General features: G+C 45.9%; 2 protein-coding genes across 2 annotated transcripts in view; one reads left to right on the top strand and one right to left on the bottom strand.

Moving 5' to 3' along the window:
- The first annotated feature begins 2,890 nt into the window (after positions 1-2,890).
- Positions 2,891-36,382, top strand: LOC311127993 (putative helicase senataxin). Its single transcript, XM_084159916.1, has 25 exons — positions 2,891-3,118; positions 4,742-4,939; positions 6,775-6,985; positions 7,128-7,234; positions 7,445-7,664; positions 10,942-11,061; positions 13,476-13,656; positions 13,753-13,840; positions 14,371-17,994; positions 18,229-18,337; positions 18,526-18,699; positions 22,759-22,982; positions 23,223-23,375; positions 23,615-23,762; positions 23,923-24,024; positions 24,133-24,245; positions 24,612-24,683; positions 24,938-25,087; positions 27,013-27,120; positions 27,344-27,528; positions 32,712-32,804; positions 33,490-33,645; positions 33,878-33,973; positions 34,158-34,245; positions 34,348-36,382. Exons 1-25 carry the CDS (start codon positions 3,116-3,118, stop codon positions 35,149-35,151), a joined length of 7,527 nt encoding a protein of 2,508 aa, XP_084016042.1. The 5' UTR covers positions 2,891-3,115; the 3' UTR covers positions 35,152-36,382.
- Positions 36,383-43,469: 7,087 nt separating this feature from the next.
- LOC311127521 (netrin-G2-like) overlaps positions 43,470-72,089 on the bottom strand; it is a gene marked incomplete at its 5' end in the record, with an annotated part of 92,303 nt that continues 63,683 nt past the window's right edge. The window contains 3 exons of the mRNA XM_084159343.1: positions 43,470-44,631; positions 45,872-46,006; positions 47,192-47,359. Of these exons, the coding sequence (XP_084015469.1) occupies positions 44,405-44,631; positions 45,872-46,006; positions 47,192-47,359 (530 nt within the window). The 3' untranslated portion in view covers positions 43,470-44,404. The remainder of the gene's footprint in view (positions 44,632-45,871; positions 46,007-47,191; positions 47,360-72,089) is intronic.

The raw sequence follows: 72,089 nt of genomic DNA on the forward strand, positions 1-72,089 counted from the left end.
ACAGTACTTTGTCCCTCTTTTCAACGCTTTTTTGTAAATATTTTTTATTATACCAAACCAAAAGTGCTGGGGTAAATGTCAGCTCGCCATACGTTTGCCAGCGGCCCTGCTGTGCTGATCACTGCAACAAGGATATATAGAAATTGGCACACAATGCTACAAATTAAGAAACATATCCTATATGTATGATCTACTATCTCTTTTTTGTTGTTGATAGTATCTCGAAATGTTTAGATAGTACTGACATTTTAAATGTATTATTATTACTACATGTCATCATGAATGATATTGTAGTGTCTGAGGGTCTATGATTTTGCTGAGGTTTGCAAAAAGTGTGTTAGAGGAAACTTGGCTCTGCTTTCGGAAACATCTGGAAAGCATTACTAAATTCCTGGAAAAGAGGATATGGGAAGATATGTGAAAAGCCAGTGATTGGTGTATTAAAATCACGCCATATTATGTCACATAGGATATAAATACCATGTCTTAAACAAAGAAGGGAAAGACAACATATGAGATCAACAGATTGGCCGTTTCTCTCCAGATATAACTGCAGATATCTGTAAATTAATACTGTGAACTTTGATACAATAAATCTTTATAATCAAAGAACAGTGTAAGCGGACTTCTTATCATCACAGCATAATTAGCAACGTTGACTTGGACACCACAATATTCATTCAGCTGATTTAGTTCTCCCATGTGTTTATTTGTGTATTAAAGAACTAGTCCCTGAGTCGGAGTACTATGTCAGACCTTACCTAAAAACATCAGCCTGTTACCATGGTTACACCATGGAATTACAGTCTGACTGAAGCAATAGTCTTTACAAGCCAGAATGTTGAATATAATTATATTTTAACCTACTTTACCGGTTGTACATGGTGTTGGTCCTTTTGGCGGTAGGTGGAGATGGGGTATCCACAGGAAAGTGTTGTTTACCCAACTTTCTATGGCACCAGTAGGTTCTGTAGCTTCGCTTATATTTTCAATCTCTTGCAATATGTAAATAATAGCCGCATGTTACCAAACATAGTCAACCGAAACACACATTTCCTGGCAATCAGCTGGAAGTGTTTGGTCTGTGTTTCGGTTAGGCTCGGCCATATTGTGCAAGTGTTTGTCACATGCGAATTGCATCAGTATTGAAAATAAAAACTGGAAACACAAACTGATATACAGACCAGTGTATTGAGGTCAGGTTGATAACACTTCCCTCTGGATATTTTGTATCAGATCACCTCAGACATAGGGACAAAATCTGCAGACAACAGGTGAAGTAAATTGAAATGACGTTTGTTCAACATTCTAACTTGTAATGGGACTGTTAAAGAATGCTGAGCCTACATGTTAGAGACGAGAGAGTGAGTATTTCACTCTCGGATTCTAAAAGAGGCTATGAAGGTGGCAAGAGCCTCCCTTGCAGAAGGAAGATGGCGGACAGGTGTTGGGGGAAGACCACTGTGGGGAAAGATGGCGGAAAAGGAAATAAGGAAGAAAGTGGAGCACATTATGAATAAACATGGAGTGGGGAATAAACAGGCCTTCTGAAAGATCTGGTGAAGGAGAAGATGATGGACAAGAAAAAAAGGAGAGACATGGAATATTTTTTGAGTGAATATGGTATGGAGGATCGCACAGAACTTTTGGAAGAGCTTGATGGGACATGACGAGAGTGAGGATAAATTAAATGTGGTGGCAGGTGCAGTGATGACTACTGAGAAGAAGTTGAGTGTAGAGGGAAGTAGTGAGGTGAGGAAGGTCGGAGTCAAGTGCCAAAACAGGGATACGTGCTCCAGTAGTTCAGAGATGGAACTTGTTGAGAGTGAAGGGGAAGTACCTGCGGCAAGGATTGCCAAGTTCGGGCCTTGTCACAAGGATGATGAGGATGATTTTAGCCCAGTGGGAGTGAGATTTGTAAAGAGAATGGATCCTTGCTGTTTGGTTGATCTATATGTGGTGTGAGGTTGGGTGGAGGAGAGGTTGGGGACTGTTTAGTTGGTGAAGGTGAAGGACTTGTGATGATTTATTGTGTTTCCTATGCCCAGAGGGAGAGGGCGTTCTGGATTACGAGATTAGGGACAATAATTGTGATGTGCTTTGCTCTCCGGAGCAGGGTGCCGTTGAAAGGAATGATAACAGGGGTGGCATTAAGTGTTGAGGAGGAGCAGTTGAAATTGAAGATTCCCGGTGTCTGTAACGCCCGCCGCTTGATGAGTTGCTGAGTTTTGATGCAGAGTTGTTACCAGATAAGGTCAAGGTAGGAAGTGTCAGTCCTGAGAGGATTGCTGCTTGTAGGCAGCACAGGAGGTTGGTGGCACCTTAATTGGGGAGGACGGGCTCGTGGTAATGACTGGAGCAGAATTAGTGGAATGGCATCAAATACATCAAACACATGGTTTGATGCCATTCCATTGGCTCTGTTCCAGCCATTATTATGAGCCGTTCTCCCCTCAGCAGCCTCCACTGGTAGGCAGAGATCAAGAGAGAGTGATGGGAAGAATATGTGCTTCAGCAAGGTGGATTTTATCGAAAGTCACAGAAAATAGAGGTTGTAGCTAAAGAGAAGTCATTTTGATTGTGAGAATTTACTGCAGAACAGCTGCAGGATGTGTTGAGTGGTAGTGATATATCCTCTCAGACCGTTGGTCTGGAGTAGGACTAGATAGGGTTAAATAGTGGAATGGGTGGTGTGTTTTATTTTATTTTAATTTTTAGATAGGACTAACAGGTGGTAGGGTAATTTTACTGATCCTTTTTCCCAATGTTATATTTAAGAATATAATGTAGGTAGGCGGTGAATGGCCTCACACACCAGTAAAGTAGGTAGCGGTGTATGCACCTAAAAGTTGGATGCGATCCGCCAACCAAATCCGAAGAAGAAGAAGAAGAAGAAGCGGTAAGTAAGGCAGCAGGGGTCAAGGGGAGCGGGACCATCACTGGCCTGTCTCAGGGAATGTTGTTTCTGGGAGGGACGGCGTGTGTTTGCAGAGTAAACGGTCTACATGGAAACAGCACGGTAGCGAGAAATGTCATTGAATGTTCTATTGGGAATATATGTGTCTACCAGGATGAATTAAATTAGTGCACCGTTTGGATTAAGCACTTGTACAACATGGTGAGTTTTGGTTAAACAAGACGCGACTTTGTAGCTAGCTAACCAACGTAGCCAGCTAACGACTTCCCAGGCGGCGGCAGGGTTCGAGTCTTGCCAACATGTTTACATTATTTTATTTATTTTATGTTACCTTTTATTTAACTAGGCAAGTCAGTTAAGAACAAATTCTTATTTACAATGACGGCCTACACCGGCCAAACCCGGACAACGCTGTGCGCCGCCCTATGGGACTCCCAATTACGGCAGGTTGTGATACAGCCTGGAGTCGAACCAGGTGGTATGTAGTGACGCCTCAAGCACTGAGATGCAGTGCCTTAGACTGCTGCGCCACTGGGAGCCCTATCCTTGCTTTCGCCAGACAACTTTGTCAACACAACTGGAAGCTAGACTACAAACGTCTCCAAAATCGCGAACAAATTGAATGTCGTGACATTTGCTGATAAGGGAAAAAATGACAAGTAGCTAACTATTAAAGTAAGCGTTCTACCTAGCTAGCTAACCTTAGTTAGCTACATTTAAAATGTACCTGTTTGTTGTGCATCTAGCTAAAGAGGCTAACGGTTCGTTAGCCAGCTAACTAACTACAATCTGCGCTGCTAGTTGCTAACTACCTAACCAGCCACTTGACGAATGCAAATGGTTTACAGATTAAAAAACAACAACATTTAGACAGTTATGCACACCAACATATGGAATATAAGCGATATTGGAGCCCTTTTGTTGGTGAAATGGTGCCTGACACTGTTAGGCTAACGTTATGCATTTGCTGGCAGCTAGCTAAAATTGCCAATCAATCTCTCACTGGAAACGGTAGTAGTAGGTGGCCTAGGAGCTAGTAGTAACGTTAACTTGGTTACAACTTTTTAATGTGTCAACAGCAAATGTTTCTAACGCGTTTTCTGTAAGTTGTTTAAGATGTGTCAATTTGGCATATTCACTTTAACAGCAGTTACGTTACGGTCCCAAAAACTACCATAAAATAGAAATGCCTACTTCCTGTAATTTAGCTAGCTAGAACAAGGCCTAGTTACTGTGATTTAGCCATCTAAAATAATTACAGGAAGTTGGCCTTTTATTATTTTAAGGTAGTTTTTGGGACTGTAACTGCTGTTAAAGTGAATATGCCAACTTGACACATCTTTGTCACAAACCATGTGTGATTACAAACCATGGTGTTTGAGACAAGGTAAGCTTAGTCTCAAATACCAAAGTAAGCTTTCGGCCCAGGGGCAGACCTTGAAGTGCTGGGTTTCTGCCCGTTTTCTCACCTAACGGCCAGGGTTTCACACCCAACTCAATGGGGTTCTTTATTAGATAAGGCTCCCTGGGGTACTTGTATCTTGAATGTGAATTTATGTGACCTTGCTGTACTATCAATTTGTTATCTATTGTGACTGCTCAGCCAAATGCCAGTGTCATAAACGTTTACAAGTTTGTATCACTAAATACATTTCTACAGATATGATTTAGGCGGCCAATGCTGCTCATTGATGAAGTGGATGTGTGTCAGCAGAAACAAGTAGTTAATTGTCCTCAAAGGAGTACATTCTTGCATGTTGGATGTCAAATGATCACAAGGGCAGTAGACGAGGTCTAGCAACACTCTTGTCTTGCCCCTTGTAGATGAGCACGTGCCGTTGGTGCACATCAGTGGGCGACGATGTTGCAAAACTGCTCCAGAGGTACTGTGCTGGGTCTCTGCTAGCAGAGGATGAGGAGGCAGTCAACGAAAAGAAGGCACTCAACGAGGACCTTGGGTTCTGCCTGGAGTGTGTGGTAGTGTACCACCGGGCGAAAGAGGAGTTGCCTGGACTGCACAGGGTAAGGAGGAACCATACAGTGCCTTGCAAAAGTATTAATCCCCCTTGGTGTTTTTCCTATTTTGTTGCATTACAGCCTGTAATTTAAATGGATTTTTATTTGGATTTTATGTAATGGACATACAAAAAATAGTCCAAATTGGTGAAGTGAAATGGAAAAAATAACTTGTTTCAAAAAAATTTATAACAGAAAAATGGTGCATGCATATGTATTCACCCCCTTTGCGATGAAGCCCCTAAATAAGATCTGGTGCAACCAATTACCTTCAGAAGTCATGTAATTACTTGAAGTCCACCTGTGTGCAATCTAAGTGTCACATGATCTGTCACATGATCTCAGTATATATACACCTGTTCTGAAAGGCCCCAGAGTCTGCAACACCACTAAGCAAGGGGCACCACCAAGCAAGCGGCACCATGAAGACCAAGGAGCTCTCCAAACAGGTCAGAGACAAAGTTGTGGAGAAGTACAGATCAGGGTTGGGTTATAAAAAAATATCCAAAACTTTAAACATCCCATGGAGCACCACTAAATCCATTATAAAAAAATGGAAAGAATATGACACCACAACAAACCTGCCAAGAGAGGGCTGCCCACCAAAACTCACGGACCAGGCAAGGAGGGCATTAATCAGATGCAACAAAGAGACCAAAGATAACCCTGAAGGAGCTGCAAAGCTCCACAGCGGAGATTGGAGTATCTGTCCATAGGACCACTTTAAGCAGTACACTCCACAGAGCTGGGCTTTATGGAAGAGTGGCCAGAAAAAAGAAAATAAAAAAATAAGCAAACACGTTTTGTGTTCGCCAAAAGACATGTGGGAGACTCTCCAAACATATGGAAGACGGTACTCTGGTCAGATGAGACTAAAATTGAGCTTTTTGGCCATCAAGGAAAACACTATGTCTGGCGCAGACCCAACACCTTTCATCACCCTGAGAACACCATCATGCTGTGGGGATGTTTTTCATCTGCAGGGACTGGGAAACTGGTCAGAATTGAAGGAATGATGGATGGCGCTAAACACAAGGAAATTCTTGAGGGAAACCTGTTTCAATCTTCCAGAGATTTGAGACTGGGACGGAGGTTCACTTTCCAGCAGGACAATGAGCCTAAACATACTGCTAAAGCAATACTTGAGTGGTTTAAGGGGAAACATTTAAATGTCTTGGAATGGCCTAGTCAAAGCCCAGACCTCAATCCAATTGAGAAGATGTGGTATGACTTAAAGATTGCTGTAAACCAGCGGAACCCATCCAACTTGAAGGAGCTGGAGCAGTTTTGCCTTGAATGTGCAAAAATCCCAGTGGCTCTATCCCAGTGGCTAGATGTGCCAAGCTTATAGAGACATACCCCAAGAGACTTGCAGCTGCAATAGGTGGCTCTACAAAGTATTAACTTTTGGGGGGGGGGTGAATAGTTATGCACGCTCAAGTTTTCAGTTTTTTTGTCTTCTTGTTTGTTTCACAAAAAATATTTTGCATCTTCAAAGTGGTAGGCATGTTGTGTAAATCAAATGATATAACCCCCCCAAAAACCATTTTAATTCTAGGTTGTAATGCAACAAAATAGGAAAAGCCACTATATGGTTTGTGGGCGATCAATCCACATTGCTGAGTGTTAAAATCAGACCCCAATATGGATAGGTGTGTGATCACAAATAAAGTTACGTGCTTGAAATACTGTAGCCAGTGTCCACATACCTTCCCTACGATTAATCTACTCCTTTCCTCACCACAACCCCTTTAATTGCTCTTGCTCTCTCTCCCGCTCTCACTCGCTTATCCCCCTCCCATAAAACTCTCGCTCTCTCTCTCTCACACACACACACACAGAGGCTATGGGAGTTGGAAACGTCCAGGCTCCTGGGTCACTTCTCTAATGCAGCAAAGAACGCACAGCCGGCTAAGGACCTCAGCTATGTAGAAGAGGACGGCCGGGAAATCGGAGTGCCTCATATCAACCCCGCAGAGTACGAGAACTATATTCGTGTTCCCCTGTCAGAGGTCCTCAAATACCCCTACCTGCTGGCACAACCTGAATTGAGTGAGCACTCTTTTTCTTTTCAATTTAGGTGATGGATTGCCTATAAAAGCCCACAAAACGAATTTAGGAATGAGGCATGCTCGGTTAAGTCCTGGACTGTGCTCTTGTTGGGTTTAAATTGATTACATTTTCTATTTTCCAGGTGAAATGTGTGTTGAGGCAATATGTAAGATGGAGGAATATAACTCCTTCCAGGTGTTGGATAAATATCCAGGGATCTACCTCCTCCTCGTCCACCCCAACGAGACGGTAATAACTTAAATGCTGAATTGTTACAAATAAAAAAAACAAATGGGGACTTTTATGGTTCGATGGTAATTAAATAAAAAATAAATGTTGTTAATCTAACACGTCTTTATATTTGTTAAAGAGCTTATTAAGGCTCTCGTCTGTCTGGCATGGTCACAAAAGCTTCTGTAAGTCTACTGTCATCACTTCTGCTGTTATTTATTCTTTCAGATTAGGCGGTGGGCAATTGGTGCTGCCAGGTCTTTAGGGAAGGTGGACCGAGACGACTTTTATGAACTTCAGGACATCTTCTCCTGCATGTTCTGCAATGTCGAGCTGCGAATCCCCCAGAACTTCCCAGACATGGATACCTCCTATGATCCTACGACTAAGATGACATGGCTGCAACCGCATCTTTACGATTCAAAAAATGACAAAAACTACTGGTTGGGTATGTTTCTTTGCCCTGTGTCCCCATTTGGGGTCTTCCAGACATTTCTCCAAGAGAGTATGTTTTTTGTGAAACAAAAAGTTAAACATTTCTGAAGCACAAACAAATACTATACCCGTTATATGATCCACAGCAGTGTTTTATACACTGAACAAAAAATATTAACGCAACAGTTCATATAAGGAAATCAGTCAATTGAAATAAATTCATTATGCGCTAATCTATGGATTTCACATGACTGGGAATACAGATATCCATCTGTTGGTCACATATCTTTAAAAAAAGGTAGGGGCGTGGATCAGAACCACTCAGTATCTGGTGTGCCCACCATTTGCCTCATGCAGTGCGACACATCTCCTTCACATGGAGTGGATCAGGCTGTTGATTGTGGCCTGTGGAATGTTGTCCCACTCCTCTTCAATGGCTGTGCGGAGTTGATGGATATTGTCGGGAACTGGAACACGCTGTGGTACACGCCGATCCAGAACATCCCAAACATGCTCAATGGGTGACGTGTGGTGAGGAAGAACTGGGACATACAGTGGGGAAAAAAAGTATTTAGTCAGCCACCAATTGTGCAAGTTCTCCCACTTAAAAAGATGAGAGAGGCCTGTAATTTTCATCATAGGTACACGTCAACTATGACAGACAAAATGAGAAAAAAAATTCCAGAAAATCACATTGTAGGATTTTTTATGAATTTATTTGCAAATTATGGTGAAAAATAAGTATTTGGTCAATAACAAAAGTTTCTCAATACTTTGTTATATACCCTTTGTTGGAAATGACACAGGTCAAACGTTTTCTGTAAGTCTTCACAAGGTTTTCACACACTGTTGCTGGTATTTTGGCCCATTCCTGCATGCAGATCTCCTCTAGAGCAGTGATGTTTTGGGGCTGTCGCTGGGCAACACAGACTTTCAACTCCCTCCAAAGATTTTCTATGGGGTTGAGATCTGGAGACTGGCTAGGCCACTTCAGGACCTTGAAATGCTTCTTACGAAGCCACTCCTTCGTTGCCCGGGCGGTGTGTTTGGGATCATTGTCATGCTGAAAGACCCAGCCACGTTTCATCTCCAATGCCCTTGCTGATGGAAGGAGGTTTTCACTCAAAATCTCACGATACATGGCCCCATTCATTCTTTCCTTTACACGGATCAGTCGTCCTGGTCCCTTTGCAGAAAAACAGCCCCAAAGCATGATGTTTCCACCCTCATGCTTCACAGTAGGTATGGTGTTCTTTGGATGCATTTCAGCATTCTTTGTCCTCCAAACACGACGAGTTGAGTTTTTACCAAAAAGTTCTATTTTGGTTTCATCTGGCCATATGACATTCTCCCAATCCTCTTCTGGATCATCCAAATGCACTCTTGCAAACTTCAGACGGGCCTGGACATGTACTGGCTTAAGCAGGGGGACACGTCTTGCACTGCAGGATTTGAGTCCCTGGCGGCGTAGTGTGTTACTGATGGTAGGCTTTGTTACTTTGGTCCCAGCTCTCTTCAGGTCATTCACTAGGTCCCCCCGTGTGGTTCTGGGATTTTTGCTCACCGTTCTTGTGATCATTTTGACCCCACGGGGTGAGATCTTGCGTGGAGCCCCAGATCGAGGGAGATTATCAGTGGTCTTGTATGTCTTCCATTTTCTAATAATTGCTCCCACAGTTGATTTCTTCAAACCAAGCTGCTTACCTATTGCAGATTCAGTCTTCCCAGGCTCGTGCAGGTCTACAATTTTGTTTCTGGTGTCCTTTGACAGCTCTTTGGTCTTGGCCATAGTGGAGTTTGGAGTGTGACTGTTTGAGGTTGTGGACAGGTGTCTTTTATACTGATAACAAGTTCAAACAGGTGCCATTAATACAGGTAACGAGTGGAGGACAGAGGAGCCTCTTAAAGAAGAAGTTACAGGTCTGTGAGAGCCAGAAATCTTGCTTGTTTGTAGGTGACCAAATACTTATTTTCCACCATAATTTGCAAATAAATTCATAAAAAATCCTATAATGTGATTTTCTGGATTTTTTTTCTCAATTTGTCTGTCATAGTTGACGTGTACCTATGATGAAAATTACAGGCCTCTCTCATCTTTTTAAGTGGGAGAACTTGCACAATTGTTGGCTGACTAAATACTTTTTTTCCCCACTGTATTCAGCTTCCAGGAATTGTATACATAGTCTTGCAACATGGGGCTGTGCTATCATGCGGAAACATGAGGTGATGGCGGCGGATGAATGGCACGACATTCGGCCTCAGGATCTCGTCACGGTATCGCTGTTCATTCAAATTGCCGTCGATAAAATGCAATTGTGTTCGTTGTCCTTAGCTTATGCCTGCCCACACAATAACCCCACCGCCACCATGAGGCACTCTGTTTGCAACATTGACATCAGCAAACTGCTCACATGACGCCTTTCATGCTGTCTGCCATCTGCCCGGTAGAGTTGAAACCGGGATTCATCCGTGAATTGTACACTTCTCCAGGATGCTAGTGGCCATCGAAGGTGAGCATTTTCCCAATGAAGTCAGTTACGACGCCGAACTGAAGTGAGGTCAAGATCCTGGTGAGGTCGACAATCACGCAGATGAGCTTCCCTGAGACTGTTTCTGACAGTTTGTGCAGAAAGTCTTCGGTTGTGCAAACCCTCATTTTCATCAGCTGTCTGGGTGGCTGGTCTCAGATGATCCCGGATGTGGAGGTCCAGGGCTGGCGCGGTAACATGTGGTCTGTGGTTGTGAGGCCGGTTGGACGTACTGCCAAATTCTCTAAAACTACGTTGGAGGCGGCTTATGGTAGAGAAATTAACCTTAAATTCTCTGGCAACAGCTCTGGTGGACATTCCTGTAGTCAGCATGCCAATTGCACGCTCCCTCAACTTGAGATATCTGTGGCATTGTGTTGTGTAACAAAACTGCACATTTTAGTGGCCTTTTATTGTCCCCAGCACAAAGTACACCTGTGTAATGATCATGCTGTTTAATCAGCTTCTTGATATGCCACACCTGTCAGGTGGATGGATTATCTTGGCAAAGGAGAAATGCTCACTAACAGGGATGTAAACAAATTTGTGCACAACATTTGAGAGAAATAAGCTTTTTGTGCGTAAGGAAAATGTTTGATATTTTATTTCAGCTCATGAAACATGGGACCAACACTTTACATGTTGCAGTTATATTTTTGTTCAGTATAGATTTGAGTAACAGAATGTGAATAGAGAACTTGTTAATGAGCAACGCAGTCAATATTAAGCATCACAGTTTATGCCCTCTCTCCCCTCCCCCAGGTATCTGTATGCTTTTGACACAGCTGGATGCCCAGGCTATGGACTCGCTGTTCCTGGGACCAGACAAACAGGCCAACATACTGCACTGTATCCTTAACGCCATGGACTGTGGCATGGAGGGTAAAGGAATAGATACTTTATATCTTCTGCCTGTCTCAATGTTTTTCTATTTCCATCGTGCCAACTGAACATGAAGCTGGTCAGTAGAGCTAATTTGCTGTCTACAGCTTCCTCTTTGAGAATAAAACATTAAAATGTTTAAAATTAAACCTTTTATTTAACCAGGAAAATACCCTTGTTGTTAGAAACCTCCTTTTGCAAGGGGGACCTGGCAAGAGATCAGCAGGAAGAAGTCTGCATGTACATACAATTCATTCAAAATATTTGCAATGGTCAACAACATTTTCTTCTATCAGAGCTTTAAACACAGTGATACCCTCTCCAGTTTTTTGGTATTTTGTAGTTCGTTCCAAGACCAAAGAGCGTTATAGGAATTTGTTCCTATTTTTCTATTCTTGCCCTAGGAACAGTGAAGGAGAGCACTGACTGCGAGCATAGGCTGTGGGATTGTGATGTTAGTTGGGAGCAAAGATACAGTGCCTTGCAAAAGTATTCAGCCCCCTTGGCGTTTTTCCTATTTTGTTGCATTACAACCTGTAATTTAAATGAATTACTATTTGGATTTCATGGAAAGGACATACACAAAATAGTCCAAATTGGTGAAATGAAGAAAATAACTTGTTTCAAAAAATTCTAAAAAATTACGGAAAAGTGGTGCGTGCATATGTATTCTCCCCCTTTGCTATGAAGCCCCTAAATAAGATCTGGTGCAACCAATTACCTTCAGAAGTCACGTAATTACTTTGATTGCACACAGGTGGACTTTATTTAAGTGTCACATGATCTGTCACATGATCTCAGTGTATATATACAACTGTTCTGAAAGGCCACAGACTCTGCAACACCACTAAGCAAGGGGCACCACCAAGCAAGCGGCACCATGAAGACCAAGGAGCTTTGACTAGGTCATTCCAAGACAGGTCAGGGACAAAGTTGTGCAGAAGTACAGATCAGGGTTGGGTTATAAAAAAAATATCAGAAACTTTGAACATCCCACAGAGCACCATTAAAAAATGGAAAGAATATGGGACCACAACAAACCTGCCAAGGGATGGCCGCCCACCAAAACTCACGGACCAGGCAAGGAGGGCATTCATCCGAGAGGCAAAAGAGACCAAAGATAACCCTGAAGGAGCTGCAAAGCTCCACAGCAGAGATTGGAGTATCTGTCCATAGGACCACTTTAAGCTGTACACTCCACAGAGCTGGGCTTTATGGAAGAGTGGCCATAAAAAAGCCATTGCTTAAAGAAAAAATAAGCAAACACATTTGGTGTTTGCCAAAAGGCATGTGGGAGACTCCCCAAACATATGGAAGAATGTACTCTGGTCAGATGAGACTAAAATTTAGCTATTTGGCCATCAAGGAAAACGCTATGTCTGGCGCAAACCCAACACCTCTCATCACCCCAGAGAACACCATCCCCACAGTGAAGCATGGTGGTGGCAGCATCATGCTGTGGGGATGTTTTTCATCTGCAGGGACTGGGAAACTGGTCAGAATTGAAGGAATGATGGATTGTGCTAAATACAGGGAAATTCTTGAGGGGAAACCTGTTTCAGTCTTCCAGAGATTTGAGACTGGGACGGAGGTTCACCTTCCAGCAGCACAATGACCCTAAGCATACTGCTAAAGCAACACTTGAGTGGTTTAAGGTGAAACATTTTAAATGTCTTGGAATGGCCTAGTCAAAGCCCAGACCTCAATCCAATTGAGAATCTGTGGTATGACTTAAAGATTGCTGTACACCAGCGGAACACTTCCATCTTGAAGGAGCTGGAGCAGTTTAGCCTTGAAGAATGGGCAAAAATCCCAGTGGCTAGATGTGCCAAGCTTATAGAGACATACCCCAAGAGACTTGCAGCTGTAATTGCTGCAAAAGGTGGCTCTACAAAGTATTGACTTTAGGGGGGGTTGAATAGTTATGCACCCTCAAGTTCTGTTTTTTTGTCTTATTTCTTGTTTGTTTCACAAAAATATATTTTGCATCTTCAAAGTGGTAGGCATGTTCTGTAAATCAAATGATACAAACCCCCCCAAAAATCAATTTTAAGTCCAGATTGTAAGGCAACAAAATAGGAAAAATGCCAAGGGGGGTGAATACTTTCTCAAGCCACTGTATGTAGGGAGTAGCCCAAGCACTGCCTTGTACACAAATATGTTCCAGTGTTTAAGCCTTTTGGAAGGGAGGGCCACTTCACCATGTTGTGTATTTCATAGTAATGGGTGAGTGGTCTTGCTTTAGTGATGAACCTAAGCAGTCCTTGATACACTGCATCCAGCACCTTAAGTGTACTGGTGGAGGCTCGCATGTAAATGATGTCACCATAGTCCAACACAGATAAAAAATGTACCTTCCACAAGAGCCTTCCTAACTGACATAGCTAATAATGTGTGAACATTTATTTCCCCAGATGAAGAACCATCCAAGGAGATGGATCCCTTCTGGCCAGTCTTGCAGTGTTTTATGGTGATCTTGGATTGTTTGGGCTCTAAATTTTGGGGTCCGATTGAGCCAACCCAAGCTTTCCAGGCCATCACAGGAAGACCTAGCTACTCTGCAGAGCTCGAGAGCATCAAACAACAAACCATGATGTACGTTTCACTATTTATCTAGCCTTGAATTCTTTCATATTGTTATTTCTTAGAAGTTAAGCATATGGTTGATACTATTCTTCTTTTGCTCTGAAGATCACGGGTTAAAACGGAAACTACATGTGATGATGACATGGTGACCTGCAGTCAGATGGTTTATGACAGTAACACCAAAGTGAGCAAGGTAGTAACACCCATTTATTGCATTTGTATGTTATTAGTTGTACTCAATTCCTCTAATATGTAGATCTGTGGTTAGCGTTCAAATGTGTTTTAAGTCAGCACTTGAAGCTTTCCCAAAACATGACCTTTTTAGAGTAAAAAACACGATGCAGAACAACAAACTGCTTTAACAAGCTCTTCTCATACTCAAGCTATTCTCCCTGATCTTTCTTACAGAAGGATTCCAAGCTTGTTTCATGTGCTACCAGACAAGAGCCAGGGACAGTGTTGAGGTTATTTATTGCTAACAGTCTTAATAGGAATAAAACATTATAAACCCAACCTCGGAGTGAAACAGTAAAAAATGTAGGGTATATCTGTTTGCAGTGGCCTTTAGTTTGATGGAGGTACTCAAGGTGTACACATTGTTTTATTAAATGTCATATTACAAAATACATTGAGTTGGTAGAAGGTATGTTAACTTCCTATGCATTTCTCTAATCTTATGTAATACCATGTTATGTATTACTATTTATTTATTTTGTTTTGTAGGAAAAGGGTAGCAGACGCTCTCGTGGTGCAGATAGCAGTGTGGTCTATGAGGAAATGAGTTCTCTGGTCAACCTCCTGCATTCAGAAATGGGCCAGGCATTGCGTGTGCACGACAGCACATTTCTCTGGTTCATCCCCTTTGTGAAGTCTGTTATGGACCTCGATGAACGCAGTGTCATATACATTAATGAGGTTGTCCACTACCTGTGTGGGGAGATCAGCACGGATCTCCTGAAGCGCCAGGTTCGCATATGTGACAAGGTCACGGAGTTCTTCACCCTTATTCTCGTCCATATCATCGATTTGCACCTAGGGAGTGGCCGCATGAATATGCTTTATTACTGCGCTCCCAAGTGGGTGGGCGTGTTGGTGAAATGTGCAACCCTGCCTGGTGATGCTTTTGTCCACACCTCGGAAGGTTCAGTGTCTCACTCTGTGTCTTCCACATCCTCATTGAGGGTCAGTGCACCCCGAAAGGCCTCTACTAGCAGGGCTGTTCCACAGGCATGCACGCATATCATCCGGTCCCTGCTGAAGGAAGGGAGCAGGCTGAACCCCAACAGTAAGTGCAAGCACTTCCTGAACCGACTGAACAAGCACCTCAGAGAAGGGCCCCAGAGGGAGTGGAAGCTGATTAGGCTGGAGATTCAGGAGCTTCAGATCTGTCTGAAGGACTATGTCAAGACGATGATGAACAGGCCAACCACAAGTACTCCTCCACCCGAACAGCTGAACATTGATGCAGGGCCTGTGGCACCAACCACACCACCACTTCAGTCAAGCAATGACCCCTCGGGATCTAGTGGCTTAGCTGAATTTAACCATCCTATAAAACAGGAAGGGTTGTGGGATTATGTTGAAGGCAGTACATCTGGTGGTAGGGATTCTAATGCAGTTCAGAGGGGGAGGGACATAGACCTAGCATTGCTGAAAAAGGAGCCCCTAACCCCTGAGGAGGAGTTTGTAGAGCCGACTAATGATTCAAGACCAACCCAAGAGAAGTTCTCTTCCTTGAGGGCAGATCCAGAGAAAATACAGGTGATCAAATCCAGACTCAGCCAGCTTATGACCAAGAAGTCCAACTCTGAGAGAGATGAGCCCTCTGTAGGGCTCAGTGAATTTGGTAAAGAGAAACCTCAAAATCTGTTCACCAGCCATAGAGATGAGGCATCCAACTACCAAGGTATTAGCAGAGACCCTCCATGCCCCCAAGAATCTGACAATGAGCAGGTGGACAATGTGCCCCTCTCTGTTTTAAAAAGTAATCTTAAAGGAAGAGTAGGCTCCAAATCTTCACAAGATCGGAGTAAAGGAAACTCTAGACAATTTGACCGACAACGATCACCACCAAAGCCTCCTTCAGAAGTCATTGTTATATCTGATGATGAGGCAACATTAGATGTTGGTAGAGCAAGAGGAACTGGGTCTTTTTCTGAAACATCCCAAATAAAAAATGAACCGGATACCTCCGACCAGAATCACAGTACCTGGCGTGATTACGACGGAAACATGAGTGAATCTCAGGTGTTTGAGTTTGAAACACAGGAATATATGGCGTCTGCCTGGTCCAACAGAGATTCAGAAAGTAACATGCCACCCGAAAAGCCCAAAGAAGATAGCCCTGTCAGACATCTTTTGAGTCCAACTTTAAGAGAGCCTTTATCAACCTGGGAATGTGATACACAACCTATCTATGACGAGGATATTGAAAGAGCCTGTAAGCAGGTTGAGAAGGCGCTTGAGAAGCCTAAGACCCCACCACAAGGGCTCAAACGGGCCATCGTTGTCAAAAAAAGAAATCTTCTTGTTGATGCAAAACCATTGGCCTCCAAGTGCCTGAGCAAGAAACCTACCGTGGTAGAAAAACTAATCAAAGAGCCTGTGAAGGATACTCCCCATGCAGTCACACCGCCATTGAGAAAAAGAAGTTCAACAGTACGTTCAAACAGACTAGAAACCGAGACACCTTCTTCCTTAACCACATCAGCCATCTCACACAAAACGTCATTAACTCCAGCCATTGTCCCTCCTAAAAAAGTCAGAAAAGCTGCAGAGCCTGTGTCCATAGCAGAGAAGCTTGGCCTTAAGAAGAAGGAGCGAAAGGCCTTTAATCTCTCCCAGCAATCGCATGACACTGTTGATGAGCTGAGGCGCCACGGTGCTACAGTCGATGTCCCACAGGCCAAGAAGCCAACCCGAAAGACCAAGAGGTCAAAGGTGACCTCCCCTCAGAAGAGAGTGGTCAATGGGAGTAACAAGAAGCTGCTAGCCTCACAGGAATTCCAGTTCTTCAGGCAGAGCAAGCAGGCATCGGGAGCAGGAACCTCTGCAAAGGCAGAGCCAATGAAGAGAAATCCGAAAAAGATTGACGAGATTCAACGACCCAGTTTTGTTACAGAGGCGGACGATGAAGACGAGGACCTGCGGTGTTCCCAGCTAGATCCTGCCCGTCATGAGGAACAGCTGACATTCAATCGCAGCTCTCAAAGAGCCAATGAGAACAAACCAGCATCCTCCAATACAGTGAGTAGTGTGTCATCCAACATGGACAGGCAGATATCTCCTTACTTTCAGAGGAATGATGATGTCACACCTGGACCATCTGGTCAAGTCTCCAAAAGCAATGAGGAAGGTGACGGTTATGATGCAGACTGGATGTACCTCACCCAAATGGAGCCAACTGACATGGAGATGTGCTCGCAGATAGAGGAGGAGGAGGAAGAAGAAGAGTTCTTCTACACGCAGCAGGACCCTGTAGACATGGACATTGACTCAGACAGCCAGATGCCCTTTGATGAAAAAGGAGGGTCTTCAGACTGGACACTGCCTAATCAGGCAGACGAAGGGCAAGAGGCTCCACTTGTCCCACAGACCTTTAAGAAACCGGCTACTCCGCCACCCTCGCGCTCTAACTTGACTAAGGACGATGATCGCTTGTTCCTGAAACCAGGAATGTCCCCTATGTCGGTTAAAAAGGCCAAGCCGTCCACCACCAAGATCTATGCAACCTCAAGCTCCAGGAGTGCCTCCTTGGTGCAAGAGATGGAGAGGACTGCCAATGCTTCATTTTCGGCTTCTTCTGCCCCTGCTGGAAGAGGTAGGCCTGCCCGGCCAGTTGTGCCAGGCCGGCCAGTCGTGCCTGCACGAAGTCCCTGTGTACTACAACCTCCTCCTCATCCAGAGGTCGGTCAGTCTCTCCAACTGAATCGACTCTTATACAGACCCATCACACCACAACTACCACCTAAACCCATTCCACCAAAACAACCACTACCCAGACCCGAACAAATCCTCCCCCGTCCACCTGGCCAGCCCCTCCGCCCAATCCAGCACAGCAACATAGGTTCCACCCCCCAGCCCTCCACTTCTAAGACCTACCCCAGGCCTGACGCCCCTTTCCAAAGGCAGATACCCAACCCGGAGGTTTGCGTCAGATTTGACCCCAACTACCTGATTCAACACATCCTGAAATGGACATTTGATATGTTTAGCAACTACAAGCAGTTTGGTATACCCTCTGAAGTATGTGAGTTACCCCTGGAAACAGTAGGCTTTAGCTTCAGCTCTTATGATAAATACTACAAGACCTTTTACCCCCTGCTTCTCACCAACACTTTTGAGGAGGTGAGTAGTCAATTTGTTACCAAATAATTGTAACTCATTTAGGTGTGAATTCTGTTCTGCTATGGTGCATTTAGGCTGTAGGTAACTGAAAAGGATGGTCAATCTAGCATTACAAAGAGCATTGACATTTTGGCTAACGTTAGAGTTGTAAGTAATGAGTCACAAAGCAGTTTAATGGCCGTCTCTTGGAGTCGATCTCTTCTATTAAAGTCAAATTCCCTTCTCTCATCAAAGCTTGCAGGTGAATGGCTAAAGAACAAGGAATCAGGAAAGGTGGTCACTCAGAATTTAAAAGTTGTCGCAAATGAGTACAGCAACAGTGTTTGGAATGTCAGTTTTACAGGTAAGCTTCTTGAAGTAACCCATTTTTTTATATTGCTTATGGTAACCATTTAAAAACAACAATGCTTTAAGCTTGCACTTGAATCTACATACTGTAAAAATTGATACAATTTGTTATTTGTATCAGATTTCTATTTTATTGTGATGTTGTCCCAAAGCTGATCCACGTAACAAACTTATTTTTGTCAGCGAGCATTACTGCCAGTGATGTCTCCCGTCAGATGTACCCTAGGGAGGATGACCTGGTCATTCTGTGGCTGCCCCAGAATACAGGTGCTTACTCACGGCATGAGCAGGGCTTCTTGGATCCCCAAGAACATTTTGGCTATGTACAGAGATCCAATATCTGCAACGGAGGTGTGGGTGAGTACATTTGTGTGTAGGAGGCCAGGAAGTGATGGGCTTACATTAAGAGGGAAGGGGATTGTATTGCTATGGAAAGACAAGTTGAATAGAAATATCCTCGACATACAGTACCAGTCAAAAGTTTGGACACACTTACTCATTCAAGGGTTTTTCTTTATTTTTAATATTTTCTACATTGTAGAATAATAGTGAAGACATCAAAACAATGAAAGAACACATATGGAATCATGTATTAACAAAAAAGTGTTAAACAAATCAAAATATATTTTATATTTGAGATTCTTCAAAGTAGCCACCCTTTGCCTTGACAACTTTGCACACTCTTGGCATTCTCTCAACCAGCTTCATGAGGTAGTCACCTGGAATGCATTTCAATTAACAGGTGTGCTTTGTTAATTTGTGGAATGACTTTCCTTCTTAATGCGTTTGAGCCAATCAGTTGTGTTGTGACATGGTAGGGGTGGTATACAGAAGATAGCCCTATTTGGTAAGAGACCAAGTCCATATTATGGGAAGAACAGCTCAAATAAGCAAAGAGAAACAACAGTCCATCATTACTTTAAGACAAATACGGAACATTTCAAGAACTTTTAAAGTTTCTTCAAGTGCGGTCGCAACAACCATCAAGCTCAATGATGAAACTGGCTCTCATGAGGACCTCCACAGGAAAGGAATACCCAGAGTTACCTCTGCTGCAGAGGATAAGTTCATTAGTTACCAGCCTCAGAAATTGCAGCCCAAATAAATGTTTCACGTTGTTCAAGTAACAGACACATCACAACGTCAACTGTTCAGAGTGGACTGTGTGAATCAGGCCTTCATGGTCGAATTGCTGCAAAGAAACCACTACTAAAGGACACTAATAAGAAGAAGAGACTTGCTTGGGCCAAGAAACACGAGCAATGGACATTAGACCGGTGGAAATGTGTCCTTTGTTCAAATTGGAGATTTTTGGTTCCAACCGCCGTGGCTTTAAAAGACGCGGTATGGGTGAACGGATGATCTCTGCATGTGTATTTCCCACCGTAAATGATGGAGGAGGTGGTGTGGGGGTGCTTTGCTGGTGACACTGTATGTGATTTATTTAGAATTCAAGGCACACTTAACCAGCATGGCTACCACACCATTCTGCAGCGATACGCCATCCCATCGGGTTTGGGCTTAGTGGGACTATCATTTGTTTTTCAACAGGACTTGCCAAGAGTGTGCAAAGCTGTCATCAAGGCAAAGGGTGGCTATTTTGAAGAATCACAAATATATATTTTGATTTGTTTAACACTTTTTTTTGGTTACTACATGATTCCATATGTGTTATATCATAGTTTTGATGTCTTCACTATTATTCTACAATGCAGAAAATAGTAAAAATAAAGAACCCTTGAATGAGGTGTCCAAACTTTTTACTGGTAGTGTGTGTGTGTGTGTGTGTGTGTGTATGTACAGTGGGGAGAACAAGTATTTGATACACTGCCGATTTTGCAGGTTTTCCTACTTACAAAGCATGTAGAGGTCTGTAATTTTTATCAACTGTGAGAGACGGAATCTAAAACAAAAATCCAGAAAATCACATTGTATGATTTTTAAGTAATTAATTTGCATTTTATTGCATGACATAAGTATTTGATCACCTACCAACCAGTAAGCATTCCGGCTCTCACAGACCTGTTAGTGTTTCTTTAAGAAGCCCTCCTGTTCCCCACTCATTACCTGTATTAACTGCACCTGTTTGAACTCGTTACCTGTATAAAAGACACCTGTCCACACACTCAATCAAGACTCCAACCTCTCCACAATGGCCTAGACCAGAGAGCTGTGTAAGGACATCAGGGATAAAATTGTAGACCTGCACAAGCCTGGAATGGGCTACAGGACAATAGGCAAGCAGCTTGGTGAGAAGGCAACAACTGTTGGCGCAATTATTAGAAAATGGAAGAAGTTCAAGATGACGGTCAATCACCCTCGGTCTGGGGCTCCATGCAAGATCTCACCTCCTCGGGCATCAATGATCATGAGGAAGGTGAGGGATCAGCCCAGAACTACACGGCAGGACCTGGTCAATGACCTGAAGAGAGCTGGGACCACAGTCTCAAAGAAAACCATTAGTAACACACTATGCCGTCATGGATTAAAATCCTGCAGCTCACGCAAGGTCCCCCTGCTCAAGCCAGCGCATGTCCAGGCCCATCTGAAGTTTGCCAATGACCATCTGGATGATCCAGAGGAGGAATGGGAGAAGGTCAAGTGGTCTGATGAGACAAATAGAGCTTTTTGGTCTAAACTCCACTCGCTGTGTTTGGAGGAAGAAGAAGGATGAGTACAACCCCAAGAACACCATCCCAACCGTGAAGCATGGAGGTGGAAACATCATTCTTTGGGGATGCTTTTCTGCAAAGGGGACAGGACGACTGCACCGTATTGAGGGGAGGATGGATGGGGCCATGTATCGCGAGATCTTGGCCAACAACCTCCTTCCCTCAGTAAGAGCATTGAAGATGGGTTGTGGCTGGGTCTTCCAGCATGACAACGACCCGAAACACACAGCCAGGGCAACTAAGGAGTGGCTCCGTAAGAAGCATCTCAAGGTCCTGGAGTGGCCTAGCCAGTCTCCAGACCTGAACCCAATAGAACATCTTTGGAGGGAGCTGAAAGTCTGTATTGTCTAGCGACAGCCCCGAAACCTGAAGGATCTGGAGAAGGTCTGTATGGAGGAGTGGGCCAAAATCCCTGCTGCAGTGTGTGCAAACCTGGTCAAGACCTACAGGAAACGTATGATCTCTGTAATTGCAAACAAAGGTTTCTGTACGAAATATTAAGTTCTGCTTTTCTGATGTATCAAATACTTAAGTCATGCAATAAAATGCAAATTAATTACTTAAAAATCATACAATGTGATTTTCTGGATTTTTGTTTTAGATTCCGTCTCTCACAGTTGAAGTGTACCTATGATAAAAATTACAGACCTCTACATGCTTTGTAACTAGGAAAACCTGCAAAATCGGCAGTGTATCAAATACTTGTTCTCCCCACTGTATGTAATGAGAGCCATTTTTCCATTCACTATAATGGGGATCCTGTTTTTTGCTGTCAATTCCTACAAGTACAGTGTTCGGCCTTGAACTACCGTGGCTTCAATTAGAGGGGCCAGTCATTTTACCCATAGGGGTATTCTACAAAGGATAATCAATGTTAGCAATCTAACTTTGATAAGCAACCACCAATAACTATTGATTTGATGGTTCATTTAAAAAAGCTAAACTTGTGTCTTTTCGTTTGTTAAATCAGTTAGCCCATGCCCATTTCAAGCTTATCTTTCTATAAAATATAAAGTCATATCAGAATATTTAGTCAACTAAGCTGGCTAACCCATTTTATCCTGCTTTATAGTATACCCCTGTGGACCATTTTGAAGGTAGTTTTGCAAGCCATTGCTAAGTAGCGTTAACTCTGGGAGACTTCTGGTCATTGCGCTAACTTCCTTCAAAATGCACGCAGAGACATAAAAATGGTATCCATGACTGTATCTGACTGGGCAAGTAGAAAAAGGGCTTAATTGCCACAATCACGGACTATCCCTTTAAAGAGGATAGCTGATAGAAAAACATGACGTAACTTCAGAGTTACCTCTGTCCATGCATCTTCATCATATATATGCATTTATAAACTGGGTGGTTCGAGCCCTGAATGCTGATTGGCTGACAGCCGTGGTATATCAGACCGTATACCACGGGTATGACAACCTTTATTTTTACTGCTCTAATTACATTGGTAACCAGTTTATAATAGCAATAAGGCACCTCGTGGGTTTGTGGCCAATGTACCACAGCTAAGGGCTGTGTCCAGGCACTCCGCATTGCGTCGCGCTTAAGAACAGCCGATAGCCGTGGTATATTGGCCATATACCACACCCCCCCGGGCCTTATTGCTTAACTATCCATTGTATTATTTTACTATATTGCATTACTTGTAATAGAGTACTGTATTGTTTTACTGTTAAGTGTGTTGATTTCATTTTAAATGCACTTTATCTAAAGCTTGGTGTGATGTATTTCTCTTCAGGCCAGTGCCCAACTCTGAACCTGATGATAAAGACCCTGGGGAATGTGACGTTGGCGAACAAGCAGGCAGTGCGCTGTGATGTGGTGGACTCCCTGGTCAGCACCATGAGGGTTTTCAGGGCAATCTGTCAGCTCAATGGCAGCTCTATGCTCAAGCCCATCCTGGCCCCACAGGTCTCCTACTTCCAACCTGGCCCGGAGGTCATCCCCAGCCTCAACCTGCCTGTAAGAAACACCTGTTCCCCCCCCCCATTTATAATATGCATTTGAAAAGGGAGTGTGTGAGTTTTAAAAGTGAAGTTATTCCTTTGTGGAACTATTGGATAACAAAGGATTTGTGACTTGACTTGTAAATGTGACATGGCCAATTGTATATGTTTTGTTTAATTTCAGGTGGCCTTTACATGTGTGAAAATGGCCTTGTATACATGTAAACAGTATGTCTGTATGATGTGTTTGGCCCAGGGTTACAACCCAGACCAGGTGAGGGCGGTGAGAACCGGTATGTCTGTTATCAGGAACCAGCAACTCACCCCAAAAATCTGCCTGATACACGGACCCCCAGGAACGGGAAAGAGCAAAACCATTGTGGGCCTGCTGCAAAAGCTGTTCTCTGAGGTACGCTGTTTGCCTTGTTTCCGGACATTGTTTTGTCGTACAACCCTGGGCTAAGGTCATTAGACACAAGGGGAGACATTTTCAAAAACAAAAATGAGTTTATTTTGCTCTAGTGTTCTGTAGTGTGTATTTTCTCAGCTCGCTCCATTTTCTTTCATATTGAACAACCTTGGCTTAAAGGCATTGTGAAATTCAAACTTTCATATCATTCCCTGTTCTCCTCTCATAACCATCTCCAGGGAGTACAGAGTATGGCTCCTCCAGTGAACAGGCAAGCTAAACCTCGCCGCACGCGGGTCCTCCTGTGCGCCCCGTCCAACGCCGCCATCGACAACCTGATGAAGAAGATTATCCTGGTCTTCAAAGAGAAGTGCAAGAACATCCAGGGTATGCTACCTCAACTATGGAAATACTCAATGAATTGGTGAACTGTGAATAGATGGAAAAATTAAATGGGTTAAAAGTTACAAGGCAATTCGACCACAAATGATTGTTTCACGGAACTGATATGGTGAAGTTGACATTGTCCTGGATGGCTTTCTTAAAGGTAACTGTGGGGACATCAATCTGGTGAGGCTCGGGAACGACAGGACCATCTCCAAGAATCTGAAACCTTTTAGCCTGGACAGTCAGGTGAAAAACAAAACACGTGAGTCTGGAGAGTGTACGCGGGCACAAAAACGCACACACCTCCCTCCCTCCCTCAAATCACCTCATAAAAAGCACACTCATGTGTTTTGTCCATTTTCTCCTGCAGAAAAGGCACTGATGTCACAGGACTCAGACGTCCACAGACGCATAGCGCAGCTGGATGAGAACATAGACAAGATCTCCAAGATGTTGCCCAAACTGCAGAAGAATGAGGAAATGGTACATACATGCTTCCCCCAGCAGAGGCTGCCAGAAGGCTGGTCACACACCTACAGTTACCCAAACTACCCAAAGCTAATTTCATACACTGTGGGCTCTTACTTTAATTATGGGCTTCTGTTCAGACATGCGGTTACAGTCGGCATGGGTTCGAATCCTGCCCTTTGACTCACCCTCTTTCAATCTCCCTCGTCTTTCCAACACTTAACTATCTCTTCAATAAAGCTTAGAAATTGCTAAAGTAGTGGGATTGCCCCACTCCTTAAAGAAATACCTTTAAAAATATGGGATAGCATGCCGACGTGTTTTTAATTTTTCAGAGTTGTTTTTCATGTTTAGTCTTTTCCTTCATTTGCTGGTGTGTAGTACCATGAGCTGGCAGAGCAGAAGTCCAGACTGCTCCAAGAGAGAAAGACACTCGGCTACCAGCTCAAACAGGTAAAGCCCTCTATCACATGACCATTATATACATAGATTATGTTAGCAACGTTGTCATGTGTATAAGGGCTCATTAGATGAGAGGAGAGTTATTATTATTCAGGATGGATTAGAGAAAAGAGAGAGAAAAAAAACAGCTTTGAGGGGAAAGAAGTCTAGTTAGAAATGCTTCTTTCTCTCATTACTCGCTTGCTTTCTCTTCTCTTTCTGTCAAACTCATTCTCTACACTTTTCTCTCTTCCTCCCACTATCAGTCTCGCAGTAGGAAGCAGGAGACCCAGGCCCGGGTACTGCAGGATGCCCATGTGGTCTGCTGCACCCTGAGCTCCAGCGGCAGCACCGTCCTGGAGTCGGCCTTTCGGCGCCTGGGACACAAGCCCTTTAGCTGCGTCATCGTGGACGAGGTCAGAATTTGGAGCGCCTATACTTTGGCTGCATTTCAATAGTTGTTCCATCTACCCAAGTGGTCCTGGAGATGCACGGTGTGCAAGCTTTTGTTCCGGCCCTATGCTGTAACACACCTGATTCACCAAAGTGATCAGGTGCTTGGTTGAATAAGATGTGTTGGTACTGGGTTGGAATAGCTAAAGTGTTGTGGAACCCAGGATCAAGATTGATAAAACCCTGTTTTGCACATTTTGATTTTACTTTCTTGGGGGATTTTCACACTTGGTCCCTATCAGACAATTTTTGTGAAATCAGTGTGGTGCGCTTACATTTTTATGCAGGAACTAAGACCCCTCAAAAGATCCCCCGAACTGAAGAGGTGGTTTGAGTTCGGTTCGCTTGAAGTCTGTGGTCCTGTTCCCTTTTTTGGTGCAATGTGAACACAAAGCTCTCCAGGTTCACTTGTCATTATTCCCACACCACACTAGGCTACTGCAACATCCATAACCTGCCATAACAACTTACATTGGTGCCACAAATGAGAGAAGATGATGTGCAGGTTTGCAGAAAAAAACGTGTGCCGTTGTTGGACATTGATTAGTGATTGTCAAGGAATCACAGAGATGCCAAAATATGTGTGGAGGCTACAAAAGAGCTTCATAGGCTATTTATCTGATTTATGGGTTTGAATAATGTAAGAAGACTACAACATATTTGGTGAGAATCACAACATGATGTACAAAATCAATGCGAGCTCTTAAAGGGGCAGTAGCCGACGTTGGTAGTACAATTTTCAATATCAGCATTATTTAATCTGTAGTTATGCTTCTGCTATTTATCCTCTTACCAATAATATTTACATGTAAATATTATCTTGATTATAATTGTTTTATCTTTTAACTAAATGCAATCTATTAGCTTCCAAAATGTAAGTAGGTATATCCCTGGCTGTTCAATAACAGGTTCTGATGGAATGGCTAATATAGTATAATTACCAAGAGTGCATTGAGTAAATGTTGGAAAAAGGTCTTGGTTCCTTTCTAAGCATAGCAATGTGAATGCAAAGAGGATTTGGTCCAAAAAATAGTTGAAGTGAACTGGCAGAGTTCTCATTTAAAGGCAAGGGCAGTGTGAATTCAAAGATAACGGAGTTCTTTTGGGGGTTTTTTCACCCCTGAGTTCACTTTAAAGAGGACTGAGATTGGTTATTTTAAAGAGGACTATACAGGGCTCTACAATGTGACCATTTTACGTGAATATGTGCCTAAAAATAAATGTGCGAACTGAAAAAGTAAAGTATGTGCGAGTTGTGATTTATAGCACCAAATAAATTGCTGCTGTAGCTATTTTCAAAGTATTTCTGCCGTTTTTGTTTCATAGTTGGTAGCTAATCGCACAAAGAACTATGAATTCCCATATAGCTATCCCCACAAGCGCAGCAACATTGCCTGTTGGTTGGTGAAGTGCTGTAAGATTCATTTTTTAGACGCGCGCAGGCATAGAAGTTGGTAGAATTTACCGCAAAGTCTGCTAAAGTGTTAGTTTGAGCTTGCTCAACTGCTAGTGAAGAGACACGTCGGATAATCTCATCTCTCTGACAGACATGCAGTCGTACCGTTACCACGGTAATGTCCCGCCCCTTGAAGGGTTAGCTGAAAATGTCTCACCTAAGAGACTCAAATATTTGAGGGTGCATTGTCCTTGATTGAGCATGGAACACTCCAAAAACCTTTTTTATTCATGAACGTTTAGTCATTTTCTTATCATTAAAACACTCTTGTGCTCCTAAATGTTTCAATTTAGTAGCACGTGCTACTTGTAAAAAAAGAAAATGTCAGCATAAAGCCCTGCTATATCTGAAAACACCCTCACACTGTCTCAGTATGAATGTGAGGAACAAAGAGCCTTTATTTATTTCAAGACATTTCTTTGTGTGGTGCAGGCAGGGCAGGCCACCGAGACGGAGACTCTTATCCCAATGCTCTACCAGTGCAATGCCCTCATCCTGGTGGGAGACCCCCATCAGCTGCCACCTACGGTTATCTCCCAGGTACTGCAGCTCTCACTTTCACTACCTGAAAATACACCTGCAAGAGATTCTTACTCATGTGAATCTTTCTTTCAACACTTCTCAGTTCAATGATTCTGACTGACGGTGAAACATTAACTGTGTATTTTCATTGTGTTCCCCTGGCTGTTTGTTTATATATTTAAATGTTTAGTGTTAGGTAGATTAAGTGTTCCATTTAATGCTATGATCTATCTTCTGTCAGAAAGCGAAGGAGTTGAAGTATGGCCAGTCCCTGATGGCTCGGCTGGTGACCAACCTGGATCACTACTGTAAGGAGAACAAGATGCCCAGCCCTGTGGTCTTCCTTAGCTACCAGTACCGCATGCACCCCGACATCTGCGAGTTCCCCTCCAAGCACATCTACTGCAAGGCCCTTAAAACTGACGAGTAGGTTCCTCTTCCCGCCTACTCCTTTTCAACAAAATGACTTGATTCAGTTAATTGAATGGTGTAGTTGTCGTGTTTTCATGTTCCTAAAGCTGGAGAGATTGTGAACAAATATTTAATTACCACATAGTGCACCTGTCATTGAACACAATTTATGTTTGAGTGTATTGGTGTACACAGTGCTAAATTTATTAAAGGCGTCTGTTCCTATTTCTGAAGTAAATCTATTTTTTTAATGTAAATGATTTGTTAACAGAAGGGTCCAGACACTACTTTTTGTGTGTGAGATTTGGCTTGTTTTTGAGAAACTTACCATTTTACATTTAAATTTTCATCATTTAGCAGTCATTTCGTCATTTAGCAGACGCTTCCAAATTGGTGCATTCACCTTATGATAGCCAGTGGGACAACCACTTTACAATTATTATTATTATTATTATTATTATTATTATTATTATTATTATTATTATTTTTTTTTTTTTTTTTTTCCTTTGGGGTGGGGTAAGGGGGGGTTGAAGGATTACTTTATCCTATCCCAGGTATTCCTTAAAGAGGTGGGGCTTCAAGTGTCTCCGGAAGGTGGTGAGTGACTCCGCTGTCCTGGCGTCGTGAGGGAGCTTGTTCCACCATTGGGGTGCCAGAGTTTGACTGGGCTGAGCGGGAACTGTGCTTCCGCAGAGGTAGGGGGGCCAGCAGGCCAGAGGTGGATGAACGCAATGCCCTTGTTTGGGTGTAGGGACTGATCAGAGCCTGAAGGTACGGAGGTGCCGTTCCCCTCACAGCTCTGTAGGCAAGCACCATGGTCTTGTAGCAGATGCGAGCTTCAACTGGAAGCCAGTGGAGTGTGCGGAGGAGCGGGGTGACATGAGAGAACTTGGGAAGGTTGAACACCAGACGGGCTGTGGCGTTCTGGATGAGTTGTAGGGGTTTATTGGCACAGGCAGGGAGCCCAGCCAACAGCGAGTTGCAGTAATCCAGACGGGAGATGACAAGTGCCTGGATTAGGCCCTGTGGCGCTTCTTGTGTAAGGCAGGGTCGTGCTCTGCGAATGTTGTAGAGCATGAACCTACAGGATCGGGTCACCGCCTTGATGTTAGCGGAGAACGACAGGGTGTTGTCCAGGGTCACGCCAAGGCTCTTTGCACTCTGGGAGGAGGACACAACGGAGTTGTCATCCGTGATGGCGAGATCATGGAACGGGCAGTCCTTCCCCGGGAGGAAGAGCAGCTCCGTCTTGCCGAGGTTCAGCTTGAGGTGGTGATCCGTCATCCACACTGATATGTCTGCCAGAGATGCGATTCACCACCTGGTTATCAGAAGGGGGAAAGGAGAAGATTAATTGTGTGTCGTCTGCGTAGCAATGATAGGAGAGGCCATGTGAGGATATGACAGAGCCAAGTGACTTGGTGTATAGCGAGAATAGGAGAGGGCCTAGAACTGAGCCCTGGGGGACACCAGTGGTGAGAGCACGTGGTGTGGAGACAGATTCTCGCCACGCCACCTGGTAGGATCGACCTGTCAGGTAGGACGCAATCCAAGAGTGAGCCGCGCCGGAGATGCCCAACTCCGAGAGGGTGGAGAGGAGGATCTGATGGTTCACAGTATCAAAGGCAGCAGATAGGTCTAGAAGGACAAGAGCAGAGGAGAGCGAGTTAGCTTTAGCAGTGCGGAGAGCCTCCGTGACACAGAAGAGCAGTCTCAGTTGAATGACCAGTCTTGAAACCTGACTGGTTTGGCTCAAGAAGGTCATTCTGAGAGAGATAGCAAGAGAGTTGGCTAAAGACGGCATGCTCAAGAGTTTTGGAGAGAAAAGAAAGAAGGGATACTGGTCTGTAGTTGTTGACATCGGAGAGATCGAGTGTAGGTTTTTTGAGAAGGGGTGCAACTCTCGCTCTCTTGAAGACGGAAGGGACATAGCCAGCGGTCAAGGATGAGTTGATGAGCGAGGTGAGGTAAGGGAGAAGGTCTCCAGAAATGGTCTGGTGAAGAGAGGAGGGGATAGGGTCAAGCGGGCAGGTTGTTGGGCGGCCGGCCGTAACAAGTCGCAAGATTTCATCTGGAGAGAGAGGGGAGAAAAGTCAAAGCATAGGGTAGGGCAGTGTGAGCAGGACCAGCGGTGTCATTTGACTTAACAAACGAGGATCGGATGTCGTCAACCTTCTTTTCAAAATGGTTGACGAAGTCATCCACAGAGAGGGGAGGGGGAGGAGGATTCAGCAGGGAGGAGAAGGTGGCAAAGAGCTTCCTAGTGTTAGAGGCAGATGCTTGGAATTTAGAGTGGTAGAAAGTGGCTTTAGCAGCAGAAACAGAGGAAGAAAATGTAGAGAGGAGGGAGTGAAAATATGCCAGGTCCGCAGGGAGTCTAATTTTCCTCCATTTCCGCTCGGCTGCCCGGAGCCCTGTTCTGTGAGCTCGCAATGAGTCGTCAAGCCACGGAGCAGGAGGGGAGGACCGAGCCGGCCGGGAGGATAGGGGACATGGAGAGTCAAAGGATGCAGAAAGGGAGGAGAGGAGGATTGAGGAGACAGAATCAGGAGATTGGAGGGAGAAGGATTGAGCAGAGAGAAGAGATGATAGGATGGAAGAGGAGAGGTAGTGGGTTAGCTAGCCTCGTGCTTCACCGGGCTCAGCCGAGTACAATAATTACCTACAATAACTACCTACAATACCGAACTACAATCTAAATACATGGTTTAAGCTTTACTCGACACCATATAAGCCAAGCTTACCTCCCGCCAGAGAGAGAGACAACCTCACCCGACGACTCCAACTCCTAATACCCCAGCCGCGATTCACTTACTCATTGTGCAGTATCAGGGCACGCAAAATACATTTTTTAAAACTTACACGCTCTCAGTATAACTTGGGTAATAACTCACTAACTAGCAAAGGATATGAACAAAATGTGCACACGTGGCTACATGCAGCTCTTGCTTTGATCTCAAAACAAGTGCATCTACTCAAGACTGCTCATGCTGTAAACACAGTCCAGTTCAAAGTAAATGGCACAGATCCATATATGGCAATGATCTACTTGCATATAGGCCTACTGCAGCTCTGATTGGTTATGCCGCTCTGGTCTGTGTAGAGTACCGGCAGAGTTGTGCGCAATAGAATACAACTCTGATGTGTTCTGCCTACAACAAAATCTCTTGCATAGTTCATTTTGTTTCGGTATGTTGCATTGAAAGTGGCTAATAATGCGTTGATTAGAACACAATTGCCACAGTAAAGGGAAACATTGATAGTGTTAACAGGGATAACTCTATGAAGTTAAATCTCGTGCTTCTCTTCGAGGGCTGATATTTCTTCTGCACGGCAGTCCTGGGGAGCTGCGTGGCAGTCTCGGGGCTACTACGCGCCTGCACGCAGCTTAGAGGGAACATTGATAACGTTGCGGATAAAGTTCGGAATGAAACAATTTCATGTGTACAACATATAAAGACCTACAATACCAGTCAAAAGTTTGGACATCTACTCATTCCAGGGGTTTTATTTTATTTTTGCTATTTTCTACATTGTAAAATAATAGTGAAGACATCAAAACTATGAAATGACACATATGGAATCATGTATTAACCAAAAAGGTGTTAAACAAATCAAAATATATTTTATATTTGAGATTCTTCAAAGTAGCCACCCTTTGCCTTGATGACCGCTTTGCACACTCTTGGCATTCTCTCAAACAGCTTCATGAGGTTGTCACCTGGAATGCATTTCAATTAACAGGTGTGCCTCCTTAAAAGTTAATTTGTGGAATTTCTTTCCTTCTTAATGCATTTGAGCCAATCAGTTGTTGTGACAAGGTAGGGGTTGTATACAGAAGATAGCCCTATTTGGTAAAAGACCAAGTCCATATTATGGCAATAAAAGCTCAAATAAGCAAAGAGAAACGACAGTCCATCATTACTTTAAGACATGAAGGTCAGTCAAGCCGGAAAATTTCAAGAACTTGTGCAGTCGCAAAAACCATCAAGGGCGATGATGAAACTGGCTCTCATGAGGACCGCCACAGGAAAGGAAGACCCAGAGTTACCTCTGCTGCAGAGGATAAGTTCATTAGAGTTACCAGCCTCAGAAATTGCAACCCAAATAAATGCTTCATGGAGTTGAAGTAACAGACACATCAACAAACTGTTCAGAGGAGACTGCGTGAATCAGGCCTTCATGGTCGAATTGCTGCAAAGTAACCACTACTACTATGGACATTAGACTGGTGGAAATGTGTCCTTTGGTCTGGAGTCCAAATGTGAGATTTTTGGTTCCAACCGCCGTGTCTTTGTGAGACGCAGAATAGGTGAACGGATCTCCTCATGTGTGGTTCCCACCATGAAGCATGGAGGAGGAGGTGTGATGGTATGGATGTGCTTTGCTGGTGACACTGTCTGTGATTTATTTAGAATTCAAGGCACACTTAACCAGCATGGCTACCACAGCATTCTGCAGCGATACGCCATCCCAGCTGGTTAGCGCTTAGTGGGACTTTTTTCATGTTTTTTCAGATTGTAAATTAATCCTTTGTATTTGAAATTGAACTAAATAATTTCATTTTAAGCTGCAAAATTATTGCTTTTATTTGTTTGCAATTGGTGCTGCACCCTCTTGCCAACGTTCACCTGGGGCGTGTTCAAACTCATTGTTTTGGAACGTTCAGATGGAAATATGCTATGTAGAACAAATATGCATCTGACATGTAGAATAAGGAATCAAGTCTGCTCTATTTGTGGAATTTGTATCTGCAACGTTCGAGAATGTTTTCGTACTGAACATGGCCTTTATATTATTGTTCACCAAACCAATCAGCTGATTCCATCTCTGTTTGTAAACTGTTAGGGAGAGCTCCCAGTTTTATTGATTATAGTTTGTTAGAAAGAATACATTGCTATACTGAGTGTCAGTTTCTCAAAGGATGTATTTGGGTGTTTTTGTAGCTTTTGTTCATGTCTTTTGCGTGCCCTGATACTGCGCAATGAGGAAGTGAATCGCGGCTGGGGTAAGTTTCTCAAAAACAAGCCAAATCAAAGTGTCTGGACCCTTCTATAACGTCAATTTAAATAAATCATGTAGATTTACTTTGGAAAATTCTCCTTTAAGTGTTAAACATTAAATGTTAAACAATATTAAGTGTTAAAAATTACTTAAATGTTTAATATTACATTTTGTGTGTTTGTTCCCGTCTTCAGTGACACTGCAGCGAGGATGGTGAACTTTGGCTGGCCTTTCCAGCCCTACCGTGTGTTTGACGTGACTGACGGCCAGGAGGTCAAGGAGGGAGAGTAAGAAAATCTCTGGATCATGGTTCTATGAGTTCTCCTATTTAATTCTGCTGTAGGCCTCATGTTAAAGGGATAGTTCAGTGACTTTACATGATTAGATATTTGGTTCCTTACCTCGACAACAGTCTAGGGCACGTGTCAAACTCATTCCATGGAGGGACAAGGTTTTTTGTTTTTTTCCTTTCAATTAAGCCCTAGACAACCAGGTGTGTGGAGTTCCTTACTAATTGGTGACCTTAATTAATAAATCAATACATGGGAGGAGCGAAAACCCGCAGACACTCGGCCCTTCGTGGAATGAGTTTGACGCCCCTGGTCTAGGGCCTTCAAACTCAACTCTGGACCTTGAAGCCAGTTCCACAGCTTGTTTTCATTGTTCCCCTCTAATCAGGGACCTATTTAGACCTGGCATACCAGATGGGTGCAATTCATTATCAGGTAGAACAGAAAACCAGCAGGCTTTGGACCTCATAGGGTAAGAGTGACAGTGCAATCCACACTTGGATTTTGTTAAACTAGCCACGGCCAACAATTGTCAACGGAAGCATTTTTGGTCCAATTCCCCATGTAGGTCAATCTCTCGCTGAACAATCCCTTTAATGACAAATGCAAGTCATTACGAAAAAGTGCTTGTGACTGAATACATGTTGAATGACTGTTTGATTGCCTTCTGGCTGGTCACCAGGTCGTTCAGCAACCTGAAGGAGGTGCAGCTGGTAGTGATCCTGCTGAGGATGATGGCTGAGAAGCAGCAAGTCAAGGTGGGGGTCATCACGCCCTACAAAGCCCAGAAGGACCGCATCAACCGCGAGCTGGCCAAGATGGTCAACAAGAACCTCACGTGAGTCAAGTGCTGCACCATAAATGCGTATTCTCATTGGGGTAAGTAGATTGACAGGGATATGCTCCGATGGCACAAAGGGTCTGTTCGCGCTGCTAGTGTAAAGAGAAAATTGCCAGAAAAGGAAGCCATTTCATTAGTCTTAGCTGGCAGAATCATTAGAACCAATGAAATGGCTTCCTTTCTGCAAGCAGTGTGAAGGGACCCTAAAATAAAATGCCTTGTGTTCCAGGGTGGACGTTGACACTGTGGAAGGCTTCCAGGGCCGAGAGATGGACTGCATCATCGTCTCCTGCGTCAGGGCAAGCCACGAGCAGGGCGGCATCGGGTGAGTGGACAAGTTTTCCTGGTAAGGTCATGTGGCCAGGCCCTATACTTGGTAATGATATAACAAATGTGATTTATGTAATGCTTTACGTAGAAGTAGTATTCATACTACCAGTATTGCGCTTACTTGGGTAATGGGTATAGTTTGTCATCTATGGTGCCCCCCCCCCCCCCCCCCCCCACAGGTTCCTGGGGAATCGCCAGAGGTTGAATGTGACCATCACCCGGGCAAAGTTTAGCCTGTTCATTCTGGGCCATCTACGGACACTCCAGGTAATTATGTCCTCCTCCTGGGTCAAAAATCTGTGTCTGTATGGAGGCCTGTCTGGTTGTATTTCCTTTGCCAGCCTCGTTTTGATTGTGTGTCTGTCTTAGGAAAACCAAGACTGGGGTGCGCTTATCAAAGACGCCGCTACACGTGACGTCATTAAATCAACGAATGAGATGACCTTCAAGACGGTCTCCAGGAAGATCTTCAAGCAGGAGCTGACCAGGAGCCTGTCTAACCCCCTCAGAGAACCAGGCCCTCCCCCTGCTGCCTCCAGGGCTGCTCCCATCGGGCTGCGGCGCTCCTCTGAGCCAGCCCTGTTCGCCCAGGGCTGGGACTCCCCCAAGCAGCCCAGCTCGGCATCCCCTCCCCAGGCCGCTGACAGGCCCACAGACCCGCGTCTGGTAGTCCAGCACCCACAGGCCCCCCAGCATAGAGCAGACTGGGATCTGCGAGCTGAAGGAATCAGGGACCCACGAGCGGAGATGAGAAGGGACCCACGAGCGGAGATGAGAAGGGACCCACGAGCGGAGATGAGAAGGGACCCACGAGCGGAGATGAGAAGGGACCCACGAGCGGAGATGAGAAGGGACCCACGAGCGGAGATGAGAAGGGACCCACGAGCGGAGATCAGAAGGGACCCACGAGCGGAGATCAGAAGGGACCCACGAGCGGAGATCAGAAGGGACCCACGAGCGGAGATCAGAAGGGACCCACGAGCGGAGGGTTACAGAAACTCCCGGGTGGAAAACCTCAGAGACCCACGAGCTGAGAGGGACCCACGAGTACGGAACAGCCCAGAGCAGCTTCACCCCACTGTGTACCAAAACCTGAGATGTGCTGGCAGGGAGAGGGACATGGACAGAGAGCGACACCATTCACCTGTCACAGCGCCCTGCCCAGGAGACTGAGTCAACAGACCACCGTGGGACCACAGTGCTACAGCCTCCTTCAACAACCACACACACACTCACCCCCAGAAACGAGCCCCAGACACCCGATGGATCCCTCCCACCCACTCCAAGAGGGGGAAGAGATGAGTCTGACCACTGACCCTGTTTGGTTTGTTTTTATTCGTGTGCTTTCTTATATATTCAGAGAAAGGGAACGAGAGAGGAAGGAGAGATTACTCCTCAGAGTAGTTTGGTTCTCAAACAGTCTGGATTTGACCCAATATCACTGTTTTCACCAGGACATTCTTTAGAAATGTCAAGCGGCAATATGATAGTTATATCATAAGTCGGTTAATTTTATTTTTGTAATAAATATAATCGTTTTTGTATTAAGCTGTTTAATGACTTGTGGCTTGAATATGTGGGTTGGCCACTGGCCTCTCTGTATTAAACTGCCCTTTGTGGGGGTGGGGCCTTTTGTGAAAGGGCACGTGTACTATTACACTGATACTTTTCCTGTGAGTTTATGCCTGTGACTTCTGGACTTTTATTCATTTTCTTTTTTGGTTCACAATTTTATAATTTCTCAATCTCTTAGTTTCCTTACGTACTCTGCATTTGTATAGAAATGTTCTGGACTTTATAAAAGCGCCAAGACTAATGTCTCTGGTGCTCCATGTTTGATACCTGGTTATTTATTAGTAGCACAGCCCACTTAACAGAATGGCTGCTACCTTTTATTTTAAGTGCATACCATTTCCGCTTAGAGCATATATTATTAAGTGCAAAAGTATGTCTTGTCAGCAATAGTTATTTGACTATAGACAATTATTTGTTTATTTTGCTTTTGAAGTGTCATCCTTGTTGAGCACCAGGATGGTGGGTAACTGAGGCAAATGTTACATTTTGTGATCAGAATTTGACTGGTTGTGTTGCTTAATGTATCTTTATAGAATCTGTAACATGGACCCCAGACATAGTCTGAGCGAACACATTAGCTGGAGCATGTGGGACAAATACATTTTATTTCTATATAGAGAGACATGTTGTACAGTAGTTCACCGCCATTTTATTCCCCAGAGAAGTGTTGAAAGCGCTGGGTGTCTTATTTCTGCCGGTTTAGTTTGGTGTTTTTGTTTGTACGGTATTGGATGCACTTTTATTTGTCGTATCACGCTGTGCATTAACACAAGCTAATTTTTACACACAGAAGAAACAAATCTCTCTCAATAAAGCTTATTTTATGATACCTTTCTTGTTGACAGAGACTAGGGGATATGAGTGTATTATTAACAACTATTAGACTTCAGGCCAGCTGCCTCCTTGAATGTTGCAACCAAAGTACAGACTTCCAGTGGCTCTCAGCAACTTCAGTGAAATATAAAAATGTAAGTATACATTGCGTTATTCCTTCTGAGTTTCACCTGTCACGATACCTTCCTGTGTTCCGATTTTTGGAAGGTAATGCTCCTGAGTGGCGCAGTGGTCTAAGGCACTGCATCGCAGTGCTAACTGTGCCACTAGAGATCCTGGTTCGAATCCAGGCTCTGTCGCAGCCGGCCGTGACCGGGAGACTCATGGGTGGCGCACAATTGGCACAGCGTCGTCCAGGGTAGGGGAGGGAATGGCCGGCAGGGATGTAGCTCAGTTGATAGAGCATGGCGTTTGCAACGCCAGGGTTGTGGGTTCGATTCCCACGGGGGGCCAGTATAAAAAAAATATATATATATATATATATTCACTAACTGTAAGTCGCTCTGGATAAGAGCGTCTGCTAAAAAAAAATGACTAAAATGACTAAAATGACTTCAAATAATTTCTTCAAGTAATTTCTATGCAATGTAGTTTGTTGGGGAAATAACGTCCTAGTTTTTCCAAGCCAAAGAAACCACGGCGCCAGTTTAACCCAAAACAAATATGCACATTTTTCATGTTTTTTAAGATTGTAAATGAATCCTTTGTATTTGAAATTGAACAAAATTGTTTACATTTCATTTTAAGCTGCAAAATTATTGCTTTTATTTGTTTGCAATTGGTGCTGCACCCTCTTGCCAACGTTCACCTGGGGCGTGTTCAGCAGGACTCATTGTTTTTGGAACGTTCAGATAGAAGTATGCTATGTAGAACAAATATGCATCTCTTACATGTAGAATAAGAATCAAGTCTGCTCTATTTGTGGAATTTCTATCTGCAACGTTCGCGAATGTTTTCGTACTGAACATGGCCCTGTATATTATTGTTCACCAAACCAATCAGCTGAATCCATCTCTGTAAACTGTTAGGGAGAGCGCCCAGTTATATTGATTATATTTTGTTATATAAATGGTCAACATCGAATGCTAAAATTTGAATTTTGTTTCATGCATCTCACTTCACACAGGTAGACGGTACACTTCCACTATTAGTCGGGCCTTGTTGTTTCTGTCAAACACAACTCCTCTCACCATACCACTATACTTTCAGCACTTCTGATCGGCGTAGGTACAACTTTGCTCTAAATAAGGCCTTCGTTTCCATTCTCCTAATGCTTGAGTTTAGGACTGTGGAGTAGGGGAATCTGATCTTAGATCAGTGCGGTTCAGCCAGGACAACTCCCACCTTGGTCTCTGATCTGCACCCAGATCAGTCTGTGCCCCATCTCCCAGAGGATCTCCCCCAAATGTCTCAATTCATCACGCTGCCCTTCATGTTAACAATGCAGACTTCTTCAGAAGCGGAGCCCAGAATAGAGACGCCTTACAGACACAATAGACTAGAACAGGATTTTATTTTACACCGGCTGAATGTGTTTTCTGTCTTATTATTGCATGCTGATACCCACCCACTTTATTTTGCATTCCTCCCAGGTGTTGGTGTTGCTTTTGTCTAAATGTGCTCATCCTTTACAGATTGATAGTGCATTTCACCTGTAGTTCTCTAGTTTACGCCCAATGTCACTGACCGCTAACACCGGGAACTACTTTCTCACTGAAGTGTTTTTATTTATTTATAAAAGTCGACTCCGAATGAAGGACTCCACACGATGCCTAGGGTGTCATTAGGATGACTCCGTAAGCCCCGGGTTTCCATGATGATGATCTCTGAGTGGGAGAACCATATATACTTACTAGAATTTCTTTCTATGTGGAGACCGCTATCATGTTTTGACCTATTAGGAACAGTCATTTTGTTCTGGGTAGTTAAACATTTTTTGTTTTTTATTTATTTATTTCACCTTTATTAAACCAGGTAAGCCAGTTGAGAATAAGTTCTCATTTACAACTGCGACCTGGCCAAGATGAAGCAAAGCAGTGTGATAAAACACAACAACAAAGAGTTACATATGGGATAAACAAACATAAAGTCAAAAATACAACAGAAAATATATATACAGTGTGTGCAAATGTAGCAAGTTATGGAGGTAAGGCAATAAAGTCTATAGTGCAAAATAATTACAATTAGTATTAACACTGGAATGATAGATGTGCAAGAGATGATGTGCAAATAGAGACACTGGCGTGCAAATGAGCAAAATAAATAACAATATAGGGATGAGGTAGTTGGGTGGGCTAATTTCAGATGGGCTGTGTACAGGTGCAGTGATCGGTAAGGTGCTCTGACAACTGATGCTTAAAGTTAGTGAGGGAGATAAGAGTCTCCAACTTCAGAGATTTTTGCAATTTGTTCCAGTCATTGGCAGCAGAGAACTGGAAGGAATGGCGGCCAAAGGAGGTGTTGGCTTTGGGGATGACCAGTGAGATATACCTACTGGAGCACATACTACGGGTGGGTGTTGCTATGGTGACCAATGAGCTAAGATAAGGCGGGGATTTGCCTAGCAGTGATTTATAGATGGCCTGGAGCCAGTGGGTTTGGCGATGAATATGTAGTGAGGACCAGCTAACAAGAGCGTACAGGTCACAGTGGTGGGTAGTATATGGGGCTTTGGAGATAAAACGGATGGCACTGTGATAGACTACATCCAATTTGCTGAGTAGAGTGTTGGAGGCTATTTTGTAAATGACATCGCCGAAGTCAAGGATCGGTAGGATAGTCAGTTTTACGAGGGCATGTTTGGCAGCATGAGTGAAGGAGGCTTTGTTGCGAAATAGGAAACCGATTCTAGATTTAACTTTGGATTGGAGATTCTTAATGTGAGTCTGGAAGGAGAGTTTACAGTCTAACCAGACACCTAGGTATTTGTAGTTGTCCACATACTCTAGGTCAGACCCGTCGAGAGTAGTGATTCTAGTCGGGTGGGCGGGTGCCAGCAGCGTTCGATTGAAGAGCATGCATTTAGTTTTACTAGTGTTTAAGAGCAGTTGGAGGCTACTGAAGGAGTGTTGTATGGCATTGAAGCTCGTTTGGAGGTTTGTTAACACAGTGTCCAATGAAGGGCCAGATGTATACAAAATGGTGTCGTCTGCGTAGAGGTGGATCTGAGAGTCACCAGCAGCAAGAGCGACATCATTGATATACACAGAGAAAAGTGTCTGCCCAAGAATTGAACCCTGTGGCACCCCCATAGACTGCCATAGGTCCAGACAACAGGCCCTCCGATTTGACACACTGAACTGAGAAACCAAGGCTATTTAGTCTGCCAATAAGAATGCGGTGGTTGACAGAGTCGAAAGCCTTTGCCAGGTCGATGAAGACGGCTGCACAGTACTGTCTATTATCGATCGCGGTTATAATGTAGTTTAGGACCTTGAGCGTGGCTGAGGTGCACCCATGACCAGCCCAGAAACTGGATTGCATAGCGGAGAAGGTACGGTGGGATTCGAAATGGTCGGTGATCTGTTTGTTAACTTGGCTTTCAAAAACTTTCGAAAGGCAGGGCAGGATGGATATAGGTCTGTAACAGTTTGGATCTAGAGTGTCACCCCCTTTGAAGAGGGGGATGACCGCGGCAGCTTTCCAATCTTTGGGGATCTCAGACGTTACGAAAGAGAGGTTGAACAGGCTAGTAATAGGGGTTGCGACAATTTTGGCGGCTAGTTTTAGAAAGAAAGGGTCCAGATTGTCTAGCCCAGATGATTTGTAGGGGTCCAGATTTGGCAGCTCTTTCAGAACATCAGCTGTCTGAATTTGTGTGAAGGAGAAGCGGGGGGGGCATGGGCAAGTTGCAGCGGAGGGTGCAGAGCTTGTGGCCGGGGTAGTGGTAGCCAGGTGGAAAGCATGGCCAGCCGTAGCAAAATGCTTGTTGAAATTCTCGATTATTGTAGATTTATCGGTGGTGATAGTGTTTCCTAGCCTCAGTGCAGTGGGAAGCTGGGAGGAAGTGCTCTTATTCTCCATGGACTTTACAGTGTCCCAAAACTTTTTGGAGTTAGTGCTACAGGATGCAAATTTCTGTTTGAAAAAGTTAGCCTTTGCTTTCCTAATTGTTAGGACATTGTGGTGCCATTTTTGGTTCACTTTCAGTTCTTCATAATTCCCAATGGTTCAATCTCCAACTGAGCTGGATGCGTTGGTGTCAATCATCATGTTAGCTCTTTTTCTGTTTGCATAAAACATGTCTGACCTGAATTAAATTACATAGGTGAGAGGGGAGTATGTTGAGCCATTTTTTACATTCAGCCACACCCGTTGCTGACAGGTGTATACAATGAGCACCCCGCCATGCAATCTCCATAGACAAACATTGACAGTAGAATGGCCTTACTGAGGAGCTCAGTGACTTTCAACGTGGCACCGTCATAGTCAGATCGTCAGATTTCCTGTCAACTGTAAGTGATGTTATTGTAAAGTGGAAACATCTAGTCTAGGAGCAACAACGACTCAGCCACAAAGTGGTAGGCCACACAAGCTCACAGAACAGGACCGCCGAGTGCTGAAGCACGTAAAATTCGTCTGTCCTCGATTGCAACACTCACTACCGAGTTCCAAACTGCCTCTGGAAGCAATGTCAGCACAATAACTGTTCTTTGGGAGCATCATGAAATGGGTTTCCATGGCCGAGCACAAGCCTAAGATCACCATGCGCAATGCCAAGCGTCGGCTGGAGTGGTGTAAAGCTCGCCGCCATTGTACTAAGGAGCAGTGGAAACGTGTTCTCTGTAGTGATGAATCACGCTTCACCAACTGGCAGTCCGATGGACAAATCTGGGTTTGGCGGATGCCGGAGAACGCTATCTGCCCATAGTGCCAACTGTAAAGGTTGGTGGTGGAAGAATAATGGTCTGGGGCTGTTTTTCATGGTTCGGGCTAGGCCCCTTAGCTCTAGTGAAGGGAAATCTTAACCCTACAGCATACAATGACATTCTAGACGATTCTGTTCTTCCGACTTTGTGGTAACAGTTTGGGGAAGGCCCTTTACTATTTCAGCATGACAATGTCCCCGTGCACAAAGCGAGGTCCATACAGAAATGGTTTGTCGAGATCGGTGTGGAAGAACTTGACTGGCCTGCACATAGCCCTGACCTCAACCCCATCGAACACCTTTGGGATGAATTGGAACGCCGACTGCGAGCCAGGCCTAATCGCTCAACATCAGTGCCCGACCTCACTAATGCTCTTGTGGCTGAATGGAAGCAAGTCCCCACAGCAATGTTCCAACATCTAATGGAAAGCGTTCCCAGAAGAGTGGAGGCTGTTATAGCAGCAAAGGGGGGACCAACTCCATATTAATGCCCATGATTTTGGAATGAGATGTTCGACGAGCAGGTGTCCATATACTTTTGGTCATGTAGTGTATTTCAGGATGATGTGTATCCCTGGAAATAATCAGAATTCATGTAAACATAACAGTTTTCAAAACATAGCTTGTCCAAAAAGAGTATGGGTATGGGGTAAGTTTAGCATTGAGCCGCCTTGGGGTAAGTGTGTGATGATGTCCTGTGACATTGGGTCATGTAGCTGGTAGGTCAAAGTTTAATTCATGGAATGGGGGTGTGCTATATCGTATATCTTAAATGTATGCCTATATTCAGATCTAGATCTCTCTGTTCAAAATCACTTACCTTTCCATTTCTTGACCAGCTGTCTGGGACAAGGATGTTGTTTCAGTGTGCCAATTCAATTCATTTTGAGGCTGCTAAGCCCATGAAATCAGTCTGCAAAATGATTTACATGTTTGGCAAGCTCAGACTCCGTCATCAGAGAAGACCTTGTGTGCCTCTGGTACTCTATCGTTGCAGGTTGTAAGGCAACAAAATAGGAAAAATGCCAAGGGGGTGAATACTTTCGCAAGCCACCATACATGTTCGTTTTATTTTTTGTCAATGTGCCTCTTCAGTGTCATTCAGTCTTTTGTCATCCCTTGCTGCTGCTCAAGGGTACTTCTTCTCTTATGTCACTTCCTTGGCTGCTCTCTCAAGAACCTCAAGGGTGGCTAGACCACAGGAGGTTGGTGGCACCTTAATTGGGGATGACAGACTCATGGTAACGTCTGGAGCGGAATCGGTGGAATGGTATCAAACACATGGTTTGATGCCATTCCATTGGCTCTGTTCCAGCCATTATTATGAGCCGTTCTCCCCTCAGCAGCCTCCACTGGTAGGCCCCTGCTTGTTTTACTTTTGTATGCACGGGGCCTGATGCGCTGTAACAATAAGTTAACATGCATGACACGTTGCAAAAATACTATGCATATTAAACATGAAACTGACCAAATGTAATCATTTGTTTGGTGGCCATTGGCTCAACTTGCCCCAAGGCAAACATTTTTACTATATTAGCCCACACAGCTACAAGGAAGCACTTTCATGCTAGGTTTAGGACCTCATATTGTAGCTTGTAGACAACCCAACTGATGTACAAAACAATCGTAAAACTATCCACTTTGGTTTAGACACAAGCATCATGAAACCTATAACACAATAAATTCATCTGACTTTGTGAAAATCTGTTACCTAACTTGCTTACCACTTTTTCAATGTGGATTCTTAATAATAATAATATGCCATTTAGCAGACGCTTTTATCCAAAGCGACTTACAGTCATGTGTGCATACATTTTTACGAATGGGTGGTCCCGGGGATCGAACCCACTACCCTGGCGTTACAAGCGCCATGCTCTACCAATTGAGCTACAGAGATTCTTCCTTCACAGACTATGAAATGATGACCTCTTTCTAAATATTTGGTCACATGATTCATTTTGTGTACGGTTTCCTAAAAACAAGGGGTGGCTCAACAAATCCTTTCGCTCAATTTACCCCACTCCCCTACCAATAAATAAGGTCATTTTTTTCCCACTTTTCAGCAACCCAGACACTTCCACTCTGGAGTAGATAACTGCCAGTTTTGGTTGGTAGTGACACATTTGTTCTCTTGAAAGAATGAATTGAATCAATAATGTACAAGTAAAAGCAAAAAACAGACACATTTACTGTAAAGTTTACAGTGTAATAAAATGCTCCTCTGGAATAGTTCATTTATTATAACTCCAAACAAAAATAATCTCTACAAAAACTATTCAAATAATGTCATATAATATTGATACTTTGTCGATTTCTTTTTTTTCTCTCTTTTCAGACTGTTGATAAGTTAAATTCTGTTTTACTCCTGAATACTGTGTGAAGATAAAATCTTGCTAAACTGTGGCGACACACTCATTCCTATAACAACCATAATAGTGACAAAAATCTTAATATTGATAACCCTCTGGATATTGTAACAATTATATGTATAATCTCAGCGTCTGTCGGTGGGCTCATAAAATACAATAATGACTGAAGAAGATGATGAAATAAAAAATGGAAAAGGTGAAAACAAGTCTGTCATTTTGAGTCGAAGATGTGAAACCTGGTTTACAGTCTATTCTACTTAGGCCTCAGCAGCGAATCCCCTCCCAGTCCAGCCCTCCCCCAAGTCTAGCCAAACACACTCCCCGTCCGTCCGTCCGTCTGTCTGTCTGTCCGCAGCAGTAAGTGCAGGGTCTCAAGAGAAGAGGGGCGCATTAACTCAATGAATTAAGACAAAGGAAATGTACTTGTTACATCAGCCATTTCCTCCCTCCCTTATCTTCTTCATAGTGAACAGTAGTGATTTAAAGTGTTAAACGGACAGTCTTTTGCTCGTTTAATAATTATTATGCTTTTTGGTATGAGTTCGAGATTCCTCCAGCTCAAGTTTAAAGGGAGAGAGACAGGGGGGTTGGTTGTCTGATTTTCCTCCATCTTCCTCTGAAGTCATTCTCTCTGTTCTGTCATTCTCCCGTTTTACTCTCACACGTTCCCCTGGCCAGTGAGGTGTGTGTGTATTTGCAGACCTTTCCCAATCTTCCCTCTCTAAGGATTGTCCACACACACACAACAGTTCCCCCTGTGTTTGAGGGGGCAGCAGGTGACTCAGTGTGCAGTTAAAGTGGCCAGAAGGTGGGGTAGCAGGACGCAGAGCAGTAGTGGGACGAGGAGGTGGAGGTGGGCGGTGCAGGCAGTGTTGCAGGCCTTGTCCCCCTCGCAGCGGGACTGTTGGCACAGCACGCCCTTAAACTCTGGGGGACAGATACACTTCTGGTTCTGGGAGCACGTCCCACCGTTCTGGCACAGGAGCAGCTCCTCGTCACACACGTTGGCTGCGGGAGGGGGGAGGGAGAGAGAGGAGGAGGGAGGAGGGAGAAAGGGAGAGAAGCAGATAGAGAGGTGAAGGAAGTGATAGAGAAGGTGTGGATGGAGGTAGAGGGAGGAAGAGGATGAATGCGAGAGAGGGGGTTGAGGAAGGTGATTGAAGGAGAAAAAGGGACGCGGGACAGAGAGGGAGATGTAGTGGCAAAACGACAAGGTTCCATGAAAGATAAAAGGAGGATGGGGGAGGAATAAAGAGAGGAATAAGATAGGAGAGAGCGATGGGGGGAAGATGAGAAGAGGAGTTTTGCCACAGAAAGAACAAGATGGAGAAGAGAAATGTAGTGAGAAGGGAGAAATGAGAGAGAGAGAGAGAGAGAGAGAGATATGAATTCTCCAAGCCTAGCCTCGAGCTCGGCAACAAGTAACACCTGCCTTCTCTTTTCTGCCATCTTTTTTTCCCGTTTGTTTGGAGCATGCACTTTCTCTGAATCAGATTAATGTCTCTATTTTTGTTCAGAAGACTCTTATAAATGTCTTATTTGTCTGTAAATCACAGGCTGAATGAAAAAGCTGTAAACGCGGTGGGGAAGAACATGCTAGCAGTTTTTATACTGTACAAGATATTTCGCCTAAAAACGTAGTATGTGTTTATGAGAGAGGGTGTGTGTGTGTGTGTGTGTGTGTGTGTGTGTGTGTGTGTGTGTGTCACAGCGTGTGTGCATGCTTCGCGTGTGTGTGTGTGTGTGAACGTGCGTGACGGAAAGACTTGTGAAGATTTGTGGGGCATGTTGACAAAGCTTTTTTGTTCTGGATCTCTCTGTGTGAATCATGCTTCCGTTGCATGTTTCTGAAAGCGACCGAAAACGTTTTTACTCTCTCACGTTAATCTAAATATGGGATCCACTATGCACTACTGATTGACCCAATTGGCTAACTAACAAACTGCAGTAAGGAGGGATTCCAAAGCCAGCCTCAAAGAGAAAAGGAGGCAGGGGCTGTATGTGTTTGAGACATGGCCCTGACTCTATGGTATATGATAGGGGGAAGGAGGCTTCATGAAATAGGGTTAAGTTAAGGTGTAAATGAAAGGAGCAGGTGATGCTACTAACGAGGGAGATAACGAGGGAGATATGGATGATAGGATGAACACGACATATTCCCTACAACATTTCGCATTTCATACACACACTCTATCCCTCCCACACACATACCCAAGTGCATCTCTCCCCCCTCCCCCTGTATACTCACAGTAACACCCTTGTTTCCAGTAGTACCCAGGGAAACAGTCGTCACACTTGGGCCCCGTAGCGCCGTATTTACACTGGCAGAAGCCTGTCCCATTACACCGGTCATGGACAGAACCCATCTGGTTACAGTTACACTCTGGAGAGGAGAGAGGGGGATAGAGGGGAGAGGGGGATAGAGGGAGAGGGGGATAGAGGGAGAGGGGAGAGGGGGATAGAGGGAGATGAGAGATGGGAGAGGATAGATGAGTTGAGGGGGGAGAGAGGGAGAGGGGAAAGAGGGAGAGAGGAGATAGGGATAGAGGGAGATGGGATAGAGGGGAGATGGGGAGAGGGGGATAGAGGGAGAGAGGGAGAGAGGGAGATGGGAGAGAGGGAGATGGGAGAGGGGAGATGGGGAGAGGGGGATAGAAGGAGAGGGGGATAGAGGGGGAGGGGAGAGGGAGAGATGGGGAGATGGGGAGAGGGGGATAGAGGGATAGGGGGATAGAGGGAGAAAGAGATGAAGGGAGGCAGGCATGTTAGAAAATATATTTATCTGTAAGTGAAGTTAATTTGGTGTATGTATGCATGTGTAAGACTCTCTCTCACTCTCTCCTGTATTGATTCGATGCCAGTCTCTGTGTGTCAGTAGCCTGGCATGTGAGCTAATGGGGCCTCATTTGTGCTGACTTCAAAGCCTGGCCCTGTGTGTCCCCCCCACTGTGACAGGGTTATCCTCCTACAGCCCCCCTCCTACCCTCCTCCTGACCCTCCTCCCAACCCCCCTACTACCCACCTCCAGCCCCCCTTCTACTCTCCTCCTGCACTCCTCCAACCACCTCCAGCCCCCCTTCTACCCTCCTCCAGCCCTCCTCCTACATTCCTCCAGCCCCCCTTCTACCCTCCCGCTAACCTCCTCCAGCCCCCCTCCTACCCTCTTCCAGCCCCCCACCTCTCACCTGCAGATGGACTACATCAACATTACAGTCAGCTCCACAGAGAATCCAGGAGGAATAATAGTCTTATCTCAGTGAGTCAGTGTTTTTACTGTCTTTATCTGTTTTGCAGTTTTTTCTGGCAGTATTGTTTGGAGATGGAAGTGCTGATCTCGCTAAACTGTATTTTTGATCAATGACGTCTTGGTGAATCAACATTTCACACTGTTTGTTTGTGTAACACACATAATGCCTAATGATTATTCTGCAATAAATGCAGACACACACACACACACACACACGAAAACACGTGCACACACACACACAATGACACATATACACATACACACATCCCCCCCCGACTCACACACCCCCATGCGCATGCACACACACACACAGCGACTGACCGATGCAGACACCCTCGTCGTCCAGTTCGGCGGACGCGTTTCTGAAGTAGCCCAGTCTGCAGTGTTGGCAGTTCTGTCCTCTGGTATTGTGCTTGCAGCTGACGCACGTCACGATGTTCAGGTAGTCTATGTAGCTGCAGCGGTTAGAGTGGCCGTAGCACTCACAGTCTGGGAGCAGAGAGGACAGTTAGAGTGGCCGTAGCACTCACAGTCTGGGAGCAGAGAGGACAGTTAGAGTGGCCGTAGCACTCACAGTCTGGGAGCAGAGAGGACAGTTAGAGTGGCCGTAGCACTCACAGTCTGGGAGCAGAGAGGACAGTTAGAGTGGCTGTAGCACTCACAGTCTGGGAGCAGAGAGGAGAGTTAGAGTGGCCGTAGCACTCACAGTCTGGGAGCAGAGAGGACAGTTAGAGTGGCCGTAGCACTCACAGTCTGGGAGCAGAGAGGACAGTTAGAGTGGCCGTAGCACTCACAGTCTGGGAGCAGAGAGGACAGTTAGAGTGGCCGTAGCACTCACAGTCTGGGAGCAGAGAGGACAGTTAGAGTGGCCGTAGCACTCACAGTCTGGGAGCAGAGAGGACAGTTAGAGTGGCCGTAGCACTCACAGTCTGGGAGCAGAGAGGACAGTTAGAGTGGCCGTAGCACTCACAGTCTGGGAGCAGAGAGGACAGTTAGAGTGGCCGTAGCACTCACAGTCTGGGAGCAGAGAGGACAGTTAGAGTGGCCGTAGCACTCACAGTCTGGGAGCAGAGAGGACAGTTAGAGTGGCCGTAGCACTCACAGTCTGGGAGCAGAGAGGACAGTTAGAGTGGCCGTAGCACTCACAGTCTGGGAGCAGAGAGGACAGTTAGAGTGGCCGTAGCACTCACAGTCTGGGAGCAGAGAGGACAGTTAGAGTGGCCGTAGCACTCACAGTCTGGGAGCAGAGAGGACAGTTAGTGTGGCCGTAGCACTCACAGTCTGGGAGCAGAGAGGAGAGTTAGAGTGGCCGTAGCACTCACAGTCTGGGAGCAGAGAGGAGAGTTGAGGTGATGGACAGTGGGACAGTCTGGGAGCAGAGAGGACAGTGGGACATAGGACAGATGTAGATCCAGTACATGGCCGGACAGCAGGCCACAGAGACTGAAGGCGGAATTAACTTAATAGTGTTTTCTGTATTGCATGTGTTATAATGTATTGGCTTTCTAGTGTTTTCTGTATTGTATGTGTTATAATGTATTGGCTTTCTAGTGTTTTCTGTATTGCATGTGTTATAATGTATTGGCTTTCTAGTGTTTTCTGTATTGCATGTGTAATATAATGTATTGGTTTGTATGCTGACTTCAAAGAATGAATGTCCATATAAATGGACAGTATATTGTATGGTATCGTATTACATAATGAGCCATAGAGATGGTTGTAGCAAGGTTGTGGTATAGTGGAGACATGGTATAGGTGGGAAATGTTATAGATGGTTGTAGCAAGGTCGTTGTATGATGGAGACATGGCGTAGGTGGGAAATGTTAGAGATGGTTGTAGCAAGGTCGTGGTATGGTGGAGACATGGCTTAGGTGGGAAATGTTAGATGATGATCCCACTGAGAAACGGTCTCTCTGGACCACCAAAAAATGAACGATTTGGGAACGCTTCAAATATCGTAACCTGTGTTTGTCCATCTGCGAGTCAATGAAACGACGAGGAGGCCTTTTGTCTTTGTGTCTGACTCACAACTTGTTAAAGAGACTTCAGATAACTCACCCCCTCCCTCACCTCCCCAAGACAGGTGAATGCTGACTGGGCTTTATCAAGCTCTACTGACAGCAATCTATACTGGTGTGTGTGTGTGTATTTCAGGGGGAGGTTGTGTGTGTGTGTGTGTGTGTGTGTGTGTTGTCCTGTGTGTATGTTTATTTGCGTGTGTTTTGTGCATACATGCGCATGTGTGTGTGTGTGTGTGTGTGTGTGCATATGTGTGTGTGTGCACCCGTGTGTGTGTGTTATGGGTGGGGATTTGTTTGTGTTTTAATGCAGGGAAGATTAAAGAGGCCTGGTGTAAGAAGATCCTCATTCCTGACACAACTTATATTTCCCATTATACAGTAGGTCTTAATCTCTTCTCTATCTATCTGATGCTTCTATAGTTTCTATACTGCATCCCAAATGGCACCCTATTCCCTATGTAGTGGACTACTTTATGACCAGGGCTCATAGGATTGTGGTCAAAAGTAGTGCACTATGTAGGAAATAGGGTGCCATTTGGGACACAGTCTTTACCTGCTTGTACATATGATACTGTCTGTTCTATAATCCTCACTCTGTGCAGTCCACTCATAGAGAGGGTGACTTCCTTCAATGCCCCCTAAGTTGAATTTGATATGGTAAACCAGGAAGTACAATAAAATACAATAATATCATCATAATCACCTGGTTTTATGAATGTATTTACAGACCAATGTAGAGCGTCCCCAACCAAAGTTTCAAAAAGTTAATATGCGGAAAGTCGAAAAATGAGAGAGAAAAAAATGTATATATTTTTATTCAAAACAAGACAATATCTCAGACAGTAATATCTCCACATATTTCAAGATCAGCCTCTCTCCGTGTGCGAGTGAGAGTGAGAGCGAGAGCGAGAGAGAGAGAGAGAGAGAGATTCCTCCTTCCTGTGATATTGTTGGCTGAGGTTTGTACCTAATGAAGGTTTTATTAAGCTTTAGAAGTCGGCTGCAGTGTGTGTGCGCTACGAGGCATGGCTGTCCTCTAAAGAGACGTTTACCAGGCATGTTTATGCAAATACACATTTGAATGCACATTAAAAGTCTAAGTTTAGCTGTTTAATCAGCCATCACATTATTATTTTATTATTGTTTGGTTGATGACGCCGCTGAAATATTGATGAGCTGTTTTGAGTGGGGAACCGCCGGTGAGAAGAGAGTCACATAAAACGCAAACACACACTCTCTCGTTCACACACACACACACTCACACAGATGCACACACATACACACACAAACACAAACACACGTACACACACACATAAAATGCTTCTCTCAGCTATAAAATAAGGGTTAGGGGAGAAACGTTACATTGTAATTAAATATAAATGCCCAATTACTCCACAGACGGTAGAGAGGGAGAGCGCCGGGACATAGTTCCACAAATGTACGCAAAGTCAAGATGGGACTTTATTTATGGAAGGCTGTAAAAGAAAATAGTAACAAGGGAGATACTGTTATTTTGAAGGTTTTGTAGGCCTATATTCGTGGATAGTTGTTAAATCTGGGGGATGAAATGATATCTGACACAAATCATTACGAGAAGTGTTGGACAGGGAGCAAATGGAGCTGTTTTAATAGTGATGAATAGTGATAGCAATGACAAGATAGTGACAGTGAATACGACATTTTAATGCTTACCTTGTGAGCCAAACAATACCAATATGATGATGAGGAATGACACAGTCAGAAAAGGAGAAAAACTAAAACATGCAGAGAAAAGGAATCTTTCCACAGTTTTTGACACCAATCTGGTCATTCAGACAGTGACCATGTCCAAAAACTGTCCACATACTGTTCTCTTTGATGCTACTCTACTACTGACTCAATGCTACTCAACTGACTCAATGCTATTCAACTAACTCTAGTGACTCAATGCTAATCAACTAACTCTAGTGACTCAATGCTATTCAACTAACTCTAGTGACTCAATGCTATTCAACTAACTCTAGTGACTCAATGCTATTCAACTAACTCTAGTGACTCAATGCTAATCAACTAACTCTAGTAACTCAATGCTATTCAACTAACTCAATACCACTCTACTAACTCTTCACTAACTCAATACCACTCTACTAACTCTTCACTAACTCAATACCATTCTACTAACTCAATACCACTCAACTGACTCTTCGCTAACGCAATACCACTCTACTACCTTTTCACTAAGTCAATACCACTCTACTAACTCTACTGACTTAATACCACTCTACTGACTCTTTACTAACTCAATACGACTCTACTAAATCTTCATTAACTCAATACCACTCTACTAACTCAATGCTACTCAACTAACTCAATACCACTCTACTAACTCTTCACTAACTCAATACCACTCTACTAACTCTTCACTAACTCAATGCTAGCTACTCCACTAGCACCACTGACAAAACAGGATTCCATGATGCTCCAGTCTCCTGTAAGCATCCTCAGTCACTCCCCTGCTAGCTATTCTTGTTCGGTGTCTTACCTTTGAAATCATTGTATATGATCCCATACAACTGTCTGGCCTCAGGCTCTCCTCCTGAGATCAAAAGCTTGAGAATCCCTTTAGGAGATGAACAAATCTTTGTTTTAGATGGGTTTCCTAGATCCAACCTGAGTCTGCACCCCAGCGCAACACGTAAACAGCCCCTGCTAGAACACACAATGTAGCCTATGGGCTACCTACTGTCTCTGCATGTTACAGTGCATTCGGAATGTATTCAGACCCCTTGACTTTTTCCACATTTTGTTACGTTAGTCTTATTCTAAAATTGATTACATACATTTTTTCCCTCATCAATCTACACACAATACTCCATAATGACAAAGCGGAAACAGGTTTTTAGAAATTTTTGCAAATGTATTTAAAAAATATACAACAGAAATACCTTATGTATGTATGTATTCAGTCCCTTTGCTATGAGACTCGAAATTGAGCTCAGGTGCATCCTGTTTCCATTGATCATGCTTGAGATGTTTTTACAACTTGATTGGGGTCCACCTGTGGTAAATTCAATTGATTTGACATGATTTGGAAAGGATCACACCTGTCTATATACAGTGGGGGAAAAAAGTATTTAGTCAGCCACCAATTGTGCCAGTTCTCCCACTTAAAAAGATGAGAGAGGCCTGTAATTTTCATCATAGGTACACGTCAACTATGACAGACAAATTGAGGGAAGAAAATCCAGAAAATCACATTGTAGGATTTTTAATGAATTTATTTGCAAATTATGGTGGAAAATAAGTATTTGGTCACCTACAAACAAGCAAGATTTCTGGCTCTCACAGACCTGTAACTTCTTCTTTAAGAGGCTCCTCTGTCCTCCACTCGTTACCTGTATTAATGGCACCTGTTTGAACTTGTTATCAGTATAAAAAGACACCTGTCCACAACCTCAAACAGTCACACTCCAAACTCCACTATGGCCAAGACCAAAGAGCTGTCAAAGGACACCAGAAACAAAATTGTAGACCTGCACCAGGCTGGGAAGACTGAATCTGCAATAGGTAAGCAGCTTGGTTTGAAGAAATCATCTGTGGGAGCAATTATTAGGAAATGGAAGACATACAAGACCACTGATAATCTCCCTCGATCTGGGGCTCCACGCAAGATCTCACCCCGTGGGGTCAAAATGATCACAAGAACGGTGAGCAAAAATCCCAGAACCACACGGGGGGACCTAGTGAATGACCTGCAGAGAGCTGGGACCAAAGTAACAAAGCCTACCATCAGTAACACACTACGCCGCCAGGGACTCAAATCCTGCAGTGCCAGACGTGTCCCCCTGCTTAAGCCAGTACATGTCCAGGCCCGTCTGAAGTTTGCTAGAGTGCATTTGGATGATCCAGAAGAGGATTGGGAGAATGTCATATGGTCAGATGAAACCAAAATAGAACTTTTTGGTAAAAACTCAACTCGTCATGTTTGGAGGACAAAGAATGCTGAGTTGCATCCAAAGAAGACCATACCTACTGTGAAGTATGGAGGTGGAAACATCATGCTTTGGGGCTGTTTTTCTGCAAAGGGACCAGGACGACTGATCCGTGTAAAGGAAAGAATGAATGGGGCCATGTATCGTGAGATTTTGAGTGAAAACCTCCTTCCATCAGCAAGGGCATTGAAGATGAAACGTGGCTGGGTCTTTCAGCATGACAATGATCCCAAACACACCGCCTGGGCAACGAAGGAGTGGCTTCGTAAGAAGCATTTCAAGGTCCTGGAGTGGCCTAGCCAGTCTCCAGATCTCAACCCCATAGAAAATCTTTGGAGGGGGTTGAAAGTCCGTGTTGCCCAGCGACAGCCCCAAAACATCACTGCTCTAGAGGAGATCTGCATGGAGGAATGGGCCAAAATACCAGCAACAGTGTGTGAAAACCTTGTGAAGACTTACAGAAAACGTTTGACCTGTGTCATTGCCAACAAAGGGTATATAACAAAGTATTGAGAAACTTTTGTTATTGACCAAATACTTATTTTCCACCATAATTTGCAAATAAATTCATTAAAAATCCTACAATGTGATTTTCTGGATTTTCTTTCCTCATTTTGTCTGTCATAGTTGACGTGTACCTATGATGAAAATTACAGGCCTCTCTCATCTTTTTAAGTGGGAGAACTTGCACAATTGGTGGCTGACTAAATACTTTTTTTCCCCACTGTAAGGTCCCACAGTTGACAGTGCATGTCAGAGCAAAAACCAAGCCATGAGGTCGAAGGAATTGTCCATAGAGCTCCGAGACAGGATTGTGTCGAGGCACAGATCTGGGAAAGAATACCAAACAATTCTCCAAGAACACAGTGGCCTCCATCATTCTTAAATGGAAGAAGTTTGGAACCACCAAGACTCTTCCTAGGGCTGGCCGCCCGGCCAAACTGAGCAATCGGGGGAGAAGGGTCTTGGTCAGGGAGTCAACGGTCACTCTGACAGAGCTCCAGAGTTCCTCTGTGGAGATGGTAGAACCTTCCAGAAGGACAACCATCTCTATAGCACTCCACCAATCAGGCCTTTATGGTAGAGTGACCAGACGGAAGCCACTCCTCAGTAAAAGGCACATGACTGCCCGCTTGGAGATTGCCAAAAGGCACCTAAAGACTCTCTGACCATGAGAAACAAGATTCTCTGGTCTGATGAAACCAAGATTGAATTCTTTGGCCTGAATGCCAAGCTTCACGTCTGGAGGAAACCTGGCACCATCCCTACGGTGGTTCCATGCTGGGGATGTTTTTCAGCGGCAGGGACTGGTAGACTAGTCAGGATCGAGGGAAAGATGAACGGAGCAAAGTACAGAGAGATCCTTGATGAAAACCTGCTCCAGAGCGTTCAGGACCTGCGACTGGGGAGAAGGTTCACCTTCCGACAGGACAACAACCCTAAGCACACAGCCAAGACAACGCACGACTGGCTTCGGGACAAGTCTCTGAATATCCTTGAGTGGCCCAGCCAGAGCCCGGACTTGAACCCGATCTAACATCTCTGGAGAGACCTGAAAATAGCTGTGCAGCGATGCTCCTTGAGAGGATCTGCAGAGAAGAATGGGAGAAACTCCCCAAATACATGTGTGCCAAGCTTGTAGCATCATTTTACATTTGAGTCATTTAGCAGACGCTCTTATCCAGAGCGACTTACAGTTAAGTGAGTGCATACATTTTCATACTGGCCCCCCGTGGGAATCGAACCCACAACCCTGGCGTTGCAAACGCCATGCTCTACCAACTGAGCTACATCCCTGCCGGCCATTCCCTACCCTGGACGACGCTGGCTAATTGTGCGCCGCCCCATGGGTCTCCTGGTCGCGGCCGGCTACGACAGAGTCTGGATTCGAACCAGGATCTCTAGTGGCACAGCTAGAGACACATACACAAGAAGAGTTGAGGCTGTAATCACAGCCAAAGGTGCTTCAACAAAGTACTGAGTAAAAACCTGTTTTTGCTTTTATCATTATGGCGAATTGTGTGTAGATTGAATAGGGGGGGAAAAACTATTTAATCCATTATAGAATAAGGCTGTAACGTAACAAAATGTGGACAAAGTCAATGGGTCTGAATACTTTCCAAATGCACTGTACAGAGAGGTAGGTCCATAGAGCTATAACTATGGAAAGGGTGATGTTATAGAGCGGAGCCCCAATGTCCTGGAATGGAACAGTTTCTCAGACATCTTGCTTGAGGACAGTTCTAAACCAGCTAGTTTCAACTTTATGAGTTGGTCATCATCACCTAGTTATACAGTATTAAGGATATGGCTTGGGAGAGATGGAGTCTACTGGATCCTAGCCTACAGGGTATGTACACTACACACTAGCCAATGTACAGTACTTGAGTTCTACCTTTCTTTTTTGCATACTCTCTCTCCTCTTCACTCTCTTCCTCCTCCCACTTCTTCTTCTTCTCCTCTCTCCCAGGGGGCTCTAAGGTCTCCTGACCCCAGCTTTCCCATTCAGGGGTTTCAAGAACTTCCTCTGGATCACCACAGAGGAAGAGTGAGAGATCTGAAATCTATTTCTCTACAGGTTGATTAGTGCTGTCTGACTGACTGCTCCCAGTAGCTCCAACTTCGACAGGCTTCAATGGATCAACAGCTCTACACGTTGACTGGTCATGTCTGAAGGAGGATCTACTGTTCTCCATCTTGTATTTGCTTTTGAAATATACACATCTATGCACTGGTCTATATACCAACTCACACATTCACTAGCACTACACACTAGCTCCATACATGTACAGCTCATCTAGGGAAGATACCTTCAGTGTTTCTTTCTGTGTCCTCCTTTCTCCCCTCCTCTTGCTCTCCTTCTTTCTCAGAGGGTTTTCCCGTCTCCTCTACTTCAGGCGTTTGTCACGTTCGTTTAAGGACGGGTCAGACCAAGGCACAGCGTGAAATGCATACATGTTTATTTCAACGATAAACACACAAACAAAAACAACAAACCAACGTAACGTGAAGTCCTCAGGCTAAACACAAAACAAGCCTACACACGGAACAAGATCCCACCACTAATGATTGCCAATAGGCTACTAAAGTATGATCCCCAATCAGAGACAACGATCGACAGCTGCCTCTGATTGGGAATCACACCCGGCCAAACATAGAAACACAAACCTAGAAAGAGAACATAGAAATAACAACATAGAACTCCACACCCTGACTCAACATACTAGAGTCCCATAAGTCAGGGCGTGACAGTACCCCCCCCCCCCCCCCCCAAAGGTGCGGACTCCGACCGCACAAACCTGACATAACAGGGTAGGGTCCGGGTGGGCACTCCGCCTCGGAGGCGGATCCGGCTCCGGGCGTGACGACCACATTCTCTCAGCCTCCCCGTTGCGCCCCTTGTCTGGTCTGGACCTCGGCGCACTGCTTCCCCTCTCCTTCCTCCCACGATGTACCAAGCCCTGTCTGGACCCTGGTGTGGGAGAACCCGAACCTGGAGAGGGGCTGACGTCTGGGTCTGGACTGGAGCCGCTGACCGGAGCTGGACTAGGCACCGGTGGAGCGGACTGCTCTGGCTCCCGACTGGAGCCGCTGACCGGAGCTGGACTTGGCACCGGTGGAGCGGACTGCTCTGGTTCCGGAGTGGATCCGCTGACCGGAGCTGGACTGGGCACCGGTGGAGCGGACTGCTCTGGCTCCGGAGTGGAGCAGCTGACCGGTGCCGGCACCGGTGGAACGGGCACGGGCCGTGCCGGACTGGACACACGCACCACTGGTCTGGTGCGAGGAGCAGGCACGGGCCGGACCGGACTAGGAACACGCACCACTGGCTTGGTGCGAGGAGCAGGAACGGGCCGGGCCGGACTGGCGACACGCACCACTGGCTTGGTGCGGGGAGCAGGCACGGGCCGTACCGGACTGGGAACACGCACCACTGGTCTGGTGCGAGGAGCAGGAACGGGCCGGACTGGCGACACGCACCACTGGCTTGGTGCAGGGAGCAGGCATGGGCCGTACCGGACTGGGAACACGCACCACTGGTCTGGTGCGAGGAGCAGGAACGGGCCAGGCCGGACTGGGAACACGCACCACTGGCTTGGTGCGGGGAGCAGGCACGGGCCGGACCGGACTGGGAACACGCGCCACCGGTCTGGTGCGAGGAACAGGAACGGGCCGGGCCGGACTGGGAACATGCACCACTGGTCTGGTGCGAGGTGCAGGAACGGGCCGTGCCGGACTGGGGACACACACCACTGGCTTGGTGCGGGGAGCAGGCACGGGCCGGACCGGACTAGGAACATGCACCACTGGCTTGGTGCGAGGAGCAGGAACGGGCCGGGCCGGACTGGCGACACGCACCACTGGCTTGGTGCGGGGAGCAGGCACGGGCCGTACCGGACTGGGAACACGCACCACTGGTCTAGTGCGAGGAGCAGGAACGGGCCGGACTGGCGACACGCACCACTGGCTTGGTGCAGGGAGCAGGCATGGGCCGTACCGGACTGGGAACACGCACCACTGGCTTGGTGCGGGGAGCAGGCACGGGCCGAACCGGACTGGGAACACGCGCCACCGGTCTGGTGCGAGGAACAGGAACGGGCCGGGCCGGACTGGGAACATGCACCACTGGTCTGGTGCGAGGTGCAGGAACGGGCCGTGCCGGACTGGGGACACACACCACTGGCTTGGTGCGGGGAGCAGGAACGGGCCGGACCGGACTAGGAACACGCACCACTGGCTTGGTGCGAGGAGCAGGAACGGGCCGGGCCGGACTGGCGACACGCACCACTGGCTTGGTGCGGGGAGCAGGCACGGGCCGTACCGGACTGGGAACACGCACCACTGGTCTGGTGCGAGGAGCAGGAACGGGCCGGACTGGCGACACGCACCACTGGCTTGGTGCAGGGAGCAGGCATGGGCCGTACCGGACTGGGAACACGCACCACTGGCTTGGTGCGGGGAGCAGGCATGGGCCGGACCGGACTGGGAACACGCGCCACCGGTCTGGTGCGAGGAACAGGAACGGGCCGGGCCGGACTGGGAACATGCACCACTGGTCTGGTGCGAGGAGCAGGAACGGGCCGTGCCGGACTGGGGACACACACCACTGGCTTGGTGCGGGGAGCAGACACGGGCCGTACCGGACTGGGAACACGCACCACTGGCCTGGTGCGAGGAACAGGAACGGGCCGGGCCGGACTGGGAACACGCACCACTGGTCTGGTGCGAGGAACAGGAACGGGCCGGGCCGGGCCGGACTGGGGACACACACGACTGGCTTGGTGCGGGGAGCAGGTACGGGTCGTACCGGGCTGGCGACACGCACCACTGGCTTGGTGCGAGGATCAGGAACGGGCCGGGCCGGACTGGGAGCACGCACCACTGGTCTGGTACGAGGAACAGGAACGGGCCAGGCCGGACTGGGGACACACACGACTGGCTTGGTGCGGGGAGCAGGTACGGGTCGTACCGGGCTGGCGACACGCACCACTGGCTTGGTGCGAGGAGCAGGAACGGGCCGGGCCGGACTGGGAGCACGCACCACTGGTCTGGTACGAGGAGCAGGAACGGGCCGGGCCGGACTGGGAGCACGCACCACTGGTCTGGTGTGAGGAGCATGTACGGGCCGTACAGGACTGGTGAGGTGCACTGGAGACCAGGAGCGTTGAGCCGGCACAACCCGTCCTGGCTGGCTGCCCACTTTCGCACGACACGTGCAGGGCGCTGGCACAGAATGCACTGGGCTGTGCATGCGCACTGGCGATACAGTGCGTATCTCCGCATACATGGGTCCCTCAATTAACCCACGCTCCTTATGTTGCCTAACCAGCTCCTCTCTCCGTGCATCTACTTCCTCCTTCTCCCTACGAGCCTCCTGCAGTGCCTCCTCTTGAATGGAGCTCTCCCGCTCTATTCTCGCTATCAGCCCCCGTAATGTGGTGGCCTCCTCTCTTACCCTGCAGATCCGATCCTTCTCTCTCTCTCGGCAATCCTCCTCCAGTGAGGACTCCTCCGGGAGCCCCCACGAGTTAGGGAACAGAAACTCATCGTCGTCGTCATCCTCCGACTCCTCAGTATAAAACTGTTCCCACTCTTCTTCCCATGGTCGTAGGGACTCAACCTGGAAACCCACCGGGTGCAGGGGTCGGGGCTCTTCTCTCTCACTCCCCGACCACTCCTTTAGCCCCCCCAAATTGTTTTATTGGGGCTGCCTCTCGGGCTTCCTCCTCAGCCGGTGCCTTCTGTGTTGCCGTTGCTCCTCTCCTGCCTGGGCATCTACCTTCGCCCAGGGTCCTTTCCCCGCAAATATCTCCTCCCAAGACCAAATCTTCCCCACCTGTGTCCAGGGTGTTTGCTCCTGGGCACGCTGCTTGGTCCGTGTTTAGTGGGATCTTCTGTCACGTTCGTTTAAGGACGGGTCAGACCAAGGCGCAGCGTGAAATGCATACATGTTTATTTCAACGATAAACACACAAACAAAAACAACAAACCAACGTAACGTGGAGTCCTCAGGCTAAACACAAAACAAGCCTACACACGGAACAAGATCCCACCACTAATGATTGCCAATAGGCTACTAAAGTATGATCCCCAATCAGAGACAACGAGCGACAGCTGCCTCTGATTGGGAATCACACCCGGCCAAACATAGAAACACAAACCTAGAAAGAGAACATAGATATAACAACATAGAACTCCACACCCTGACTCAACATACTAGAGTCCCATAAGTCAGGGTGTGACAGCGTTGGAGAGACTGTGAGCACTAACGGGTCACATCATTCATTCATTTGTTTGTTCATTAGTTTTTTTGTTCTTTCGTCCTCTGTTTGTTCATTCATCTATTCATTCATCCATCCATGCATCCATCCATTCATGATACTATTGTACCTAATGAATCCAGTCTAGTTCATAGGAGCGCAATGAGTTATAAAACGACTAACTAATGAAGTCCAATCAAATCCTACACAATGACAGATACCTTCTGCCTCAATCTCCTTCTCTTTCTCCATCAATTCTTCCTTTTCTCTCTCTCCCTCAGAGGGCCTCTCACTCTCTCCAGGGCCCTCTTCCTCAGGTTGGGGGGGAACTGTGAATATCAGAAAGGGTCCGAAAAACAGACACATCACAATTCGTTCTCTTTGCCTCGCCCCCATATGAACTAGAAACTACAGGTCACGCTAGAAAAAGAGTGGGAAAAACAATATGATTTCACATGACTTTACACAGCTAGAAAGACATAACCTTTATTTCTCTCCTTCTCTGTTGTCTTCTCCTTCTTTTCCTCCTCCATCCGCTCCTCTTTCCCAGAGGGCTTCTCGCTTTTCCCAGAGTCCTCTGCTTCAGGTTTCGGGGCGGCTGTGTGCGAGTACCAGTGAGACATGAGCACTCTCAGAAAAAAGCACTAGAGTTTTACCATCAGGGTGGGACCAAGGGGGACATAGTTTCTTTGTACTGCACATCATGTGGCTACTTCATCATAGTTACGGCTCAATTAGCTAATGGCACGCTAATATGAACCACGACAATAACACAGGCTCTTGACAGACCTCATCTATGATCGCTTTTCTTTACGTTACCTGAAAGTTATTGAGTACTGTGTATTACTCTATTCACAACAACATGGCAACAAGTAGTTGTCTACACATGAATGTTCTGTTACACACTTAATTCAATGCACAACAATTAGGCCTGTACCTTTTTCAGACTTTTTCTCCTTTTTCTCTACTCCATCTTTCTCCTCCACTCCCTCTTTCTCTAGTTCTATCTTAGATGGAGTATCGCTCTTCGCATTTTCCTCTGCTTCAGCGGGTTTGGAGGTGACTGTGAACATTGAGAGATGTAGTCCTTTACAGTCCGAGATGCATGTCTCTCTACACAACGCAAAGTACTACAGAACTACAGTACCCACATACTAGAACTACTACACATCCTACTGAGGCTACAATACACAAGTTATACCTTCTTCAGTTTCTTCCCCCCTCTCTTTCTCCTTCACTTCTTCTTCCTTCCACTCTTCTTCAAAGGGAATCTCAGTCTCTCCTGCATCTCCTGCCTCTTCATTATTAGCAGCTGTACAAAAAGCATTGCAACCTCCAAAAGGAGTACGTGCAAATAGATAATTATTGCAAACAGACAGACATTTTCAAAGAGCTCTCTAACAGGTATCTCTAATCTAGGAATTACTAATCAGCCAAGGTAAGTTGGGGAAAGAGTTGTACATGGGAAACGTTCTCCTTTAAATTATACATTTAAGATGGCCAGGCTATTGACCAATCAATGACCAGGTATTGATTCTGCAGCACTCCCCCTACTGGGTGTATGGGCTCCATAAAATCTATTATTCGGAATCCTTCCGTTTCTATGCATGGATCCAGGTGTACCTCAGAAGTACTCTCTATCAACAGCGGTGTGGTGTGAGAGCCTACCATAGAGATAATAGAGAGCCCATTGCCCATCTATACAATGGCTTTTTCTTTGATGGAGACACACAAGAGCCCTCTATTCCTCTCGAAGGAGCTTACTGTGTTAGCTAGTGTGTAGCTAACACAGTTCCTGAGGATTTACCCCCCAGCCGCTGGTCCTGCTCACACTGCCCTACCCTATGCTTTGACTTCTTTCTCCCCTCTCTCTCCAGATGAAATCTTGCGACTTGTGACGGCCGGCCGCCCAACAACCTACCCGCTTGACCTTATCTCCTCCTCTCTTCTCCAGACCATTTCCGGAGATCTTCTCCCTTACTCATCAACTCATCCTTGACCGCTGGCTATGTCCCTTCCGTCTTCAAGAGAGCGAGAGTTGCACCCCTCCTCAAAAAACCTACACTCGATCCCTCCGATGTCAACAACTACAGACCAGTATCCCTTCTTTCTTTTCTCTCCAAAACTCTTGAGCGTGCCGTCTCTAGCCAACTCTCCTGCTATCTCTCTCAGAATGACCTTCTTGATCCAAACCAGTCAGGTTTCAAGACTGGTCATTCAACTGAGACTGCTCTTCTCTGTGTCACGGAGGCTCTCCGCACTGCTAAAGCTAACTCTCTCTCCTTTGCTCTTATCCTTCTAGACCTATCTACTGCCTTTGATATGGTGAACCATCAGATCCTCCTCTCCATCCTCTCCGAGTTGGGCATCTCCGGCGCTGCTCACTCTTGGATTGCGTCCTACCTGACAGGTCGCTCCTACCAGGTGACGTGGTGAGAATCTGTCTCCGCACCACGTGCTCTCACCACTGGTGTCCCCCAGGGCTCAGTTCTAGGCCCTCTCCTATTCTCTCTATACACCAAGTCACTTGGCTCTGTCATATCCTTACATGGTCTCTCCTATCATTGCTACGCAGACAACACACAATTCATTTTCTCCTTTCCCCCTTCTGATAACCAGGTGGTGAATCGCATCTCTGCATGTCTGGCAGACATATCAGTGTGGATGTCGGATCACCACCTCAAGCTGAACCTCGGCAAGACGGAGCTGCTCTTCCTCCCCGGGAAGGACTGCCCGCTCCATGATCTCACCATCACGGTTGACAACTCCATTGTGTCCTCCTCCCAGAGTGCAAAGAACCTTGGCGTGACCCTGGACAACACCCTGTCGTTCTCCGCTAACATCAAAGCGGTGACCCGATCCTGCAGGTTCATGCTCTACAACATTCGCAGAGTACGACCCTACCTTACACAGAAAGCAGCACATGTCCTAATCCAGGCACTTGTCATCTCCCGTCTGGATTACTGCAACTCGCTGTTGGCTGGGCTCCCTGCCTGTGCCATTAAACCCCTACAACTTATCCAGAATGCTGCAGCCCGTCTGGTGTTCAACCTTCCCAAGTTCTCTCATGTCACCCCGCTCCTCCGCACACTCCACTGGCTTCCAGTTGAAGCTCGCATCTACTACAAAACCATGGTGCTTGCCTACGGAGCTGTGAGGGGAACGGCACCTCCTTACCTTCAGGCTCTGATCAGACCCTTCACTCAAACGAGGGCACTACGTTCATCCACCTCTGGCCTGCTAGCCCCCCTACCTCTATGGAAGGCTACCCGAAATGTTTGACCCAAGTCAAACAATTTAAAGGCAATGCTACCGAATACTAATTGAGTGTATGTAAACTTCTGACCCACTGGGAATGTGATGAAAGAACTAAAAACTGAAATAAATAATTCTCTCTACTATTATTCTGACATTTCACATTCTTAAAATAAAGTGGTGATCCTAACTGACCTAAGACAGGGAATTTGTACTAGGATTAAATGTCAGGAATTGTGAAAAACTGAGTTTTTAAATGTATTTGGCTAAGGTGTATGTAAACATACGACTTCAACTGTATATAAACTGAGAGATTTCCTTTGTCCAGTGTTCGGATGACAGGAGGCAACGCATGTGCCGTTTGTTATACGAACCCGGTACCGTAATCAATTAAATACTTTGCATCAACTCTCCATCTAAGTGTTAAATATCTTCTTGCATCATGATTTACTTGATACCAGAGAAACTTGTCATAATACTCCCTATGGGACACACACCAACCTATCCTCTGTATTGGGTGAGTGGGCTGAGCTCTCAGGGACACTGATGTTACACCAGCTGATCTAGCACAACAGAGAGCATAAATGCATTTAATCTCAGTTACCCACGCTGCCTTGTGGGAAAGAGAGCTTCACAGCCCTGCTGGTATTCATCTCTATCAGCTCGTCAGCTCAACTCGTACTGTCTGACGCACACACGCACGCACGCACAGGGAACTGGGGTTGGATTTGCGAGAGTTTGTGTGGGTATTGCGACTGTGCATGCGGGAGTGTGTGTGTGCATGTGCACGTGTGTGTGTTCAGGGGGCGGTTTAGCAGAACAGGACAGTGATGGAGCTTTCAGATCATCTGCTCTGGTCACTGGCAGCAGTTTGACACTGTTCGCCCTCTAGAGCTCCCTGACTGCCAGTACTAAAACAGCAGGCTGCCTCCCTACCGAATCATGTTCACAGTGCCTGTCAGCCTGTCATTCCAGCCACCAAAACACCTTGACATAAATCATACAAGTGTAATACAGCATATTAGGAAGTGATGACTTCCTAATACGGATGCCGTAGAGTTGGAGGTTACCCAATGTCTGTGCACAGTGCACCTAGTGTTGTTTAACATGAAGGAGAAAGTGAAATTATGCATTGTCGAATATTAAGCAAATTCTGAATGTAGACCCATGACATTGTCTGTTGAAAGCAAGTCTGATCAAGTCCAAGCCCTCTCTATGAGCTTTAAACCATTCTCTATGGGGTTTGTTTTGGCCTTGTCTCTCTCTCTCTTTCTCTCTCTCGCTCGCTCGCTCGATCTCTCTCTCTGCCAGCGGCTCCACAGGGACCCAGTGTCTCTGAACCGTGAACCAGGGCCTTTATTACGACTGCCAATGCTCTCTCGCTGTCCCTTCTTCCTACTCTCTCTCTCACTCTAGCGCTCTCTCTCCCCCTCCCTATCCCCCCTCTCTCTCTCCCCCCTCTCTCTCGCTCTCTCTCTCTCGCTCTCTCTCTCTCCCTGTCTCACTCACGCTAGCCCACTTTAACTGGGTTTCAGTATCATTATCTAAATTGAATGAGCAGCTCTGACATCGGATGTGATTATTGCGCAATACAACATACTTTCTCCTTTTTAAATAGCAGTTTTTGTGCCAGGAAATAGATCATATTTCTATTAAGCCATACCACAGGAATCTTTCAAAGGAATCAGGAAGATTTCTAGATCTAGATTCTAGATTCAATGCTATAGATTAGCTCTATTATAAACTACTACTCTATGGGTCTGGCTTACCTTCTTCGCTCTCTACATCCATTGGCTCAGGCAGGTCCGTTGGGGACGGGGTTGTAGTGGGGGGAGGGCTCTTAGTCAGGGCAGGTGACGTGAGCTCTTCCGTGATTGGTAGAGGGGGTGTGGATTCCTCTGTGATAGGCTGAGGTGGGGTTGTAGAGAATGTGGCCTCTGTGGTAATGATGATGGAAGTTGTAAATTCCTGCTGCTCTATAGGTGGAGGTGGCGGGGGGGGGGGTCTAATAGAGTGGTTTTAGGAGATTATGGTATATTATATGCATCAGTTTAAGAGGTTAATCTACACAGAATGTACAGTGGTATGAAAAAGTACACTGCTCAAAAAAATAAAGGGAACACTAAAATAACACATCCTAGATCTGAATGAATGAAATAATCTTATTAAATACTTCTTTACATAGTTGAATGTGCTGACAACAAAATCACACAAAAATTAGCAATGGAAATCAAATTTATCAACCCATGGAGGTCTGGATTTGGAGTCACCCTCAAAATTAAAGTGGAAAACCACACTTCAGGCTGATCCAACTTTGATGTAATGTCCTTAAAACAAGTCAAAATGAGGCTCAGTAGTGTGTGTGGCCTCCACGTGCCTGTATGACCTCCCTACAACGCCTGGGCATGCTCCTGATGAGGTGGCGGATGGTCTCCTGAGGGATCTCCTCCCAGACCTGGACTAAAGCATCCGCCAACTCCTGGACAGTCTGTGGTGCAACGTGGCGTTGGTGGATGGAGCGAGACATGATGTCCCAGATGTGCTCAATTGGATTCAGGTCTGGGGAACAGGCGGGCCAGTCCATAGCATCAATGCCTTCCTCTTGCAGGTACCTAATGGCAGTCAGGCTACCTCTGGCGAGCACATGGAGGGCTGTGCGGCCCCCCAAAGAAATGCCACCCCACACCATGACTGACCCACCGCCAAACCGGTCATGCTGGAGGATGTTGCAGGCAGCAGAACGTTCTCCACGGCGTCTCCAGACTCTGTCATGTCTGTCACATGTGCTCAGTGTGAACCTGCTTTCATCTGTGAAGAGCACAGGGCGCCAGTGGCGAATTTGCCAATCTTGGTGTTCTCTGGAAAATGCCAAATGTCCTGCACGGTGTTGGGCTGTAAGCACAACCCCCACCTGTGGACGTCGGGCCCTCATACCACCCTCATGGAGTCTGTTTCTGACCGTTTGAGCAGACACATGCACATTTGTGGCCTGCTGGAGGTCATTTTGCAGGGCTCTGGCAGTGCTCCCCCTGCTCCTCCTTGCACAAAGGCGGAGGTAGCTTTCCTGCTGCTGGGTTGTTGCCCTCCTACGGCCTCCTCCACGTCTCCTGATGTACTGGTCTGTCTCCTGGTAGAGCCTCCATGCTCTGGACACTACGCTGACAGACACAGCAAACCTTCTTGCCACAGCTCGCATTGATGTGCCATCCTGGATGAGCTGCACTACCTGAGCCACTTGTGTGGGTTGTAGACTCCGTCTCATGCTACCACTAGAGTGAAAGCACCGCCAGCATTCAAAAGTGACCAAAACATCAGCCAGGAAGCATAGGAACTGAGAAGTGGTCTGTGGTCACCACCTGCAAAACCAGTCCTTTATTGGGGGTGTCTTGCTAATTGCCTATAATTTCCACCTGTTGTCTATTCCATTTGCACAACAGCATGTTAAATTTATTGTCAATCAGTGTTGCTTCCTAAGTGGACAGTTTGATTTCACAGAAGTGTGATTGACTTGGAGTTACATTGTGTTGTTTAAGTGTTCCCTTTACAATGAGCCAAAACACACAATCAAGTCTACATGAAAATTGCTAAAAAGCAACAAATTGGAAGTTTTGGAATGGCCTAGTCAAAGTCCAGACCTAATCCCAATTGAGATGTTGTGGTAGGACTTGAAACGAGCAGTTCATGCTTGAAAACCCACACGTCACTGAGTTAAAGCAGTTCTGCATGGAAGAGTGGGCCAAAATTCCTCCACAGCAACGTGAGAGACTGATCAACAACTACAGGAAGCATTTGGTTGGAGTCATTGCAGCTAAAGGTGGCACAACCAGTTATTGAGTGTAAGGGGGCAATTACTTTTTCACACAAGGGAATTGGGTGTTGCATAACTTTGTTTATGAAATAAATGAATTAATATGTAATTGTTGTGTTATTTGTTCACTTATGTTCCCTTTATCTAATATTAGGTTTTGGTTGAAGATCTGATAACATTCAGTATCACAAATATGCAAAAGTAGAGAAAATTATAAAGGGGGCAAATACTTTTTCATAGCACTGTAAGTACTGATGTCATACACACTATCTACAGTATAGAAGCAAATACTTATACTAGCTATATGGTTAATACACACACTGGTGTACTACACACTAGCCCTACTGGCTAATACACACACTTGTGTACTACACGGTAGCCCTATGGGCTAATACACACACTCGTGTACTACACGGTAGCCCTATTGGCTAATACACACACCAGTGTACTACACACTAGCCCTATTGGCTAATACACACACTAGTGTAATACAAAGGCCATTAAAGCATTAATAACATGCTGGATGTTGCCTTTCTAAATATCAAGATAATCAACATATAGCTCTAGTCCCTGGTTGGCTATAGGCTATGGCTGCACTGGTCTAGTCTAATCTCACCACCTGGAGTCTTAGTGGGACTCTCAGTGGAAGGGTCAGTGGGAGGGTCAATGCTCAGGTAGCGGAGGTCTGGCTCTTCTGGCCCAGTTGTGGCGCTGCTGGACTCTGGTCAAGAGAGAGGACAGGGGCTTAGAACAGTGGTTCATGTTCCACATGCTCTGATTTGTTGACGTCTGTTTTGTTTTTAAGGATGGCCCCTGTCAAAATCATTGGATAATAATAATGTTTTTTAAACTTATTTTCTACTACTTTTTCTAGAACAGAGAGTTACCAAACAGCACCACCTCACTATGACCAGGGTTGGGCTCAATTCCATTTGAATTCCAGGCTATTCATAAAGTAAACCAAATTCCAATTCCCAATTTTCCTCATTGAAAAGCATTGAAGAGAATTGGAATTGGAATTTCAGTGTACTTCCTGAATTGACTGGAATTGAAATAAAAAATAAAAAAAATTAAATGGAATTGACCCCAATCCTGGCTGTGACAGAAAGAAGAAAAACTGTGATCTGGATAATTACATAATCTGGTGATGACATGTGCCTGTCTGTCTGCACAGATGGACTGACTATCCTGTCCTGTCTGTCTGCACAGATGGACTGACTATCCTGTCCTGTCTGTCTGCACAGATGAGCTGACTATCATGTCCTGTCTGTCTGCACAGATGGACTGCCTATCCTGTCAAGATGAACTGACTATCCTGTCCTGTCTGTCTGCACAGATGGACTGACTATCCTGTCCTGTCTGTCTGTACAGATGAACTGACTATCCTGTCCTGTCTGTCTGAACAGATGGACTGACTATCCTGTCCTGTCTGTCTGCACAGATGAACTGACTATCCTGTCCTGTCTGTCTGCACAGATGGACTGACTTTTCTGTCCTGGCTGTCTGCACAGATGGACTGCCTATCCTGTCAAGATGAACTGACTATCCTGTCCTGTCTGTCTGCACAGATGAACTGACTATCCTGTCCTGTCTGTCTGCACAGATGAACTGATTATCCTGTCCTGTCTGTCTGCACAGATGGACTGACTATCATGTCCTGTCTGTCTGCACAGATGGACTGCCTATCCTGTCAAGATGAACTGACTATCCAGTCCTGTCTGTCTGCACAGATGGTCTGACTATCCTGTCCTGTCTGTCTGCACAGATGGACTGACTATCCTGTCCTGTCTGTCTGCAGCAACGAACTGACTATACTGTCCTGTCTGTCTGCACAGATGGACTGACTATCCTGTCCTGTCTGTCTGCAGCAATGAACTGACTATCCTGTCCTGTCTGTCTGTCTGCACAGATGAACTGATTATCCAGTCCTGTCTGTCTGCACAGATGGTCTGACTATCCTGTCCTGTCTGTCTGTACAGATGGACTGACTATCCTGTCCTGTCTGTCTGCAGCGATGAACTGACTATACTGTCCTGTCTGTCTGCACAGATGGACTGACTATCCTGTCCTGTCTGTCTGCACAGATGGACTGACTATCCTGTCCTGTCTGTCTGCACAGATGGACTGACTATCCTGTCCTGTCTGTCTGCACAGTTGAACTGACTATCCTGTCCTGTCTGTCTGCACAGATGGACTGACTATCTTGTCCTGTCTGTCTGCACAGATGAACTGACTATCCTGTCCTGTCTGTCTGCGCAGATGGACTGACTATCCTGTCCTGTCTGTCTGCACAGATGGACTGACTATCCTGTCCTGTCTGTCTGCGCAGATGGACTGACTATCCTGTCCTGTCTGTCTGCACAGATGAACTGACTCATGTCCTGTCTGTCTGCACAGATGGACTGACTATCCTGTCCTGTCTGTCTGCACAGATGGACTGACTATCCTGTCCTATCTGTCTGCACAGATTAATTGACTATCATGTCCTGTCTGTCTGCACAGATGGTCTGCCTATCCTGTCAAGATGAACTGACTATCCTGTCCTGTCTGTCTGCACAGATGAACTGACTATCCTGTCCTGTCTGTCTGCACAGATGAACTGACTATCCTGTCCTGTCTGTCTGCACAGATGGACTGACTAGCCTGTCCTGTCTGTCTGCACAGATGGACTGACTAGCCTGTCCTGTCTGTCTGCACAGATGGACTGACTATCCTGTTTTGTCTGTCTGCACAGAGACTGACTATCCTGTTTTGTCTGTCTGCACAGATAGACTGACTATCCTGTCCTGTCTGTCTGCACAGATGGTCTGCCTATCCTGTCAAGATGACCTGACTATCCTGTCCTGTCTGTCTGCACAGATGAACTGACTAATCTGTCCTGTCTGTCTGCACAGATTAACTGAATACCCTGTCCTGTCTGTCTACACAGATGAACTGACTATCCTGTCCTGTCTGTCTGCACAGATTGACTGACTATCCAGTCCTGTCTGTCTGCACAGATGGACTGACTATCCTGTTTTGTCTGTCTGCACAGATAGACTGACTATCCTGTCCTGTCTGTCTGCATAGAGGGACTGACTATTACGTAGTCAAATGACACACTCTTATGCACGTATGTACGCACACACACACACACAACACAAATACACACACACTGTCACGACTTCCTCCGAAGCTGCCTCCTCTCCTTGTTCGGGCAGGCTTCAGGGTTCGTCGTCACCGGCCTTCTAGCCACTGCTGCTCCTCATCACATCATTCCATTTGTTTTGTCTTGTTTATTACACACACCTGGTTTCAATTCTCATTTTAGTGATCCAATTGACATTTTAGTCATTTAGCAGACACTCTTATCCAGAGCGACTTACAATTAGTGAGTGCATACATGGGGGCCAGTACCTGTATAAGTATTCCCTCTGCCCCCTTGTCTTTGTGTGTGATTGTTTATTGTGGAGGTTATATGAGCTCGGTGGAGCTCCTTGTACTTTGTATTGACATATATACAGAATAAACCTTTATTCTGTGATTTACCCTCCTGCGCCTGACTCCGTCCAAATCACACGCCACACCCCCCCCACACACACACACATACAAAAACACACACTCCTACCCACTATGTCCCCTGTATTTCGTGTCTTTCCTGTCACACAAACACATTTGTGCATAATGAGACAATTTGTCACTTGTTTGGGTTAATGTAGGCAAGATAAATGATCACAATAACACTTAATGCCACCTGTCAGTCTGGGTGTCCCTGTCATTTGTTACCGTGGCTCTAGACAGCCATTTGCACAACGCTAATGATGATATTGTGATTCAGGGAGGGATTGAGAGACTGTTCCCAGAACACCTAATGACACCCAGATGAGTGACAGGATGGTTACTTGAACGTTTGTCCTCCTACGGACTACGTTCTTATTAGGATGTGATTTGGCTGGGTTTTAATACATGGTCATGTTTATGCAATAAGTTGAATTCTACTGGCCTTTCTCTAAATTTGTACAAGATAGGGGCTGTTTGTGTGTGTGTGCACTCGCACATGTGTGTGTGTATGTGTGAGTGTGTATGGCATGTAGACGTGTGTGTGTGTGTTGTGTAAAAAAGGTCAAGACGTGTGTGTGCATGTTTGTGTGTATGTGACACAGGAGTCTGGTGCGGGGAGGACGGCTCATAAAAATGGCTGAAGTGGGGTGACTGGAATAGTATCAAACCCATGGAAACCATGTGTTTGACACCATTCCATAAATTCCTTTCCAGCCATTACTATGAGCCCATCCTCCCCAATTAAGGTGCCACCAGCCACCTGTGGTGTGAGTGTAAGGCTCAAAGTGTCAGAGTGTCAGACTGTCTGTGTTTTCTACTTAGCATAGAGGGAATCCCGCTTGACCTGCCAAAACCTAACCTGCAAAGGCAGCTTTAGGAAGGGGAGGGGTCAGAGGGGGCCAAGGGTTAGGATTTGGTCTCTCTGGTCAGCCCTCATCTTCCCTCCCCCACACCCATCTGGCCAAAGTGACCAATGGGGTCAGAGCTCTGTGGATCAGCCTGGCTAGCCACTAGACTGCTTATCCCCTATCCATCTGAGCCTGCACAATAGGAGGGACTGACTGACTGACCGGCTGACTGGCTGGGGAGGCACTGGCTGACTGGCTGATTGGCTGACTGGCTGACTGGCTGGGGGAGGGACTGACTGACTGGCTGCCTGGCTGGGAGTGAGACTGACTGGCTGGGGAGGGACTCACTGATTGGCTGACCGGCTGACCAGCTGACTGGCTGGGGGAGGGACTATCTGGTTGGCTGGCTGGGGGAGGGACTAACTGACTGGCTGGGGGAGGGACTGACTGACTGGCTGGGGGAGGGACTGACTGACTGGCTGGGGGAGGGACTAACTGACTGGCTGACTGGCTGGGGGAGGAACTGACTGACTGGCTGAGGGAGGGACTGATTGGCTAGGGGAGGACTGACTGACTGGCTGACTGGCTGGCTGGGGGAGGTACTGACTGACTGGCTGACTGGCTGGGGGAGGGACTGACTGACTGGCTGACTGGCTGGGGGAGGGACTGACTGACTGGCTAATTGGCTGGGGGAGGGACTGACTCACTGGCTGACTGCCTGGGGGTGGGACTGATTGGCTGGGGGAGGACTGGCTGACTGGCTGGCTGGGGGAGGTACTGACTGACTGGCTGACTGGCTGGGGGAGGGACTGATTGACTGGCTGACTGGCTGGGGGAGGGACTGACTGACTGGCTGACTGCCTGGGGGTGGGAGGCCCAGGAGACTTAGGGAGAGTGGAGCTGTTTCTCTAGTGTAGTGGCTGGCCCCATACACACATTACTGTACTGTTTCATTGGATAGACTCTGCTGTGTGTAGGGAAGCATAGAGGTGCTTCTCTTTCCCCTACTGTACAG

Source organism: Coregonus lavaretus, assembly GCF_964263955.1.
Source record: "Coregonus lavaretus genome assembly, chromosome: 4".
Lineage (NCBI taxonomy): Eukaryota > Metazoa > Chordata > Actinopteri > Salmoniformes > Salmonidae > Coregonus > Coregonus lavaretus.

What these genes read in the sequence shown, in the direction of transcription:
- LOC311127993 (XM_084159916.1), top strand. An exon ending in AGTTGCCTGGACTGCACAGG is followed by an intron (nt 4,940 to 6,774) that starts GTAAGGAGGAAC and finishes ACACACACACAG; the next exon opens with AGGCTATGGGAGTTGGAAAC. An exon ending in CAGGAGGTCAAGGAGGGAGA is followed by an intron (nt 32,805 to 33,489) that starts GTAAGAAAATCT and finishes GCTGGTCACCAG; the next exon opens with GTCGTTCAGCAACCTGAAGG.